Raw genomic sequence first — 70,402 nt, 5'->3', positions numbered from 1 at the left:
GTTAGTGATTTAAACTCATACTGCTTGCTACACAGACAAGTGAGTAACACAGAGGACACTATCAACTGTTGGGATACAAGGATTAACCTGGCCCAGAGAAGGGTTTGGCCCTTTGCCTCTGGCTCCTGAAAGGTAAACTCTGAGGTCTTTGAAATGTCCTGCCTGATAAGAGAGTGTCTTGTTTACCCAGAGACAGATTATCTGTGCTAACAATGTGGTTTATGGTGGGAGCTAGACTTCTGAGGGGTGGAGGCTGGAGACTAAGGTCAGCAACCCATGCAGTCCTCCATGTCTATGTGACCAACCCCTGATGGAAATTTTGGACTCTAGTGAGCCTTGTGGGTTGGCAGTACTTTGCACATATTTTCAAACATTGTTGTTGGGAGAAATAAGCACTGTCCACATGATTCCAACTTGGAGAGGACAACTACAGCCTTCATGCCTGGTCTCTTCTGAACCTTGCCTTATGTGCCTATTCCCCTGGCTGGTTTTAGTCTGTATCTTTTCACTGTAACAAACCATAACAATGAATATAGCAGCTTTGCTGAGTTCTGCAGATCCTTGTAGTGAGTTATTGAACGCAAGCATGGTCTCGGAGAACCCCAAACTACAACAGACAAAGAGACAAATAATTTATGTTGTATAAGTACACAAGTGACATCTCAACACTGTGGTTGAGACCAGCTAACAATCTAAATCAAAGCTTTGTGACCCAGTAATAGACAAATGCCCCCAATGCTGAAGATATCATAATCCTCAAGACAAAATGTCAAAAAATATAAAAACAAATCACTTTGCTGCTGCTACCAGAGAAAATAGAATGGCCATGTGCAAAACAGAATCAGAATAGAATCAGATGTGACCAAGAGCCATAGTCAATGTCTGAAAGCCAAAGAATTTGATTATCAGACTTATCAGAGAAGCTAAAGGAGAGTGAAGCAGGGGTCAAGGGGTCAATGAGGTATACATTCAGGCAGGCTCATCATTTGTTCAGCTCTGAAAGAGGGCAGTATCTTAGTATTACCTCCCAAATTGTCAAAGAGTAACTCAGAGATGTTTAGTCAAAGTACAGCTGAAAATTTACATGTCATCCAGGGAGATCAATCATGTATACAAGGACAAAGGAAGGGTTTATAAAAGCAAAAATTACAGTCTGTGGAACATAGAGTCATATTTTTTGTCCTTGAATTGGCTAATTGACTAAATGTGACCTAGAAAGGCAATTTGCTCTTAAGAAGAAAAACAGAGTTGTCAGAAAAGGCAGTGTTAGTTTTTTGTGGATTTTCTTTTTGGGATATTAGCTGTTGAATGTACTTGGACCTGACCTCAGACCTCATCTATAGTCATGGACTTGATCTTTAGGAATGAATTTGCCAGGACCTTAGACATGGATCTGGAGATAGACACTGGATATTGGACCTGGAGACGGACAGTGGAAATGGACCTTAGATCTCGAGTTCTCAAAAGTTCCTATTGCAATTAGAGTGAGTTAAAGTATATCTAAGCAGTATTTATGTAAAGAGTCATTATCACACATTGGGTTTTTTTTTTAAGTTTTTATTTATTTATTTAAGAGAAAGAGAGAGCGTGAGCGAGCATGCGCAGGGTGAGGGGCCGAGGGAGAAGCAGAATTCCCACTGAACAGGGAGCCCAATGTGGGGTTTGATCCCAGGACTCCAGTATCATGACCCAAGCCAAAGGCAGACGCTTAACTGACTGAGCCACCCAGGCACCCCGTATCACACATTGTTTAAAAAAAAAAAGTTACTTTCTTATTGCAAGTTAGAACCAATTAAGATGAATCAGATCAGTGTATGGGAAAACAAATCATTTTCCAATTTTCCCAAATGTGTAAACAGGCTAGTCTCATACACTGTTCTCAAAAGTATGGTCTTACTGCAAGTTATAATAAAGTAAGTGTACAAAGAGAAAGAAAACAAGCTCAGAATCAAAGTCAAAGCCAAGTACCAACATCAAAGTCCAAGTTCAAAGTTAAAGGTCTAGGTCTATGTCTGATTTCCAGGACTAAGGTCTGGCCTGATGTCCAAGCTAAAGCAAGATCCAACATCAAAGGCTAAGGTCTAGGTACAAGTTCCAAAAACCACATCTAAGGTTAAAGTCCAAGTCTAAGATTAGAGTTACTGATCCAATGTCCAGAACTGAAGTCCAGGTCCAGTGCAGAGGTCCATGTTGCAGGTCCTAAGTTCAAAGCCAGACACAGAGCCAAGGGTCAAGCCCAATGTCTAACTCCAAGTCTAATTTCCAGGTCTAAGGTTAGATCCAAGGAACCAGACAAAGACTATTCCAAAGACTAGGTCCATGGTCCACATCCAGATCCCACATCCAGATCCATATCCAAGGGATGAATATAGCATGTTCACATCCCACGTCCATATCCAAGGTCAAGTCTAGGTCCATGACAGAGGTATAAGCCTCAGGTCAACATCTGAGGTTGGTGGTCCAAATCCAAGATATAGGTCCACCTACATTCAAGTTCCAGCTCTAAGGTCATATGCATGTAACTAGGAAAACCAAGTTTCAGTGTCAAGGTCCAACATCCATGTCTAGATCAGAAGTCCAGGTCCAAGGTCAAGGTCAAAGATGAAAGGTACACTTCCAAGGTTCAGAAAAACTGCATGTCCAAGTTCCAGGATCAAAGCTGAGCAACAGTTTGAGGTCAGTGATACAGGTTTAAGGTCAAAACCTAATACCAGGCTGAAGGTGTAAGACAATGTCCAAGGCCCAATTTATATTTCAAAGTCTGAGGTCCAGGTCCAGGTCTAGGTCCAAGGTACAGGACAAATGCAGGTCTGAGGTCAAGTTCTGATTCCCATAGAGTCCAATTTCAACATCCAGGTCAAGTTCCAAGATTTAAAGTCCAGTTTGAACTCCAAGTCAAAGTCTAATATCCAGATCCGTGGACAAGATCAAAGTCCAAGATCCTAGTTCAGGGTGCACATCCAAGTACAAGTTCTAAGTGAGAGGTGCAGGTCCAAGTCCAAATTCTAATAACCACATTCAGAACTATATCCAGGTCCTGGTCAAGGTCCTGTTCTAAGGTCCAGATCTGGGTTTAGGTCCAAGGTCTAAGACTGACTCTAAAGGCCTAAGTCCAGTTCCAGGTTGAAGGTCCAGATCCAAAGGCAAGTCCAGGACAAAGATCCAAAGTCTAGGTCTCAGTCTAAGGTCCAGATTCATGTCAAGGTCCAAAATCCAAGTCCAAGATCCAGGTTCAGGTCCAATTTCCAGGTGTAAAAGCAGGTGAAAAAAATAAAAATAAAATAAAAGTAAAAGTAAAACAGATAAAGTTTAAAGTCTGCAGTTGCAATCCAAAGTTTAGATACAAAGTCTAGGTTTGAAGTCTAAGTTAAAAGTCCACGTCTAAAATGCAGGTCCAGGAGTCAAGGTTGACTTTCAAGGTTCAAGTCTAGTTCCAGGTCCAAGTCCCAGACCCAAATGCAGGTTCACAGTAAGGGTCAAGGACAAGGTCCAAGTCCTTGTCTAGGTTTAGATTAATATCTAAGTGTAAGATCCAAATCTAGGCTCAAGCTCCAGATCTAAGAATGGATCCAGGAACTGGAAAAAGTCCATGACTAAATTCCAGGTCCAAAATCAGTGTACCAGGTTAGTTCCAGGCCCAAGTCTGCATGCCAGGTCTGAAATCCATCCCAGGTTTAGAGGTCCAGGTCCAAGGTCTAAGATAGTTCCAAGATCCAGGTCTTAACCCAGTTTCCAGGTCTAATTCATATCCACATCAGAATGCAGTTTCAACATCTAGGACCAAGTCAATGTTCAGGTCTTAGATCCAGGTCCAAGGTTCAGGTTCACAGCCTTGGTCCAGGATTGAGTAGCAGGTCCAAATTCCAAGGTCAAGAATCATGGCCCAAGTCCAGGTCTGAGCTCCAAGGTCAAGGTAAATGTCATGGTCTCACATTCAAATCCAAAATCCAGGTCCATAACCAAGGACAAAATCTAAGGTTCTAGGTCTTAGAAAAGTCCAAAACCAAAATTGAGATCCTATGTCCGATTTAAGGCCCAAATCCATATCTAAGGGCTATGCCAAGGACTAAGATTCAAGATCCAGTTCAAAGACTGAAGTCTGGTACAATGAAAGTAAGTTAAATAATCCATCTTCAAGATCCTGGCCCAATACCAAGATGTAGGTCTGAGGATAGGTCTATGTTTCAAGTAAAAAGTTCAGGTCCAGGTCTCAGTTACTGATCCAAAATCAGAATCCATTACAGAGGTTCAAAGTCCAGGTCCAACATCTACATCCATTATGGTCCATGTCAAAGTTTGGAGGTCCAAGCCAAAGTTCCATTGTCCAAGTCCTGGTTCACATCCAAGGTACAGGTCCTAGGTCCAACTCCAAGTTACAAAGTTTACATTTGAGGTTCCGGTCCAGGTTTGAGGCCTAGATCTAAGGAATATGTTCAAGACTGAGGTCCAGGAACAAAGTCAAAATTCCATTACCAAAATTCAGGAACAAGGTACAAAGCCTAGATCTAAGGTTGACATTCATGTCAGAAGTCCTTGTCCAACATCCACATCCATAGTCATGTGTCAGTTCAGGTCTGATGTCCAGGTCTGAAATCAACTCCAAGTTTAGAGATTAAATCCAAATTCCAGTCCAACGTCCATTCCCAGGTTCAAGGTACAGAACCAAAGTCGATATCCAAGTTCAGATCAAGGTCCAGATCAGAGGTATGGGTCTAAGTTTCAGTTCCAAGATTAGAGATGCTGATCTAAGGTCCAAGCCCATGACAAAGGAGAGGTCTAAATCCAGGTCCAAGGTCCATAAGAACCAGGATGATGCCCAAGATACAGGTCCAGTTATGATGTCTGGGTTTAATATCCAGCTACCAAAGCCAGATTAATTTTAATTTAGACTTGTTGGCACAAATACTGGTTGGATTTGTTTTAACCTGTTTTAACTTTCAACAAAAACTTTTGAGAACACTCTGACTTGGAGCTAGTTTTCACAAATACTGCATGGATTTATCTTGTTTGTTCTAACTCAAAATAAGAGTTTCCTTTTTAGAGTAATGTGTGACTCTGAGCTTGTTTTCACATATACAGCTGAGATTTATCAGTGTAGTTGACAGGAATGTGTATTTTCAGATTTTGCTCATGTAATGCTGATGCCCCTCAGATCATTATGCCAAGCAGTAAGAAGTTAATCTGTAGAAGGGCTTCTGAGACTGAACTTGTTTGCACTAATGCTATCTTGTTTCAAAACAACAATGCAGTTTTCCAGCTCCATGAAGATGGAGTTGTCCCACTCTCCCTGCTCCTCCTTCTTACAACTAAAAATCCCTGGACGTAATACAACAAACAAGCATAAGAAGACTGACAGGTAGAAAGAAGAGCACAGACTGCCTAGAGACCCCTAGATTTGATCAACACCATGGTGAGTCCCCTGGGTTTGTTTCCTCCTTACCTCCACATGTTCTGGACAGGTATTGCACAAGCTCCCAACCCAGAACTACAAACAGGCACAGCCATAAAAACTTCAACAAAATCCTGTTCTCTCTAGCCAAAGGACCTTCCCCCCCCCCCAAAAAAAAGTGTTCTAACAACAGAAAACTTTGGCAATATTTGCCCTACTCTAATCAAACATCAATTTAAAAAACACACCCTGCCCTGGCAATTTGAGCAGAAACATGAGGGGGTAAAGGGATTGATCTTCCACCCACCCCCTCACACCACGGAAGTAAGAGGCACAATCTGATTTTTCTGCCAGCAGCGTTAGTGAGTCTGAACAAGGAGCTAATATTCCATTCCCTGCCTGGCAGAAGTAGGCAGCATTCTGATTCCCCCCAAAGGTGGTGTCAGCCAGGTCCAACCCTGAGCTCAGCCTCCATCCACCCACACCTGACAAGGCATTGCAAGTTGGGGCTAGTCGTGCCTCCACTTTCCTTCCATTCCAGTATCAGGGAGGCCCAGGTGTGAGCTGTACCCCCACATGCACCCAACAGCAGTGAGACTGAATGAGGCAGTGCAAAGCAGGGCTAGTCAGCACTCCCGCACCACGTTCCCAAGTGCTATCAGGGCGCAGTGGGGGGCTGAACTTCCACACCCACCCTGTGGCAATAAAGTGGTATGGGTCAGTCCACTTCTCCCCCACTCCCTGGTAACCATGCAGCCCAGTGGGGAGCTGAGCTTAAACTCCCACTCAGAGGCAACAAGACAGTGTGAGTTGGTGGCCCACTTTTTCTGTGTCAGTGAGGCACAGGGGAAACTGACTTCCATCCCATCTCTCTGCAACAAGCCAGTGCCCCACTTTTGTCAGGGTGGATGTTGTCCATGCCCAGTGGGAAGCAGAACATAACACTCTCCCAGCCCGTGTGCTACATGTAAACAGAGGGACTCCTTGATTAAAAAAAAAAATAGGGGTGCCTGGGTGGCTCAGTTGGTTAAGCATCTGACTTTCGATTTCTGCTCAGGTCATGATCTTGGGGTCATTAGATCAAGCCCAGCGTTGGGCTCCATCCTCAGCATGGAGTTGGCTTGAGTTTCTCTCCCTCTGCCTCTCCCCCTTCTCTCTCTCTCTCTGTCAAATAAATAAATAAATAAATCTTTGAGGAAAAAAAAAAGACTAAACAGGACCCAGCATCTTATGATATGATATCCAAAACATCCAAGAGACAATTGAAAATCTTACCATCATACCAAGAACCAAGAAAATCACAACATGAAGGAGAAGATATAATAAACAGATTCCACCACTGAGACAAATCAGATGTTAGAATTACCTGACAGAGACTGTTAAAGTAGCTATCATTAAAAAAAAATGTTTCAGTGTGCAATAATGAATTCTCTTGAAACAAAAGAAAAAGTAAACATCTCAGCAAAAGAAACCAAAAGTTTATTTTTAAAGAACCAAATGAAAATTATAGAACTGAAAAAAACAATAACTGGAAAAAGATTGCTGCAGGGGTTCAATAGTAGAGTGGGGATGAAGGAAAATAGAATCAGATCAATAGAATTTACCTAGTATTAATAACAGAGAGAATAGATTGGGGGTGGGGAGGAAGGGCACCTAGGGGACGATAACAAAAGACATAACATCGTACTGTTGGAGTCCCAGAAAAAGAGAGGGGAAGAGAGGGCATGCAGAAGTATTTGAATAAATAATGGCTGAAAACTTCCCAAATTCACTAAAAGACATAAACCTACAGATTCAACATGTTCCAACCAAGATAAACCCAAATAATCTTATGCCAAGACACATCATAATTAAACTTCTGAAAACTAAAGATGAAAAACCATCTTAAAAGCAGCCAGAAGGAAACAATGCATTATTAATGAAGGAACGCCAATTCAAATGACAGCAAATTTCTCATTTGAAACTAGGTTACAAGGTGAAAATGACACAACGTTTGTCAAGTACTGAAAGAATATTATAGTTAGAGCAACCACTAAGAAAACTATACAGAGCAATATACTCAGAACCACTATAAATAAATCAAGAAGGAAGCCTTACCATGTTCAAATTTTTTTAATTTTATTTTATTGTGTTATGTTAGTCACCATACAATACATCATTAGTTTTTGATGTAGTGAATTGTTAAAAATTTTTTTAAATATTCAGGGGTGCTTGGGTGACTCAGTTAGGCATCCAACTCTTGATCTCAGCTCAGGTCTTGATCTTAGGGTCATGAGCTCAAGCCCCGCATTGGGCTCCATGCTGGGGGTGGAGCCTACTTAAAAAAATGTTCAAATTATACATGAGAAGCCAAGAAAAGACAAATAAAGGAATAAGAAATACAGAAAACGTGATAAAATAGCAAATCACCAATTAAGGTAAATATACCAATAAAAAGAGATTGACAGGGTAGATTAAAAAGATGATACAACCATATGCTATCTATAAAAAACTCATTTCATATACAAAGACACAAGTAGGTTGAAAGTATTAGGGTGGAACACTCCACCTAACAATAGCAAAATACACATTATTTTTAAGCATACATGGTACGTTCACCAAGATAAACCATATCCTGGGCCATAGGACAAACCTCAACAAATTTAAAAGAACTGAGATCAGGACATATATGTTCTCTGATCATAATGGAATCACACCAGAGATCAATAACAAAAAGATAACAGGAAACTCGCAAAACACTTGGAAAGTAAATACATTCCTAAACAATCCATGCATCAAAGGAAAATTTTAAATATGTATATAAAAAGAGAGAGCTGAATTAAACTGAAAATACAATATCAAAATATGGAGGATTCAGCTAAAACAGAAATGAGAGGGAAATTTACAGTACTAGAGACTTACATTAGAAAAAAGAGAAAGTTTCAAATCAATAATTTAAGCACCCATTTGAAGGAACTAAAAAAAGAAGAGCAAATAAACCCAAAAGAAGCCAGCAGAAATCAATTGAAAAAAGAAAATAATAAAAACAGAAAAATCAAAAGGCTAGATGTTTGGAAGAAATTTTTTTAAGATTTTTATTTATTTATTTATTTATTTATTTATTTATTTATTTAAGATGGGGGTGGGGGTTGGAGGGGAGTGCTAATGAGGGGCAGAAGCGGGCTTCCTGCCAAGTAGGGAGCCCAGTGGAATGACGGAATGCAGGGCTCTATCCCAGGACCCTAGGATCATGACTTGAGCCAAAGGTAGCCACTTAACCGACCGACTGAGCCACCCAGGTGCCTCTGAAAGAAAAAAATCTTTTAAGATGCACCTCTAATAAGACAAAGATAAAAAGAGAGAAGACACCAATTACCAGTATCAGAAATGAAATACTAAAAGCAATTTTATGCTCATAAATTCGACTACTTAGAAGAAATGGACCAATTCTTTTAAAAACACAAACTACCAAAACTTAGCCAAGGTGAAATAGATAATTCAAACAGCCCTATAACTACTAAAGAAATAGAATTTATAATTTAGAAGTTCCTGGAGAAGAAATATCCAGATGCAGATGGTTTCACTGGAGAATCCTACCAATTTTTCTAATTGGCACCAATTTTACCAATCTTTTCTAGAAAATCAAAGAGGAAGGAATACTTACCAATTTATTTTATGAAGTTGGTATTACCCTGAGATAAAAACCAGACAAAGACATTACAAGAAAAGAATACTATAAACCACTATGTCTCATAAGCACACAAATTCTCAACAAAATATTGGCAAATTGAATCCAACAATGTACGAAAATAATTATACATCAAGGCCAAGTGTGATTTATCCCAAGTATGCAAGGTTGGTTCAGCATTCAAAAATCATTCAATGTAATCCACCATTTCAATCAGTTTAAAAAAAAAAAAAACATGATTATAAATATACATGGAAAGAGCATTTGATAAACTACAGCACCCATTCATGATAAACCTCTCAGAAAACTAGGAATAAAGAACTTCCTCAACTTGATAAAGAACATCTATAAAAAGCCTCCAGCTAACATCTTATCTAATGGTAGATCTTTCCCTTTAAGATCAGGAACAAGATAAAGATGCTTGCTCTTACCACTGCCAATTATTGCAGTACTGAAATTTCTAGCCACTGGAGGAAGGGAAGAAAAAGAAATAAAAGCATATAGACTGAGAAGAAAAAAATCAAGTTGTTCCTATTTGCAATAATATGATTGTCTATGTAGAAAATCCCAAACAATCTAAAAACAAAAAACAAACTTCTTGAACTAATACGTGAGTTAAGTGAGGTCAAAGGACACAAGATCAATAAACAAAAAACAACTGCATTTCTATATCCCAATAATAATCATGTAGAAACTGAAATTAAAAATACAGTACCACTTACAATCATTCCAAAGAAAACACGGCACTTAGATATAGCTCTAGCAAAACATGCACAGGATATATCCTGAAAATTTTAAAGTACTGACGAAAGAAATTAAAGAAGACCTAAATAAGTGTAGAAATGTACTATGTTCAGAAATGGAAAATTCAACATATTAAAATAGGTTTAATGCAATTCCTGTCAAAATTCCCAGCAAGTGTTTTATAGACAAGTTTATTCTAAAATGTATATGGAAAGACACAGTACCTAGAATAGCTAAAATAATTTTGAAATAAGAAGAATAAAGTGGGAGGAATCACTCTACTCCATGTCAATTCTTGCTACAATAATCAAGATAGTGTGGTATTAGAGACCGATGGGCACGTAGATCAAAGGAACAGAATAGAGAATCCAGAAATAGACCCACACACATATGCCCAACTGATTTTTTACAAAAGCACAAAAGCAATTCGCTGGAAAAAGGGACAAACAAATTATTTCAACAAATGATGCTGGAGCAATTGGGCAGCCACAAAAAAAGTGACTAAAATAACAAAAGAAAAAACAGTGATAACACCAAATGCAGAGAAACTGGATCACTCATACATTGTTGGTGGGAATGCAAAATGGTAGAGCAACAGTGAAAACAGGTTCGCAGTTTCTTATGACATTAAACTTGCAACCACTGAAAGACCCAGCGATTGCAGTATTGGGCATTTATCACAGAGAAATGAAATTTGATGTTAACAGAAAAACCTATATGCACATGTTCAGACAGCTTTATTTATAATCGCCCCAAACTGGAACCAACCTTCATGTCCTTCAATGAGTAGATAAATAAACAAACTCTAGTACATACATACCTTCAAATACGGCTCAGCAATAAAAAAAGAATGACCTTTTGATATGCTCCACAATTTAGATGAATCTCCAGGGAATTATTCTGAGTGGGGAAAAAAAAAATCCCAAAGGTTATGTACTGTATGATTCCATTTATATAACATTCTTGAAATGACAAAATTATAGAAATGGAGAACAGATCTGTGGTTGCCAGGAATGGGGATCAGGAATGGAATGGGGAGAGAGAGGAAGGTGGGTGTTGCTATAAAAGGGCCACTGGAGAGATTCTTGGGATGGACAGACTGGATCAAGGTCAACATTGCGCTCTAGTATTGTAAGATGTTACTGTTGAAGGAAACTGGGTAAAGGGTAGACTGGATCTCTCTGTATTATTTCTTACAACTGCATGTGAATCTATAATTATCTTGAAATAAAACATTCAATTAAAACATTTTCAAATACCAAAATAAAAATCTCTCTCTCTGTCAAATAAATAAAGTCTTTAAAAAAAAAAAAAATTCTATCTAGATTCATCTTAACTGGCTCTAACTCACAATGAGAAAAGTCAGTTAACAATGTGTTTCTTAGCTTTTTTGCCCAGATAAAGCTTACATTCGTATCTGTTTTCTGACAAAAATTAAGTAGTTACTTTTGAGAAGAATTTCTGAGACTGGGCTTATTTCCACTTATTACTGTTTGTTTTCTCAAATGCAGTTTGAGTCATCTTCCTTTGCCTATGTCACAAGTAGGCAGAGTTGAGAAGAAAATGTGTTTCTGAGTGTCTTTGTTCACATTTGTCTCTAGTTATTTTAAAAAGCAGTAATAAGTTACTTTAGAGTAGAACATCTGAGACTGAGCTTCTTTGTTCTAATATTGTTTCTTTCCCAAATCCTGCTTAGATTCATCTTTGTCTACAAAACTGGCAAATACTGGCTTTTAGAGCAATTTCTTCCCCAACTCTAAGATCCAATTCCGGATTGTTTATTTGGCTGCCATATCTATTTAGTTGAATTTGTAAACAATCTTCACTCTTTGTTTTTTGTGACTTGGACATTTTTGAAGACTATGGGTCCACTGTGCAGAATGTCCCTCAGTTTGGGTTTGTCTGATCATTTCCTCATGATTCAGGTAATGCATTTATTGGCAAGAATATTACATAAATGATGTCTCCAAGATCACATCAGGAGGCAAATGATGTCAATTTGTCCCCATAACTGGTGATGTTAACATTGATCACTTAGCTAAGGTGGTATCTGTCAGGTTTTGCCATTCTAAAGGTACCTTTTTTCTCTTTGTAATTTGTGTGGGTTTTTATTTTATTTTTTTTTAAGATTTTATTTGTTTATTAGAGAGAGAGAGCATGAGCAGGGGGATTGGCAGAGGGCAGAGGGAGACGCAGACTCCCCACTGAGCAGGGAGCCTGACACAGGGCTCGATCCCAGGACCCCGTGATTATGACCCGAGTCAAAGGCAGATGCTTAACCCACTGAGTCACCCAGGCACCCTTGGTTTTTTATTTTTTTAAGCGTGTTTGATAATTGTGTCTCTTGATATTTGGAATATCCATGTTGGGAGTAGAAGGGCAAATATCTTCCTATTTCTGCCTGTTTAAATGTCAATTCCAACAAGGTGAACCTTGGTGGGACCACTTTCCAGTTTGGGAAGTTAATATCTCCACTATTTGGCAAGGTTGTCCTTTGAGCACCAGGAAGCTGTTTTCACACAGTGCTGAACACTGCATTAGGTAAATGCTGGAAGCACTAGCGTCTCCAGCAGTGAAATCCATTTCATCCACCATGATGGGATGAAGAGATGGTTGCTTTTCTGAGGGAACATCCAGCCAGAAGAGCGCACCTTTCACCTGGGCACTCACTCTAGTCCCCACAGCTGCAGTGGATGTGGTGACAGCCCCAGGTGTTCCTGCGTATGCTATATTTTTAAGTAATCTCTACCCCCAATGTGGAGCTCAAACTCACGACCCCAAGATCAAGAGTTGCATACTCTACCGACTAAGCCAGCCAGGCACCCCTAGGCTATTTTTAACGTTCACATAGTCAATATGAAGCTTTTGTTTTAATGAACATGGACATAGGTTACTTTTAGAAAGAACTTTATAGGGGTGCCTGGGTGGCTCAGTTGTTGAGCATCTGTCTTCAGCTCAGGTCATGATCCCAGGGTCCTGGGATCGAGCCCCACATCGGGCTCCCTGCTCAGCGGGAAGCCTGCTTCTCCCTCTCCCACTCCCCCTGCTTGCGTTCCCTCTCTTGCTGTGTCTCTCTCTGTCAAATAAATAAATAAAATCTTTAAAAAAAAATAGAAAGAACTTTATATTTGAAATTAATCCATTAATAACAATGACACAGGTCTGCCAATAAAATATAATCAGTTTGTTGGTCAATACATAAATAATTTTTAAGTACATCATCATTTAAAGCCTTCCCTTTCAATAAAGAAGGTGTGATATATATGTGATGGAATATTACTCGGCCATAAAGAAGAATGAAATCTTGCCATTTACAACAACATGGATGGAGCTAGAGAGTATAATGCCATGTGAAATAAGTCAGTGAGAGAAAGACAAATACCATATGATTTCACTCGTATGTGGAGTTTAAGAAACAAAACAAATGAACAAAGGAGAAAAGAAACAAACAGACTCTTAATTATAGAAAACAAACTGGTGGTTACCAGAGGGGAGGATGGTGGGGTTATGGGTGCAATAGGTGAAGGGGAGTAAGTACGCTTATCATGATGAGCACTGAGTAATGTATAGAATTGTTGAATCACTCTATTGTACACCTGAGACTAATATAACCCTGTATGTTAATTATATGGGAATTAAAACATTTTTTTAAAAAAGCATCCCCTGAAAGTCTCAAAATTATCCCAGTTTGGGGCACCTGGGTGGCGTAGTCTGTTAAGCATCCAACCCTTGGTTTCGGCTCAGGTGGTGATCTCAGGGTCATGAGATTGAGCCCTGTGTTGGGCTCTGTGCTGAGCACAGAGTTGGCTTGGGACTCTCTCTCCCTCACCCTCTGACCCTCCCACCCCTCCCTTTCCTTCTCTCTCAAATAAATAATCTTTTTTTCCCTAAAGTTTGTCCCAGTTTACTTAAATGTAATACTTTTAAAACTACAAAACTCTTCAAAGAAAACACAGGGAAAAAGCTTCACAACATTGGATTTGGCAATGATTTCTTGGATACGAATGACACCAAAGGCACTGGCAACAAAAGAAAAAATAGAAAAATTTAACTCCATGAAAATTTTAAAATTTAGTACATCAAAAGACACTGTCCACAGAGTAACAAGGCAACCTACAAAATGGAAGAAAATATTTACAAGTCATATATGTGATAAGGGATTAAGATCCAGAATATATAGAGAACTCCTAAAACTCAACCCTCCAAAAAAATTCAAAAATGGGCAAAGGACTTGAATAGAAATTTCTCCAAAAAAGTTATGTAAATGGCTAATAAATGAAATGATGCTCATGAAACGGTGCTCAACATTATTGACGTTAGGGAAATGCAAATTGAAATCACAATGAGATACCACCCCACACCAACCAGAATGGCTACTATCAAAAAATATATATATCAAAAATTAAAAATGTTGGCAAGGATATGGAGAAATTGGAACCCTTATGCACTGTTGGTGGGAATATAAAATGGGGCAACTGCTATGGAAAACGGTATGGCAGTTCCTCAAAAAATTAAAATAGAATTACCATAGGATCCAGCAATTCGACTTCTGGTATATACCCAAAAGAATTGATAACAGGGCCTAGAAGAGGATTTGTACACCTATGTCCATAATAGGGTTATTTGAAATAGCTAAAACATAGAAGCAACCCAAGTGTCCACCAGTGCATGGCTAGATAAGCAAAATGTGGTATATCCATATAATAGAATATCATCAACCTAAAAAAGGAAGGAAATACTGACCTATACTACAACATGAATGAACCTTGAGGACATTATACTAAGTGAAATAAGTCAATCACAAAAAGACAAATACTGTGTGATTCCACATATGAGATACTTAGAGTAGTTAAAACAGAAAGAATAGCCAGGTAGGTAGCCAGGTTAGGGGTAATGAGGGGATCACTGTTTAATGGGCCCAGAATTTCAGTTTTATAAGATGAAAAGAGTTCTGGAGATGGATGGTGGTGATGGTTATACAACATCATGAATGTATTTAATACCACTGAACTGTACACTTAAAAATAGTTAAGATAATAAAATTTATGTTATATGTATGTTATCACAATAAAAAATGTTTTTAAGTGTCCCAGTTTGGACACGTTAACCCACATGCCTGAGAATTCAATGGAAGATTGTCCTTGAGAAGTTGAATTCAAACATTGAGGCAGAGAGGGTAGAGGTGGTTCCAGAGTAGTCTTCAGCACCACTTTCAGTCACCCTCCGTACATCCTCCCTTCCTCCATAAACTCAACATCAGAGCCCTGAGCCCCAAACCAGATATGCCCCATTGACAAGCAAGGGCATGCCCTACACCCCACACTACCAGCAGATCAAAGTTCCAAGCCAACAAATAGCTCAAGGGACTTGGGTTCTTCTGAGCAGATTGATAACTGTAACTCTTCTCTCTTCCCTCCCCCCATCTCTCCTTCCCTTAAATGCCCTCATTTCACAGGTGAGGACGATGAGGTCCAGAAGGGACAGAAGCTGAACCAATGGCATTGCCAAGTTAACCATAGAGCCGGGAGCCAGCCTATCCTTCTAATTTCAGGAGAGTCCCTGCATTGGGGTGGGAAACAGGAATCTTGGCTCAGGATTCAACTGCTCTGGCTTTCGACAGGCTGCTCACTCCAGCTTAGAGGAGAACTACTGTGCCCACCAGGACAGAAGCCCACACAACATCAGACCAGGCCCCTAGGGAAGGCTATGGGGGAAGGCCTATGGGTCCCTGGCCCCTCCAGGCTGCAGTGCACCTCTGGGTGTCCAGGGATGAAGTGCTCTCAAACACTGGAAACTCTCCTTTTTAAGGATCTCAACTCTCCTACCCGAAGAAAACCCATCATCTCAAACCCACCCATGGTCAGCCAGACGACCCCAGGGCTGCAAGTCCCTTCTACAGTCTGAGATAGCCATAAATCGCTCCATGACCTGCTGGAACACTGTGGTGATTTCGGAGTTCTTTTTTTAAATTCATGCTCACTAGTTTTCTGACTCAAACTCACTCACGAAGATGGGTAAGAAGTTTTATATTGGTCAATGTCAGGTCAGAGTCCCCAGAAGTGGATCCTGTGACAGGGTTTATTGAGGGAGGGACTCAGGAGAAGGGGAACAGATGAAGCAGGTTGGAGTAGGGGAGGAGCTAAGCAAGGATGGTTTTGACAGGTCCAAGCTCAGCCTGACTGCATAGGAGTATCGGTGCAGGAAATGCACCAGAGTTGGTCCCAGCCATGGCAAGGAGTCAGACTATTTTTTTTTTCTCTTATCCCTTGTATTGGTTGGTCTTTGGCCCTGAACAGCCCCTGGGGGTGGGAGGTGTAACCCTCTAAGTGATGTAGTTCCCACTGGTGTAAGGCCATTCTCCAGAGAAGGCTGTGAGCCATCAGAAGCACATTTACAGAGGCTGAGATGGGGCGTCTAATGAAGGGGATCTGGGTGGGCACCACATCATCCAGTGCAGCTAACAACCAAGGCCCCTGCCCCTGGAATCACCAAATCCCTGGGACCTCCAAGACCCATGAATGGAGTAAAAGTTTAAGCCTGAGGGTGTGACTTCTGGTTTTCATATATACCCACCGGCCTTGCCCGGCCTTGAGGCCGACCCACTGCTTCAGAGCCCAAGAATTCAACACTTCCTTGCGGTCTGGTCACCAACCCCCAGCCTGATCCTCAAAGCAAAGTCTCCACCCTCCCTGTTCTTGGACAATCTAGTTTCATCTGGTTTCCTCGGAGAGCCTGCTGAGAGGTGTCTGAAAGGTAGCCCATCCCTCCCAGGCAGCCTCCCACTCTGGTGCACAAAGAGACTGTTGACTCCTCCCTGGAGCTAAGGAGCACCCAGACCTTGGAACTAGGCTCCTGGGAGGGTGGGTTTGCCTCTGATCCCTTCCGACTGGGCCTTTGACCACAAAAAACAACAACCAATCCTGTGACAAACCTAATTCACTCCTGCTCCTTCCAGCCAGTTCCCTCTGGCTCCTAGGAAAAGCTGTTACACAACTTCAGGCTTTGTGTGGGTGTGGATGGGTGGGGCTGGTCAGCACCCCCGCCCTCCCAGGTGCAATGTGTGCCCTTTGTTCAGAGCCGATACTCTAGGCCTCAGCCCTGAGAGAAGAGGAGCTGATAACCCTCCAACAGGTCCCCACACTGCCACACCTCCCCAGGGCAGTAGGTGGTGGTGTTCTCGGTGCTATGGGACCTGGCTGCCTCCACAGAAAGGGCTTAGCCATCCTCTAGGTCAGTAAGGCTTTGTGGGGCTCTGAGTTCATCTATAGTCAAATGATAGCTCTCCATTAACCAAAACATTCAATTACCCAGAACCTCATCTGCCAGCCGGGAGAACCTTCCAGTGTGGGTCAGGGGCTTGTGGGTGCTTCCCGGGCCCCTGGGCCTCCAGAGAGGCCATCAGAAGAGGAGAAAGAACCCCAAGTTCTAGCCCAGCCCTACTCTGTGTACTTGGAGATCTTCTGAATCCTCTCTGGGTTTCAGCTTCCTCAGAGGTGGGCAGACAATCTCTTGGGCTGTTCATCTGGAGACTGCCTCTTGGCTCTACCGTGTCTACCTTCTGTTGACTCCCCAAGCATCCCCCTGCTCTGTGCTCTGCCTCCATGGAGTGGGGTCCGGGGGGTTAAACCCTCCTCCAAACCACCAGGTGTCTTCCTGAGGCCCTGAAGCCCCCAGCCCTCTCCAAAGCAGGGACACCTTGCAACTCCCCAGAGGTAACTGTGCTCCTCAGTCCTGGGGCCACCTGGATCTCTCAGCCACATCTCTTTTCCCCAGATGGGTAAAAAACACAAAGTATCAAGAGGGTCTAAGGGCCATGATATCACATAGCAGGAGGGAGGGCAGGGACTGGGAATGCTCAGCCTGATTCCTCACGTGACCCTCCCCAGGACCTTTCCTCTTCCCCAGCCTCAGTTCCCTCACCAATAAAATGGGCACAAACATACACATCGCCCAGGGCCTGGCCCAGACTACCCTTAACACCTATTTAGTTCTGCTCTCTGCCCCAGCAGTCCCCTGATCTGTCACCCTCTACTCATTCTCACGCCACAGGGAAAACTGGGCCAGCTGACCCCTTCTCACGGGGAATTCATGGAATTCCATCTTAAGGGTGATGATCAAGCCCAGACACAGCCCTCACCTACAAAGGTCTGGTCCAACAGGAATTGTGCATTCCTTTTTCTGAGCCAAAAGGGGCAAAGGGACTGAACGGCCCCTGAATAACTTGCAGTTCCCCTAGATCAGTAAAGAGCTTTGCTGAGTATGAAAAATAAGCCCCTGCTGTCAGCTGGGCTGGACCTCCAGCCCCCACTGCAGTTAGCAGCCACCGTATTTCACGGCCAGAACACAGAGTCTCAATAGCTTTGGATGCGCTGCTTCTGAAAAGATTGGTGCTAGTTTCTGAAAACAAATTGATCCATTCTCATTGGTAGACCTAGGGGGAAAAAAAAAAAGCCCAGCCCCTTTCTAACGTCCGTAGGGCTCCATTCTCAAGCCTGGCCTGAGACCAAGCCCCAACCCTGACCCAGACTTGGCCCTGACCTTGGAGAGGCCACGAGCCCAAAAGAAATCTGAGCCCATCAAGGCAGAAGTGTTTACACCAATCATGGGCAATTACGGCATTACACATGGCAACGGAGCAAGTATTAAACATATGAGCTGAGAATTCTGGGCAGGGAAAACTCGATGCGCTGGACTGTCTCAGTCATGTTGGTACCCCCGGAATCCAGCCCAGATGCTGGCATGGAGTAGGCGCTCAGGAAACATTGGGAGGGAGGGAGCACGTTGGACCCTGAAATGCAGAGAGCCTTCCAGACAGAAGGAGCAGCATGAACAGAGATAGAGAATGGAAGCCCGTGGCAGACAGGTGGCCCCCGAGATCCCTGCCTCCTGGTGCTGACGCCTTCCTTGTGTGATCCCCTCCCTGTGAGTTTGGGTAGAACCTGTGACTTGCATCTAACCAATAGCATCCCATCCCAAAGGTGATGGAAAGTGTGTGAGTGTGTAATATAATATTGTAGTGCCCATCTTGCAGGCACCTGGGGGGCTCAGTGAGTTAAGCATCTGCCTTCAGCTCAGTCCTGATCTCAGGGTCCTGGGATGGAGTCCCCATGTCAGGCTCCTTGCTCAGTGGGGAGTCTGCTTCTCCCTCTCTCTCTGTCCCTCCCCCCCCACCCCCACTCATGCTTGCGCACACACACTCTCTCTCTCTCTCTCTCTCTCTCTCAAATGAATACATGAAATCTTAAGGGGAAAAAAAAGAATGTAGTGTCCATCTTGCTATTGTCTGTCTCCCTTCCTGGCTTTGAGGGAGCAAGCAGCCATGTTGTGGAACGCCACATGGCAAGGAACCCAGACAGCCTCTAGGAGCCGAGGACAGCCTCCCCCTAGCAGCCTGCAACAGCCTCCAGCAGCAAGCAAGAAAATGAGGCCCTTAGTCCTAAGCTACAAGAAACTTAACCCTGTCAACACCTCTGTGTGCTCGGAAGTCAATCCTTCCCTGGTTAAGCCTCAGATAAGACCACAGCCTTGACTGACAGCTTGATGGCAGCTTCACAAGACCCTGAGTTAGTGGACCCAGCAAACCATGCTTAGACCCGTGACCCACAGGAACCGTGAGATAATAAACGTTCATTGTTTTAAGCTGCTAAGTTTGTGGTCATTGGTTACACAACAATAGATAACAAATAGAGGGCTGCACTGGGAAGTCTTGATGGAACTTCTGGTCATTGGGATAGTTGAGGACGGCTAGCAGGTGACAAAATATTGGGTCGCAGCGGGAGTGGGGGGAGGGCAGCATGAAGCAGGTGATAACTGCTACCTTTTACCGAGCACATACCATGTGCCAAGCACTATGCTATGTGCTTTACACGTGCTAACTCATTTAATCCTCACATGCTCCAGGATGTGGGGACTATTACTGTCTCCATTTTACGGATGAGGAAATTGAGGTGCAGAGAAGTTAAGCACCTTGCCCAAAGTCACACAGCCGGTAAGTGGTAGAGCTGGAACTCAAGCCAAGACGCCTTACTGCATTGCTCCCCCACTCACCCAACCCCCTGTTTTAAAGCATTTTTCCACGTGACTTCAAGAGCGAGGGAGCTGGGATGTCAGTCCGAGGAGCTGTGTTCTCGGGGCAGTGGGAGGCCTCGATTGGAGGGACAGAGGAGTGGCACCATCCGCTGTATGTTTTGGAAAGTCCTCTCTGACGGGGCAGGAGAGAGGGTGAGGAGGCAGGCTGTGGGAAAATTTGGAGGCTGGGGCAGTTTGTGAAGGATGGAGGTGTCAGAGGGGAGACCCAGAGCCAGGCAACCTGCAGATGGGCTGGGGAGTGGACAAGAGACAAAGCCAAGATGCTGATAAAGTGCCACTGAGACCAGCAAGCATCTCTGGGGTCAGGGCTGGATTGAAGTGATCCAGTCTGGTCCCTGAGCCTTGTCACCTCTCAGGGGGTGCTGAGGCTGAAGGAGGCTGGGCCTCCCGTCCACAGCCCCCAGCCAGTCACTGGGCATGTTCTTCCCTCCTCCTCCAAAGGCTCCTGGGAAGTGCATTCAGGGGTGCACATGGGGGGCAGACATAGCCAGTGTCACCAGGGCACAGACCCCACCCCCTCCCAGGCTTGGCCTGGGTCCCCTTGAGCTGTCCCTACAGCCTCCACAGCCCCCACCAGAAATGACATGACACTGGACATGGACAGGAATGAGCCAGGCTTAGGGCAAATGCTATAATTCGTTTTTTAATCTGGTGATTTACAAACCTCTACGGCATCCGGGCCGCTGAGCCTCAAAGCAGCTGATCCCACACTAGCTAATGAGGGCAGTGGCTTCCAGCTGGACACTTCTGGGGCTAGCTGTCCTGAAGCCGACGCGGACTGGTGGCTGGACCGGCTCTCCCGGTGGTGCCCACAGGAGGAAACGCCTCGAGGGCTCAGCACCGTGGAGCTGGGGCCCAGCCTGCCTGCCTGCTCATCTCTGGGCCTGTTCTTACTGTCCCGCCCTCCCTGACTCTCCAGCAGCGGCCTCACAGAAACGTGCTCTGTCTCCTGCTGGGGCTCTCCTCCACCACCCTGCAAATCACACTTGACCCTCACAGGCCAGTGTCCCAGTGACACCTTCCGAACAAAGCCCATCAAAAATGCCCTCTCTCCTTTCCCTAAGGTTCCTCAGCCTTCTGGTGGCCCTGACCACATTCACCTTATATGATAGCACTATCTCTATGTTCCTTTCCTTCCTGACTGAGCTCCCTACCCAGGGCGGGGGCTGACTTCGCTCAGCTTTGCCCTTACCTAGAAGCCATGAGGGTCACGAGGCTAGAGTTTCCCGCCTGGCCCCAGGGTCTGGATGCACACATGCTGGAACTGCTCCTGACCTCATTGGCTCAACAGCAACCAGCCCAGGCAGGGAGGGGATCTCCAACGGGGTCCATGAGGCCTGAGAAGGTGACCCATCTCAGGTGAGGCTCCCCAGACGTAGCCAGTGTCACCAGGGCACATCCCTGGGTCCACTGACCCCCAAAGAACACAGAAGCAGAAATCAGACGGTCCATATATTTGGGTGGGAGAAACTGACACCTTTATTCCCACTAACTTTTAACTGAAATTTAGCATTTTCTTCCACCAAGAACGTAGGCAAGAACACACAGCGGTATCCGCAGGAGCTGTGACTTAGTCACCAACAGAAATCCCAGATATTCTCATTTCACTTCCGCACTGGTGGAAAGGCCTCAAGATGTCACCTACTCTCATCCCTGCTTTAAAGTCACTCTCTCTCAAATAAATAAATAAATCTTCGAAAAAACTTTTTTAAAAAAGGGGGCGCCTGGGTGGCTCAGTCGGTTAAGCATTTGACTCTTGATTTCGGCTCAGGTCGTGATCTCGGGGTCGTGAGATCGAGCCCCGCGTTGGGCTCCACACTCAACGGGGAGTCAGCTTCAGATTCTCTCTCTCCCTCTCCTTCGGCCCCTCCTGCACTCTCTAAAATAAATAAATAAACCTTAAAAATTTTTTTAAAGTCACTATAGCTATTCAGCCTGCCACTAGGTCTTGTCATTTGATACATGAATTAAGAAATATAGGGGACAGATAACTATGACATAAATTTGTTTTCAATTTTGATTGATTTCCTTTGCAATCCTTTATGTTTTATTTTTAATGCTTTAAAAACATCATCCTAACCAGAGTCCACAAGCTTCACCAGAGGGTCCGTGGCAGTGACAAGGTCCCAGCCCCTGCCATGGAGTGATCCCCAGGGGAGAGGGAAGGGGTGACCTCCAGCCGGGAGGGGTCCTCTTTCAACCCTTGCAGAGAGGGACCAGAGAGTGCTAGAAATGAGTGCTCTGGGACAGGAGCTGGGCAGCCAGACTAGCAGACGGCTTTATTCCATCTCTTCCTTCTACTTACCTTCGTTTAACTTGTACTATGGCTTCCATTTCTGAATGTTTCCATTATGCCCAGCATGGAGCTTGGCAGAAGAGGATTCCCAGCTGGATGGAGTGGAAGATGAGAACCTGAGGGTCACGTCTGTGGTCCTCTGGATTGAGGTTTCAGGTGATGGCCAGCAGCCCACAGGGAAGCCCTCAGTTACCCAGTTGGGGGGCCAGGGGATGATCAACATTGGCTGTCACTCAGGGCTGGTGATACAGGGCGAAGAAGGAAGCCCCAGGACAGGAGCCAGAGAAAGCCCACAGCGCCGGCCCTAAGGAGGCAGCCCAAATAGATTCAAACTTCACAGCCCAGATAGATTGCTGAGCTGAGCCCCCATCCCCTAAAGCAGAGACCTCAATAGCCGACTCCCTGCCCTCCTCTTCCAGCCTCATAGGATCACCTCCCAAATAAACTGTGCCCACGTTCCTGCCTGTGATGTTGTGACTTATAATAAGAAATATGTATTTGGTCTTCATCCCTGGTTCCCGGCACAAAGTTCCTAAAACCTTTGGAATTTCTAAGTCATAAGAGCACTAGGAGCATCTTTAGTTCTAATATTTGGTCTTTGACCCCAGTTCCTGACACAGTATTAAATGCTCTGGAGTTTTCTGGGTGATGGGAGTGACTTTTGTTCTAGTGAGACAACTCCAGTGGGCTCCTGCATGGCTCCTAGATGGGGACTGGTCACCAGAGAGACCAAGCTATAATTAGAAACCTGAAATTTTCAGCCCTGCCCACCATTTTCTTAAGAAGGAGCACTGAGGGAATGCCTGGGTGGCTCAGTCAGTTAAGCATCTGACTCTTGGTTTCTGCTCAGGTCCTGATCTCAGGGTTGCGAAATCCAGCCCCACGTCGGGCTCCACACTCAGTGTGGAGTCTGCTTGAGATTCTTTCTCCCTCTCCCTCTGCCCCCCCACTCGTGCTCTCTCTCCCCCTCTAAAACATAAATAAATCTTTAAACAAAAAAAAAGAGTGGGGTGCCTGGGTGGCTTAGTCAGTTAGGCATCTGCCTTGGGCTCAGGTCATGATCCCAGGGTCCTGGGATTGAGCCCCGCGTCGGGCTCTCTGCTCAGTGGGGATCCTGCTTCTCGCTCTGCCTGCTGCTCTGCCTACTTGTGCTCTCTCTCTATCTCTCTATCAAATAAATAAATAAAATCTTTGAAAGGAAGGAAGGAAGAAAGAAGAAAGAAAGAAAGAAAGAAAGAAAGAAAGAAAGAAAGAAAGAAAGAAAGAAAAAGAGAAAGAAGGAGAAGCACTGAAAATGGAGTTAATGATCCATCAATCATGCCCATGTGATGAAGCCTCCATAAGAATCCCAAAAGTACAGAGTCTGGACAGCTTCTGGGTTTGCAAATACATCCAGGTACTGGCAGGGTGACGTACCCCAACTCCACAGGGACAGAGGCTCTTGCCCTCGGGACCCTCCCAGACCTCACCCTATTTATCTCTTCCTCTGGCTGTTCATCTGAATCCTTTGTCATATCCTTTAACAAACTGGGGAATGTAAGTGTTTCCCTGAGTTCTGTGAGCCACTTCATCAATTTAATCCAACACAAGGAGGGGGCACGGGAATGCTGATTTATAGCTAATTAGTAGAAGCAGAGGTGACAACCTGGACTGGGCAAATTGGCATCAGAAGTGTGGTGGGTGGTCTTGTGGGACTGAGCCCTTAACCAGTGGGATCTGAGGCTATCTTCAAGTAGAAGTGTCATAACTGAGTTCAACTGCAGGACACACAGCCCATCACAGAATTGCTTGGTAGGTAACCCAACCCCCAACCTTTGGTGACCAAAAGCATCTGAAGGGAAGTGTTCCATGTGAGTAGTAAAGGAGACCCGCAAGGAGTGGAGGAGCTTTTTCTTTTTTTTTTTTTTTAAAGATTTTATTTATTCATTTGAGACACAGAGATACAGAGAGAGAGAGAGAGAGAGAGCATGAGCAGGGGGAGAGGCAGAGGGAGAGGAAGAAGGAGAAGCAGGCTCCCCACTGAGCCAGGAGCCCGATGTGGGGCTCGATCCCAGGATGCTGGGATCATGACCTGAGCTGAAGGCAGATGCTTAACCATCTGAGCCACCCAGGTGCCCCGAAACCTGGCTTTTTCTATACACTGTCCCAGGTCTTGCTCTCAGAGAGACTCACACTAAGACATGCAGTAACAGAATTTTGAAGCAGGGCACATGCTTGCCCCTGATAAAGACCACATTTCCCAGCTGCGCCTTGTCGCTGCGTGTGGCTGTGACTAAGTTGTAACAAGTGATATCCCACAGAAAGCCAGCAGACATGTCCCTCCAGGGGACTGTGTTACCTCCAGGTCAGTCTGTCACCAGGAAGGTGTGCTCTCTCCTTCCCACTGGCTGGAAAGCGGAGGTGGTGGTGAGCAACCGTGGGCCACGTGGACAAGGATCTTCACCTCCTGTGTGTAAGCCATTATGTGGCCTCCTCCCACACTGAATCAGGAGTGGCCGGTGTGACCCAAAGAATGTGGCAAAAGTGACTGGGTGTGACTTCCAAGACTAGTTAGAAGAGGCACGGTAGCGGGGCGCCTGGGTGGCTCAGTCGTTAAGCGTCTGCCTTCAGCTCAGGTCATGATCCCAGGGTCCTGGGATCGAGCCCCACGTCCGGCTCCCTGCTTAGCAGAAAGCCTGCTTCTCCCTCTCCCACTCCCCCTGCTTGTGTTCCCTCTCTCACTGTGTCTCTCTCTGTCAAATAAATAAATAAATAAAAAATCTAAAAAAAAAAAAAAAAAAGAAGAGGCACGGTAGCTTCCTCCGTCTTGGTCTCTTGGACCCCTCACCTTGGGGGAAGTGAGACACCCTGCCGAGAGGACCATCAAGCAGCCCTGTGGACGGGTTGGGGGAGGAGGGGTGGGGGGGTGGAGATGACTGCAGCCACATGAGTGATCTCAAGCCAAAACTGTCCAGCCAAGTTGCTCCTAAATTCCTGACCTGCAGAAGCCAGGAGAGACAATAAATGAATTACCTAAACCACTAAGTTTAAGAGTAATTTGCTACACAACATTGGATAACTGTTAGGGGTTGACTTGCATCCCCTCAAAATTCATATGCTAAAGTCCTACCCCCCAATACCTCAGAATCTAATGTTATCTGGAGACAGGGTCTTCATAGAGGTAATCTAGTTAAAATGGGGTCGTTGGGGTGGGTCCTAACCCAATATGGTTGGTGTGCTTATAAAAGGGGCAATTTGGAGACAGACGTGCCCACAGGGAGAGCACCAGGTGACGACAAAAGCAGAGATTGGGGTGATGCTTCTACAAGCCAAGCAATGCCCGAGATCACCTGCTGCCACCAGAAGCTAGGCCAGAGGCATGGGACAGATCCACTCTTGCAGCCTCAGAAGAAACTGACCTTGACCTCAGACTTCTGGCTTCCCGATCTGTGAGATGATACACTTGTGGTGTTAAAGCTACCCAATTTGTGGTCCTGTGTCACAGCAGGACCTCCCAAGCTAATGCCGTGACTGACCCAGGTAACAGCCAAGGGACAACAGGGCAGCCAAACGGAAGGATCCTGGGCCCTTAACATTTCAGGGAGGACCTCCACACAGCTCTGGCTTCCATGTGCTAGAGAAACAAATTTCCGTCTTATTTAAGCCACTGTTTAGTCTCTACCACATGCAGCTGAAGCTATATCCTAATTAATCCAGCATCGAAAACTCCCTCCCCACATGAAAAAAATGCTAATAATTTTAAGAAACAAATACAACTTCCTTCCCACATGTCCTCCCCTCTCTCCAGCACTCATACGGAAATGATTTCTGCCAAATAAGTAAATGGAGACCCGCGCTCTCATCGACGGGAAGCCTGCCTGCCTTCCACACGCAGACTCTTAGCGTTTCTTCCGCAGGACAAGCAGGTGGGATTGGGCTGGAGGAGATGCAGAGGGCCAGCTCCCCACTCTCCTCGCCGTGAAAGGGCAGCAGGTCCAGGCAGGACTGAGGGAGAGGCACCGGGGACCACCTGCCCACCATTTGGAGATGCAGCAGAGCATCTCACTATGGGAAAATGAAGAAGTACCAGATGCAGCACAGACTCCAGCGATCAGGAGCGGAGGCCAACATGAGAGTCAAAGGAAATGCGTCTCTTGGGCAGAGCAAAAATGTACAGGCACATTCTCACTCCTGGGGGAGGCGGGGTTGCAGTACTAGAATTCTTTCTGATTCGTGTCACAGAGAGCCAGCATACATGGCTTAAGCAAAGAGGAATGTATAGCTTAGAAACGGAGAAGTCCACAGACAGACAGGTTTTCGGTGCAGCTGGATCCAGGGACTCAAATAATGTCATCAGAAATCTATCTCTCACCATCTCTTGGATCCGATTTTATGTGTACTGGCTCAAATCTCAAGCAGGTAAATATGGCCACCACAGCAGCGGGCTTATAATTTCCTGACCTATAGCCAAAAAAAGCTTCCTTCTTTCCCAAAGTTCTGGCAAAGGTTCCAGGGCTGATGCTCATTGGCTCAGCTCAGGGCATGTGACCATCAGCTTGGCTCTCATTGGCCGGGTCTGGGACGCGTACCCACGGCTGGAGCCAGAATGGCCGATGAACCCCACCCGACCACTGAACCGCGTAAGCCAAGAGTACAGGAGCTGTGGTTTTCACCCCAACCACCAAGGGGCTGTTACCAGCAAGCCCCTGGATGATGATGGGTGTGTGCTACCTGGATGTTTTCTCACAGTGACAGAGGACTGAGGAGATGACTGCGGTAGCTGAGTGGCCACCTTGTGCCAGGCGAGAGCAGCCCGGCCATGGTAAAACACAGCCAGCCCATCCATGTGGAGGGGAGACCAAGACCCCAACCCAGTTCTGGCCCCAGGTGAAGCAACTTGGCACTTTCCCTAGACCGGGGTGGGACATTTCTTTAATGCAAACAGTTCTGTACTTTCCTGGGGCAGAACCTCTCATGGTCCTCTGGTGGTGCCCAGTTACCCTCAGATGTGGTCTTGGCTCCAGCCCACAAGGCCTCTGCTCTCTGGCTCCTTCCTGTTCCCTCACTGTAGGTTACACACTCGCATGTGTGTGCGCGCGCACACACACACACACACACACCTTTCCTCCATCACCACCTCCATCACCCCTCCCTGGTCCTCCATTCCCTTCAGTGCATGGTTCCCACTGAACCCCTCTCTCTGGCCTGCACCACCCCAAGAGGCCAAGCACGGCCTGCAGCCCCCACTTAGACGCTAACTCGTCCCTGTAGAGGATTCTGGTCTCTCCAACTACCCTGGGGGCTCCCTCCTTGCTTCTTCTCCCCAACCAGATCCTCCCCCATCAAGGCAGAGGATAGACATGTTACATATAACCCAAGGGGAGATAAGTAGTCTCATATGTGGAGCCACCGCAAAGCAAGAGAGCTAACAGTCAATCCAGGGTGGCTTCCCAGAGGCAGCAGCAGATGTCAGGGTTTACTTGGGCTGCAGCAGAGTTGCTGAAGTTGCCTGGACCCCTGTCCCACCCCAGGCAAGAAGAGGCCTAGGGCCAGATAGAGCTGGCAAGTGACTTGGGCCTGGGCAGCATCCAGGATAAGGAGGAAGTGAGAGAGGCTTGCGTAGCTGAGGCTATTTTTACCCAGACCCATGCAAACAGAGGCGTGGGCTGGTCCGGCCAGTTTTCCCCTCCCCTGGTGCCTGACCTCAAAGTCTCTTGCCAGGTGAGCAGCACCCCTGGGTTGGGAGCCAGAGGGGAAGGATGGGTAAAGGACCACCCCCCAAGTGCCCCAAGGCTCCCAGCTTTGAGGCCCTGGCCTGTGGACTCAGCAGCTCACACACTGCCTGCTAGTAACCAGCCACACACTTTCACTCCCTAAGACAGGCAGTGTGGACTGTGGCAGGAGTCAAAGTCAGGGGTCAGCCTGGGTCAGAAGTCAAGCTGAGCTAAGCCCTGTAGTCAGAGTTAGATATCACCCTGGGGTCATGGGCCACTCTGGGCTGGGATCCATGATCAGTGTCAAAGGTTAGGCTGGATCAAGATCCATGATAAGGGTAAGGGGTCCGGCTGGGGTCAGGGAGCAGTCTGGGTCATGGGTAACTCTGGGTGGAGGCCCAGGATTGCAATTAGGGATCAGCTGTGGTCAAGGGTCAGCTCTGGCCTAGAGTCAGGATAGGTCTAAGCAGGAAAAGCCTAGAGGAGATCCGTTTCTCTTGCTAACCAACTTCCACTGACACCCACTCTGGGCCTATCATCCCCAGCAGAGGTCCCCAAAAGTCTTCCCAGAAGGGATGACTGACATGAATTCAAGCCCAAAAGCATGACAAAGTCACCCCCAAGCAATGTGTGGAGGAAATCATTCCTGGCAGAAGGAACAGCCCAGGCAAAGGCCCGGAGGCACAAAAAGCATGGCATTCTGGAAGGCTTGGGTGGTGCAGGACCAGCCTCCAAGGCCAGGCTAAGGAGAAGGAAGAGAGGTTTCCCCTAGAGCCGTGGGAGGGCCGCGTTAGAAACCTGGGACACAGAGGGCTATGGGTTGTAGAAAGAATCACTCATTCACTCACTCATCCTGTAGATATGAATAGATTGTACTGTGTGCCAGGCACCACTCTAGGGACTTGAGATAAGTTGGGAACAAAGCACCTGAAAATCCCTGCCTTTGGGGAGCTTCTGTTCCAGCAGGGAGAGAGAGACAATAAAATGTAATAAAGTAGATTCACAAATAATTAAAGGGCACGGTACCTTGGAAAGTGGTGAATGAATGGGGGAAAGTAGACTGTGTAGGGACCCAGGAGTTGGACGGGGGGAGCTCTTTGCAGGATTCAGGACAGATACTCTGGGAAGAGCAATGCCAGCGAAGGGAACAGCCAGTGCAAAGACTAAAAAGCAAGAGTGGGCCAGCAGTGAGTTCTTGGAAAGGCAGGGAGGCCAGTGTGACAAGAGACAAGAGGAGAGGGGAAGGGCGACAACGGGGCACTTACTCAGGGTCCGCAGGCACCTGGAACTGCGGAGCAACAGGATCTCACTTGTTTTCAAATGTATTTTAAAATCACCAGTCTTGGAGAGATAAGTTAAATAACAGCACAGGGATGCCATCAGCACACTCGGACTGTGGGAAGCAGGTGGACAGGACCAACCCTGTTTCTTCCAAAGAGAGTTTGCAGGGGATGGAGAGATGGAGGGCACCTCTGTATTAAATTATAATGTGTGAACCTGATTTAAACAAACAACTGTTTGAGTTTTTTTTTTTTTTTTTTTTTTTTAAGCATTTAGGGGCACCTGGGTGGCTGAGTCAGTTAAGTGCCCAACTCTTGATTTTGGCTCAGGTTGTGATCTCGGGGTGGTGAGATCAAGCCCCGCATCAGGCTTCGTGCATGACGGAGCCTGCTTCAGATTCTTTCTCTCTCTCCCTTTCCCCATCCCGTTCCTATGCGTCACTCTTGCACAGGTGCTCTTTCTCTTTAAAAGAAAAAAAAAAGCATTTATAAAGCAAAAAATAGATATTAAATAACAACAGAATATTTAATGCTATTAAGGAATGGAGGGTTAGGTGTAAAATTGTATTGTGTGATCACGCTATTGTGGTCATTTTTTTTCTTTTGAAAGAAAATCCTTTGGAGAGACATACTGAAATATTTACAGATAATATGATAGATCTGTGACTTGTTTCCAAATGATCGAGGTTGGGATGGGGACCCAGGGAAAGAACTAAGTCATGGGGGAAACGAGGGAGCTGATTATATTATTTTATCTACTTTGTATATTTTGCAGCTCTTCTTAATAAATTAAAAAAATAATAAAAATCAACCTGGCTGCTGAGATAGGAGAGTGAGGGGGCCAGGGAGGAGCCAGAGGTTATGAGGAAGCTACTGCCCTGAGCAGGGGAGGGATGAGATGCAGATGAACTGAATGAAACAGGAAGGGGCGGGTAGCAGGGATGGGCTTGCCAGAGAAGACTTCCCCTTACAAGACTTCCCCCTAGCTCCAGCATTTGGCTTCCCCCCTCCTGCCTTGCTCATTCTTTTCCTCCCTCCCAAATTTCCTTCCTCTGCCCCGACTCCTAACCACCACCACCCACCCCCAGCCTGCCTTCCCCATCCCTCCCCCATGTTTCCTTCCTCAATTCTCTTCCTCCCACCTCCCTTCTCCTCCAGCTAGCATCTTCCTGGCCTGGTTCCCAGACCTGTGCAGGTGGTCCCACCCAGCTGCTGCTTCTCTGCAGTGGGGATGCCAGTCGCCACCCCCTCCCAGCCTCCCAGGCCTGTTCTCCCCGTGCTGAGGGCTACCCCCTCCAAGTGTCTTCCAGAGAAGAAAGGCTGTTGCAGGAGCTACTTACACTCCTCAAAACAGTACCTCAGCAGTTCTGGCCCAGCTCGGGAGGGGTGGGGTGGGGCCCAACTTGGCAAGGAGACCATGACATGGTTTTTGCTGTTCTTCTCCCTGGAAGTGAGTCCTCTCTTGGGCAGATGATCTCTCCCCACAGAGCAGGGCTGAAGCTAGGAGGGAGCTGACCCTGCAAGGGGAGGAGAAGGGGAAGACCTCCTTGGGATTTCCTGGGACTGCCTTCCTTGAGCAGCACTAAACTCCTTGCCTGCACCCATCGCTCCCCACCTCAAGAAGGGGACCGCAGTCTATACGGGGAGGCTGGACCCTGGACACAAGACCACCGGCCCCACCAAGATTCTCAGGCCCTGAAACCTCAACACCACAAAGGCTGGGCTAATGAGAGAGTCCTGGAATCAAGCAATAAGGCCCAATAACCAAAGGGTATAGAGAAGGAAGGGGCTCCCTAATACTTTCCCAGCACAAGGCACTCTGGAACCAAAGAAAGGCTGAAGTTGTATTTTCTGCCAATCTGGTGTGATGAGGGGATCAAGTCGATATTAATTTTAATTCGAAGAAAATAAAGACAAGCTGTATTTCATGGACCTGGGACTTTGTGGACTGAGAGTCCCACCCACGTGAAGGGGATGGCAAGGAAGGGAACTGAGGGCTTCTGGCTCCAGTGAGGCCCCAGCCGGGCTGCGCCAGACCGCAGACCTCAGACGGCGGTCCCTGCCCAGGGGAGGTACACCAGCATGTGGGCTGCCATCGGGATCTCTGCCCCTCTCACGAGGGCCTGGGGACCCTGACATAGCCTGTTGCCACAGGAAGGCTGTCCACACACAGTCCCAGAGAAATCAGAGGGCACAGCCTGTGGTTGGGGTTCTGATAATCATAACAGTAATAAAGATGATAGTAAGATGCATTAAGGAGTATGGCTGTCCACCTGTGGGCAGAGTCAGGCCGTAAAGACCCCAGAGGCCTCCTTGCTAGACATCGATGGCTAGGGTGGGGGACAGAAGAGGGACCAGAGACAGGCTGTCCCCACCCTCCCCTTAAGTCCCTTGCTCTGTTTGCCCAATCTTCAACCATAGCCAAGCCCCAGTCCCCGAGCCCACCCTTCGGTCTGGAAGTCACACGGTAGCTGCGGCAAAGGCCCCAGGTCAGACTGTAGGTCTTGCTGATGGGGCAAAGGAAGCCAGCTGGATGCTTTCCCCCCAGCCCTGCAAGGACCAGGATGATGGTCATGCCTGACATTTTCCAGGCCCAGGTTGTGCTCCGTCTTCTGTGGCCCACGTCAGCCCAACTTTGAGCCCATCCCTTTCTGGAAACACCTGGTTTCTCAAGAGCAGTCTCTGTGTGACCAGCCAGGGTTCCCTCCTCCTGTCTCAGCTCCCACCTGGCAGGTGAGACTGGCCTCTGCAGAAACACCTCCTGGGCCCCGGGGCCCCCACCCCACCAGGCAATGGCTGGCAGCATCCTGTCTGAGGGCGTCCGCTGACGACAGGCCTGCCCCCTCCGTTCCCCACCCCAGCGGACATGGTGTGCATCCTTTGTCTCCATTTTTGCTTCGATGTGTATGTAGGAACGTGAATTAAACATTAAACGCTAAATTGAATTATGTATTAACATAATTCGTAAAATTCCTTATTTGTTAACATCCAGCAAATTATAAAACAGAATTATGGTCTTCTCCACTGGTGCTCTCTGTGTCTTGTTTTAATATCAGCATGATGATACCCCATAAAATATCTTGGAAAACAGTCTGTCTTCTTTGCTGTTGTCGAGCAGTTTGATTACATAAAAATCATCTGTTTCTTACAGGTTTTAGAATTCTCCTATAATAATCCCAAACATCTTCTTGATAGACTGAACATGCTAATAATATGAACTAGCTCTCTCAAATTTTCCGTCTTAAATTCTCCTTCAGTCACATGGACTGTGGTGATTAGTGTTTGTAATTATTCCTGATCTTTGATTCTTTGTTTTTATTTGCCATGTATTCTTGTCTCTAACCTACCCCCTCCCCTGTACTTATGATCTTTTATTGAACTGGTAGCGTTTTCTTAATTTTTCCTTCTTCTAGCTGTTTAGGAGTTACATAGAGACCTCTTTTTTTTTTTTTAATTGATACCCTTACATTTTTAACACACACACTATTCTCTCATGACATCGATTATGTTACTTACCCCATGTCTGTCTTGTCCCACCCACATTATCTTCCTTTTCCAGAATCTCTGCCTGAGATCAGCTACACACCGATTCACAGGAACACAGGGCCAGGAAGTGGGGAGGTGAGTGTGTAAATTTAGATCTCCTGTGGGGTTAGTTTGAGCTCTTCCTGGTGTGGGAGTGCTCCAACCCCCACGGGAGTCCACTGCCCCAGGAATGAGCTCTGAGAGACACCCTGGTACTGTGGTCCTGGGCACTCTCCATGACATTCATTCCCTCTCTGCCCCTAGTTACCCAGAACCTTGCCCCTGACTCCACCTCCCAACACACACTGGCCAAGCCCTGCTCTCAGACACACCATGCTCTTATAGATGGACACGCTCACATGCACTCCCGCGCACAAAGACGTTGCAGTAAGCATGTGACCAAGAGACTGTAGCTGCTATTAGCTGCTAACACACACACTATTCCTCCCCTTCTAGAGTCTCCCAGAATCCCTGCACCATGACCCGCATGCCAGATGGCACGATGACAGACGGCTGACCCCTTGGACTGAACTGAGCCTTGGGATTTTGAAGAAAGGAGTTCTTTCTCAAGTCATCCCTCTGTGTGCCCAGACGGACTTGGCTCTCCCTGAGAGTAGGACCTAAGTCTCCTCTTTCTGACTCCGGAGCAGGAGTGCTCCGGCTCCCTTCATTATCCATGCCTCAGTTTCCCCTCTGTGGTAGCCTTAGACACGCATCACTTGGACCTTCCTTCAAGAAAGAACTCGCCAGGGGCACCTGGGTGGCTCAGTCGCTAAGCATCTGCCTTCGGCTCAGCTCATGATCTCAGGGTCCTGGGATCGAGCCCTGCATGGGGCTCCCTGCTCCGCGGGAAGCCTGCTTCTCCCTCTCCCACTCCCCCTGCTGTGTTCCCTCTCTTGCTGTATCTTTCTCTGTCAAATAAATAAAATCTTTAAAAAAAGAAAGAAAGAAAGAAAGAAACTCGCCATTCAGCTGTGAGGAACGCAGTGAGCTGATGCCCCTAGAGGTGGCACTTTCAGGATCTACCCCAGCATTGGAGCTGAGGTCCTGCTCTTCGCAGACAGCTCCCAGCCATGGACTGAGCACAGTGGAGTTACTAAGGCCTCTGTGGGCCATCTCTGCTCTGGAGCTGGCTGACAGGTTGCAGAGGCTCTGCCTGATCCTGCTCTCTCCTCCGTTATCTTTCGCAGGGTTCCCCTGCCACCTACAAACTTCCACCGTCTTAGTTCCATCGTGGCATCTGCTCATGGGAGGGCCTGAAATGATGCACCGTCCCCTCTGTTCCCTCTGAGCCCTGACCTCCAGGACCAAGGGATGGTAGAGGCCATTCCAGAACTGGTCCCCACGTGTCATGTCAGGACAGCTCTCCCTCCATCACCTGTGCTCCCGTGAACTTTGGTTTCTTCCTAGGTGCAGCTCTAGCACCGCCAGAATCTCCCCCCAGGATCCCCCCCACCAAGCAGGGCTAGGTTCTCCTAGAGGCATCTGCAGAGCCCGTCACTGTCCAGCACCAGTGTAGCTAGGCGATACACACGGGATAAAGGAATGCTACTTGCTGCCGGCTGTTAGGGAAGGGACAACGGATGGAACATCGTTTCTTTAAATACCTGTCTGGGCCCCACTTGCCCTCCACCAAACCACAGCTTGGGGTGAAAATGCATCTTCTCACAGGAAGAACGGGCCCCAAAGAAGGGCAAGAGAGGCTGCATGCACACAGCGATGTGGATGCTCTGGAAGGGGAATCCTGGAGCAGTGACCCCCCAGGCCAGATCCCTGCCTGCCCAACACCCACCCCCACCCCATGCAGGCCAAAACTACACTGTGGTGCCCAGGCGCCCTTCCCATTCTACCGCAGCACCGCACCACCAGGGAGTTCCTGAGCTGGGAGCCTTGAAGCAGTGAGCGCACGACTCAGGGACGTGGGGAAGGACTGGGGGAGGCAAGGGTGGCACTCAGTGCAGGAATGAGGCAGGCAGCCAGGAAGCCAGGCAGGCTCCAAATGAGTAACTGCAGATTCTTTCCTGCCGTGCCTGTCGTCACGGGGAATGGCAAGTGACTGCCTCTCTCTCTTTCCCCCCATCTTCTGCACCCCTGTGATTTCCGGCAGTCAGCCGGCAGCCCGGAGGGCTCTGAGGTTTGGGCCACAGACAGGGGATCCAGGAAGGGACACCTCAGAATAGGAATCAATGCAAAAAGATATGGGGGAGCGGGGGACAGAGGGTGGCTGTCGCCCCCTCCCCAAGCCTGGACTGCTGAAGCAAAGGACAACTCCAGATGGGGAACAAAGATCCAAGTCCCCGCTTCTTACCCCCTCAGGTAGCCTGCCCCCCACCCAACCCTCAGCTTCTGAAATTGGCCCCCTCCCCCCCACAAGCCTTCCCAGACCACTGGACCCGTGAAAGGATGGCTTCCCTATAAGATCCCTCAGGACTCTCAGGTGATGCCCCCTGGGCCTCCGAACACAGAACCGAAAAAGCGGAAACCGTTAGTAAAAAACGTGGTCAAATCTAACCCGGGCTGAATTCTTTAAGTTTTTGTTTGTGTTTGCTCTTTTCTTTTTTTCTGCTCCTTCTTTCCCTTCTGAATTTGTTTTGTGCCTTTTGATATGTAAGGAAGGGTGGGTCCCCCAGGGGAACAATTCTGAAAGAACAAAGGAGTAATTTTCACGGCAAAGAATCTGCAGGGAAACTATTCTCCCTTAGTCACCTGCTTCCTTCCTGGGAGCCAGGGGACTGCCTGAGCGTGGAGAGGCCCTGCCAGTCAACCTCACTGCCGCTAGCCTGCCCAGGAAGCTAAAGAGGTTTCTTGTGGACCACCCTCCCGAGCAAGGGGAAAGGCAGCCCGTCTCTGGTTGGGAGACTTAAGATTCCCTGCTGGGCCAGTGTCAGGTGGCAAAGTGGGGTCTGGCTCCTTCCTAATTCCCCAATCTTCACCCCCATCACAAAGGACTCTCAAGTACCCAAGATCCTGGTCCTCGGAGACAGCAGAACTTCAATAGACCAAGAGACAAGCTTTAATGATGGGATTTCAGCATTCTGCGACTGGCTAGGTGGTGTGTGTACATGTGCGTGTGCATGTGTGTGCGTGTGTGTGTGTGTAGAGTGAGCAAGGGTTTATGAGAGCCAAAGCCCACGGATTTGCCATTCATGTCTAGGACTCCTAGGACACTGTGCCAGCAGAGGTGACTCCCCAGAACTCGGACCCAATTCCACTGTCCTGCTGGGGAACTGAGGCCTGAGAAGGGGTTCTGTCAGGGTCACAAGGGGAGGCAAGGACCCCTAGCTCCTGAGCCTAACCTGGCCCCCAGAAGCGGAGATGGCCAAGAAGCCTGGAGATTCTTCAAACACATCCTCCACTAAGGGGTTGGGTCCAAACCCTAGAATGGCCAGGTCAGAGGCAGAGGCATCTCCCCTGTTTCCCTGCGGGGGAAGGGTTTATGTCCAGGCCATCTGGAAGGAGGTGGAAATTGTAGAGAGTACAATAGCTCTCCTCTGGCAAGAGGCCCCAATGTCTTACCCACAGCACAGAGCCTGGCACACTGCAAGCTATTAATAAATGTGCAAGGGCGGGGGGCAGGGAGAGAGGGAGAGAAGGAGGAAGCAAATGCTAGCACCCCAAATAAACCTAAATTGAGGACGGGCTGGGAGCTCATCCCTTTCAGGCTTTTCCCTGATTCCCCATAACTTCATCCCACGCCAGAAAGTCAGCGGGCGGAGTGTCCCCGCGCTGTAAGGAGGGAAGCCAGGTGGGTCTGCAGGGAACTCTGACGCACCTGCTGGTCAGCCAGCTCCCGGATTTGGACCTCCTTCAAGCAGCCTTGCATCCCGCTGGGAGCCCGGGGAACTCGCCAGTCGTCCCCGCCTCTCCACTGGACACTGTCATCCCCTTATCACATTCATCCACCATCCACCCTATCTCTGCCGCCACCACCGCCACCTCCAGCCTCCATCACACCGTTCCGAGCCCTCGGAAAGAGGGCAAGGCATCCACCTGCTCTTGGTCTACAAGAAGACCTCCCGGGGCGCGGCGCTGGTTGAACCGTCGCCTCATTTTAGGGACGAATAAAACTGAGCCCTGAGGACGCGAAGTGGAGACAAGCTTGGTCCGTTGTCACCCAGCGGCCGACCCGCTCAGGCTTGGAAGCGAGGCACCAGAGGCAGGCGGCCCGAGGCCAGGCCTTTCTCTGCACTTCAGTTTCCCCGGCTGTAAAGCAGGGAAGGCGGGAGGAGGAGGAAGTCTCCTGCTTCATTTTAGGTAGGTTGTGCAGCCTGGTCCTGAGCACCAGGGACAGATCTTCCCTCCCCGCGCGGGGGCGCTGGAACTTCGGCCCAGCCTCCCTCGGGAGGTGCCGGGGCCGAGACGCGCGAGGGCGCGGACGTGCTATCCTCCCTCAAGCACGACACTCCACTCTCTGGTCGTGAAGGGCCCGGGAGCCCAGCCAGTGCCAAGCGCGCCCTGCCGGGTCGCCTGGGCTCAGGGGGGGCACCGAGGAACCCAGAGTCGGGCCTCACTCGCGCCCTTGTTTCCCCTCGCTCGGCCCGTCGGGAGGAGGGATGAGCTGGGGCGATTGAAAATGGATCAAACCACGTGCCCCACCTCCGGGTCTCTTACAACCTAGGACCCTACTAAGGCCGCAGCCCACAGCCTGGGGGATAAGAAGTGACATGTCCTGTCTCTTAGTCCGGCCCGCCCCTACCAGTCATCCGAGGCGCAGAAATGGGAAATGGGGAGGCTTCCTGGAGGAGGTGGCTCTGAAGGTGGACGTGGAGAGCGTCCTGGGGCGGGGCTGAGGGGGCGTGCGGGAGTGGGAGATGCCATCCAGGCGCTTGGAAACGTTGTGAGCTAAGCAGGGAAGGATGCGGCGTGTTGGGGTCTCGAGACTCCCGAGGATGAGGTCGGAAGGGGTGAAGGCTTGTGAATTCCAGGCGACTGAGGACTGACGTGGGGGGATAGGCGGAGGGAGCGCGGGGACTCCCCACTGGCGGGAGAGCCCCCAGCCCCGCCCCACACCTGAGCGGCGGCCCCGCCTCTGCCGATCCATTGGCCAGACCCGCCGCCTGTCAGACGAGCCCCCGGGGCCCGCCTCCAGCACCGAGCTGCGCCTCTTAGCGCTAGGGCCACCGCGACCGCGCCACTCTGCCGGGGCTCCCCGCCGTCGACCGCGCGGTGCGCCGCCTGCCCGCCCATTCCCGGCGCCGGGCCGCCTGCCGCAGGTTCAGGGCGGACCATGCGTCCGACCAGCACGCCGCCGGCCGGCTGGCTATGCGTGCTAGCCAGCGCCCTCGCCTGCGCCCTCGGCCCCGCGGTGAGTGCCCGCCGGGCAGCCCAGAGCCCCGGCCGCCGCGGGTGGAGTGGGGGCGGTGGGAGCCGGGCCGTCTGTGCGCACGTCTGTGTAAGGGGAATGCGGGGCACGGAGCACCGGGTCTCGCCTCCCAGCTCAGCCTCGGACCGGATCTAGACCCGAGGGGTGGGGTCCTGGTCGCTCCTAGTCCCTCCCAGCGGGGCTGAGGGCCCGCTCAGAGCGGCGATCTGGGACACCGGTGGAGGGGCGCCAGGAGAGAGCGTGCTCCATAAACTTGCCTTCGGTGTAGTGGCTGCGTTGTGCGTGGGGCGGGGAAGTCAGTGCTGGTGCAGGGTGGGGGACTGTGGTCGATTGAAATGGAAGGCCTGGTAGACAGTGGGTGGCAGAGAGGGTGTCTGTGGGGGTCGTCGTTGTGTGCTGTGCCCCTCTGGAGGTATCGGTGGGGCGCTGTGTGTTACGTGTAGGAGTGACGTCTCAGCCGCAGACCCAGCGCTGGGAAAGGGCTTTTGGGATAAGGTGGCTGACTGACAGGCCCTTCCTGCGCCCTCCCACTGAGCAGAGCTGACAGGTAAGAGCCCAAGGTGGAAGGTGGTGGGCAGTGAGAGGTTGAGGGCGGTGTTTATGAGGAAGGGCCGGACATGTGCTCGGAGAAAGCTGAGCAAGGTGCACACAGCCAAGAGGCAGTGGCGTCCTCTTTCTCCCACTTCTGCTTCCTCCCCACATAGGTGTCTGTATGCCTTTGATGTATGTGTGCCAGTGAGCCCCCCCCCCCCACGTGGCTGTATCCTCGTGTGTCACTTTGGGTGGCTCACCTGTAGGACAGATGCTGATTCAGGCGGGAGATGCATGGATCATCTCCCTCTAAGATCAGGGAAGACCTCAAGACTCATTGAATCCACCCAAGCCCATTTTACAGATGGGCAAAATGAGTCCCAATGACACCTGTCCCCCACTAATCAGTCCTGGACTGAGGTTGATTTTCTCTCTCTCCCTATCCCAAGACTTGAGGAATCTGGGTTTGCTGCTTAGTCAGAGCCTAAAAACCAAGTGGGTCTCAGATCTGACACCAGCTCACATTGACTGGTGGGTGGGTAGAGTATATTGATCACCTAGTGTCTTCTATCCCATGATTACCTCCCTTACCATCACCTCCATCGAAGCAGGAATCTCTGTGTTCCCATCTAGCTAATGTCTTGACATCCTGGGGATGAGAAACTCATTGCCTGTCCTGGGAGCAGAACTTGATAACAATTGGTGGGAGCCTCGCCTCCTCCCACTGAGAGGCATGAGACCCACCTCCTGAGCTCTCAAAGCCTCACCGGGTTTTGGCCCTAAGGCCACAGCTCCAGACCTCTGCACCACTCAGAGCCCCTCAGTGTCATGGAGCTTCCAGGCCTTACCCACAGCCCTCTGGCTTACCCCACTGGGCTCTGACCACTCACATTCTCCTTGGATGAGCCACAGTTCTTGGGACTACCACTGGTACCCCATTCCCCAGCCTTGGAGGCTTCTCAGCCCAGGGGCAGGGTGCTTTCAGCAGGGTCTCCTTTCCTTCTCAGCCACGTCTGCCCCCACCTCCTGAGGCCATCCAAGCCTGGCTCCTCCAATGCCTACGCCTCCCCTGTCTTTCCACATTTTATTCATTTAATACCCTACTCCATCACCTCCTCCAGACAGCCTTCCCTGATTGCTCCAGCCCACTCAGCCCTTCCCACTCTGACCCCACTCTTCAGCCCTACCCACCTCCCAGCCTGGGCTCTTCTGACCATCCTGTCTGTCATCCTCGCTGTCCCCCACAGAGCCGTGCAGGGCTGGGCCCGCAGAGGGAGAAGGGACACACCCAGGACTGGATGAGGGCAGCCTGGAATGAAGGAGTCCCCACATCCTTCTCCACTTCTCCCTCCTCCCCACCAGCTCCCACCCTGAAGGGACACCAGGCAATCCCGCTCCAGCCAGACTCAGGGTTGAGGGGGGCTGACGTTATTGGAGCCATAAAATGGCAGCTGCAAAAGTTCAGTGTAAAGGCCCAAGGCCTTATCACTCCTGTTTATGGTGCCTTGACCTCAGTCAGGGAAGGGGGGATCTCTGAACAGGGAAGCAAAAAAGGAAAGAAAACCTCTAGTGTCTCAGAAGAGGAAGTCTGCCCCAAGGCCACCTGTCAGGGCTTCCACAGCTCCTACCCCCTGGACAGCAGGCACAGGGGGCAATGCCCAGCCCAGGAACGGGGGCGGGGGAGGAGGGGGCTGTCAGAGGAGGAGCAGATCCAGGTCCTGCCCTGGGAAGAGTCTCAGGCTGGTCAGGGAGAGCAGAGCCAGTGGCCCACGAGGAAGAGCCCAGGGGTGTGTGGGGTGCAGCCTCCCAGCCCTGAGGCAAGGGTCTCTGAGAGGAGCAGTCAGGGAAGGCTCCCTGGGGGAGGCAGGACAGTGCCCTAAAGAGTTTGGCCAAACGGGCCAACCTTCCACCAGAAACTATAAAAGAGCCTCTCTTGGCAGGACCAATGGGCCTGGTCCCAGAAGGAGGAAGAAGCCCCCAGCTCCCCCCACGCCCGCAGAAGCTGGGATGGCCCAGGGGTTGGGAAAGGTTTGGCTCCTCCTAACTCCTCTCTGAGGCAGGTTGCTGGCCACCTGCTCCTGAAGGGCTCAGCCTCTCTAGAGGCTGTCCACAGCTGCCCAGGCCCTCTTGGCCCCCAGCAGACCACCTTGTGGGCTTTAGGAAACACGGCTACTGTGGGGTCCGGCCTCCTCTTCGAGCGGAGTGACAACCTCAGGCCCACACGGGGCTCCTAGGGGACTGTGCTGGAAGAGTGACCTCCCCTCAGAAGTTTCCAGCCTCCCATCCTGGCGCCCTGAGTCTCAGCCCTCCCTGATGTTTCTGGAGCCATGAGAACTGGTCCTCACCTTACTCCATGGCAATGGCCAGTTGCCCTTGAGAACATGTTTGATCTCTGTGGAAGGGCCTCGGTTTCCTCATCACAAAAGGGAGGGTGGGAATCTTGCCCCTCCCCTCCCCCCCCCCCACAGGAGAAATAGGAAGAGAGGGCTGGGCTGGAGGCCAGCTCCACCCCGTGACTGGGGCACAATCTTCCCCCTTCTGCAAGACTTGAGGGAGGACCAAGTGCTGTGTGACCTGGGATAGGCCATCTCTTCTCTTGATCCCCAGCTCAGGAGCCCTGGAGACAGGGGTGTCTTCATGAGGTAGCCAGGCAATGTGGGGGTGAGGCTCCAGGCCCAGGTGGGTGAAGGGTCATCTCAGGGAAGGCCGGGAGGTAGACAACAGTCTCCTCACATGGTGGGCAGCCCCAATGGCACCCAACTTACGTCGAGGCTGTCACTCGCAGGACCCCTCGCTGTGGCCCCTCTGGCCAGGGATGCAGGCAGGGGCTAGGGGATTAGATGAAGCCCTGTCCCTCTCTCCCTGCCTTTGCTGCTCAACCTCCCACACTCTGCCCTCCCCAGTTGGACTTCCCAACACAAATGTGTAATATGTGCAGAGTTGCTCCCATACCTTAGATGTATTTCAGAAGTAAAAGAAACACAGCTTCATCTCTCCACCACATTATGGGTTTTTTAAATTAACTTTTTACTGTGAAAAAAATTTTCAAACGTACAAAAAAGAGAGAGAGAGAAGAATATAATGAGCATGGAAATAGCCAGTCCTTGGGGTGATATCAGCAAAATGGCAGTATAGGAACGTCCCGTGCTCGTCCCCTCCCAATCCCTGGGTTTGACAACCGATAACCCATAACAATTAATATTGGCATCATTTCCCTTTTTTTGGCTGAAGTATTTTAACATCAAGTATAGACATTATGACCTTGCACCACACGTTATTTTAAGATGCATTCTCTAAAACCAAAGGACATTTTCCTATATCACTACGATACCACCACCACACCGAACAAAATGAACAGGCATTCCTTAATATCTTATGTTTGGATATCCCCAAACAGCATTTGGTCCAGCACCCCAAGCTGCGTGGTGATAGGAGGGGTCTGACTGCAAGGATCCTTCTGGCCTGGGTTGTGATGAGCCCGTACAGCGAGCTGGTGGGTGGGTGAACATCAAGCCCTTCCCCGGACAGGGCCCCAGTCTTTATCTGTACCCGAGTTTCGTGTGGCTCATGATATGAGGGTCTGTATCTCTTAGGAAGTGCCTCCTGCTATCTGAAAAACAAGTTCTTCCTGTATCAGTCAGAAGGGGAAAAGGTCACCAACCGACTCTGTATGTCTGCTCATGCTGGCTTACAGCGCTCTGCGGTGGCCCCCCCACACACCGTGTGTGTGAACTGAGTCCTCTTCCCCCCGGGGTGCCCAGGATGGCTTTCAAGAGGCAGAGGATTTAAACCTGAGCCCCTGCTGCTCCTGCTTCTCTGGCCATCGCCACAGTGATCCTCTACAAAGAATCCCCGAGAGGCTTCGTGTCCCTAAGGACGCCCCGCCAGAAGGGCCCTTAAAGATGGGGCCAGGCTTAACCCCCGATGGAACATCTTTAAGCTTGTATTCTAATAATGAGAGCCTTTGCTCTGGGACCACCCTGAGATGTGGAAAGTTCTTTCTTGCCCCACGCCCACACCAGCATCCCTGGGTCTCCCTCTTTGTCTTACCCCTGGCCGCCCCCCGCATACCACCCAGAGCTCGGCCTCTCCCAGGAGGGGGTGTGGTTGGCAAAATTTGGATATTCAAAAAGGGGAGGCTTCAGATTATTGGCAAAAGGATGTAAAAATAGGGAGGGGGGAGAAATCAGCAGTAAGGGGTGAGGGAATGGCCGACTCGAGGCCTCCCCTCTGGTGGCACAGCGGCCACCCGGCAGCTGGCGGGACCGGCAGACTGCCTGGCGTTCTGCAACATGCCCAGGCTGTGGCGAGGCCCGGGTCCAGACGCAGACAGCAAGGCCAGCCGGGCGCGAGGGGCTGGCTGGGCCCTTGGCAATGACCGCTAACCTTTCTTGGCGGTCCCCTGGTGTCCTTGACATGTGACCCTGGACACAGCCCTGGAAGTAGATGGTGCTGTCGTTGTCCCCCTTTTACAGATGAGGTGGGGAGACTTGCCCCAGGTCACCCAGCCAGGAAGTGGCGGGCAGTCTGATTCTGGGACCTCTGGACTCACCAAGAGGAGCTGCTTCTACCAAAGCAGCCATAGCTGCTGCGGGCTGCCCCAGGACTTCAGAGACATTTTTTAATTTGTAAAATGTGCAAATCTGCAGTGACCGGTCAGGAAGTTGTCACACGGTGTGCACAGCTGTGTAGCCACCACCCAGATCAAGCTAGCCCACGTTCCCCTCCCCCCAGACGTCTCCCCTGTGCCCCTTCCCAATAGGATGAGGCCTTATTTCAACTTCTTGGAGTGCCCTCTGCAAAGCTGGGAGCATGTTTCTCCTCTTTTCTGTGACTTCTGCATCCCATGATTTACCTCACCTTCCTGTGCCCCACCCCCCACTGCCCCCTGTCTCCTTCTCTCCTTCCCCCACTGCACCCTCTCCATCTTCTTACCAATTCAAACACAAAAGCCAGAATGAAAGGCACAGCCTGGGAAGCTGGGTTGGGGTCCTGCATGCCTTTGACCACACTGCTTTCTCTCAGGGTCCTCAGTTTCCCTTTGTGGTTCTTTGTTGCCCCATTATTTCAATGGGGGGAGGAGGCTCAAATAAATCATGGGATATGAGCTGGTGATGGGGGAATGGTAAATGGGACCACCCCTGCTCTTTATTCCCCCATTCCCCAGTCATCCCTGGCAGGGGCAAAGGGCCCTCCTCGACAAGCCTCAGAAGCACAAGTCATTCAGGGTAGCTCCCAGGGCTTGGCAATTTGCGGGCAGGAGGTTCTTTCTTCTGCCTCACCGAATCCAACAGCCTGCTGCATTTTAGACCCCTCTCAGAAACCAGCTGCCCCTCAGAGGGACTCCTGCTCCCTCACCAGGCTCCCTCGGCTTCTACTGCCACAGTTCTCTGGCCCTGGATGAGGCTGAGGGTTCTGATTCCAGGCCAGTAGCTGTGAGCTCAAGCTCCCCTTGAGGGGTGGGTAGGGCACCCACAAAACTTGAGTCAGCCCCTCTCCCTGTCTTTCAGAGCCCCGAGCATCTAACAGCCACAAATCCCAGCATCTGCACCCGACCCCAGATCTCAGGGAGCCCCACCTGGACTTTCTCCCAAGACCCTCACAGTGAGGATAGAGAGGAGGGACCCAGGTAAGCAGGCAGAATTAACGAGATTTGGTTAATCCCTGCCCCCAACCAGAGACTCAGGATTCTCCTGCCAACATCCAGTCCGTAACCTCCCACATCCAGCCAGTACCGTGGCAGGGGACGGAAGAGGACCCAGGTGCAAGGGAGGCTAAAGACTTCCTCGCTCTTGCCCGGGTCTCCTCTTCTGGGCTCAGGAACTCCTGTGATAGAGAGGGTGCTGGGGGCTCCATCTGGCCTGAAACTTCCACCTCAACCCACCCACAAGGTCAGGTGACTTGAAGCTCATTGGAGCTCAGCCCAGCAGGGGAATTAGTGAGGGCTTGAGAGAAAGCCCTGCTTTCTCCTTTTCACGTGGGGCATCAGGAGACAAGTCAGGAAATGTAGGCAATAGTAGAACTAGGGAAGGCCTTGAATGCCAGTTTTGAAGTGTGGGCTTTGACTCCTAGGCCCTGGGGAACTTGGGTTGCAGGTGGTGGGGCTGAAAGCTAGTACACTTGTCCAGGCAGGAACTGATGAGGCCTGGCCCCTGCCTGTGTCCCACAACTTGTCTCCCGATGCCTCAGGACCCTTCGCTGCAGCCACACCGTGTATTTGCAACCTTGCGTGTATTAGGCATTTTCAAACCTCCATGCTTCTGTACACACTGCTCCTACTTTTTGGAATGTTCTTACTCCACCTCTAATGATCAAATTTACACCTCTTCAAAGACGCACCTCTACTACCCATTCTCTATGAAGCCCACACCCCAGCTATATCCCACCCTGGAACCCTTTCCTAGAATCAGTAGGCTTGGCTGTATCTGGCTGGGAATTTTCCAACTTAGTGTGTCGAGTCCAGAGGGATAATGAGGATGTTTAGCATAGGGAAATAAGTGGAAGAGGAAGTTCAAAGTCTGCCTGAATTCCTCAGTGATAAGGGCTACAGGGAGCTGCCCTGGCCCTGTCCCCCAAAGAGCAATGGTAGACCAGATGGCCCAAGGCAAGGTCATGGAGCGGGATTGATGTAGTCCACACTAGTGGTCAGAGATGCAGGTCCCATCTAGGAATGTGCACTTGCTAGGGGATTTCAGGTCCCTCATTGGGTCTCTCTTTCCTCTACCCTTCTGCAGATGGGGTCTAACACTCAGCTAAATTGGGGTGAAGACTGAGCGCATCTTCCAAACTACCCTCACTTTATTCAGAGACAGCCCACACTGCCAGATTACCCCAGGGCCTCCTGCCCCTCCTCTGCAAACTGCCATTCAGGAAAGGCTTTGTGGCTATGCTGCTGGGTGGGGCAGGCAGAGTTGGCTAGAGAAGTTGACCCAGTATCCTTCCACCGTCAGAGAGTGGTAAGCAGAAGCTGCTAGGAATCCTATGGTGCCCTTGGTGATTGAAAAGGAATTATCTCTTGGCAAACAGCATGGCCACAGCTCTGGCTTAAGAGGATCCAGCAAAGGGGTGCCTGGGTGGCTCAGTTGGTTAAGCATCCAACACTTGATTTCAGCTCAGATCATGATCTCAGTGCCGTGAGATTGAGCCCTGCATTGTCTCCACCCTGGGCATGGAGGCTGCTTGAGATTTTCTCTTACCCTCTCCCTTTCCCCCTCCCCCTGACTTGCGTGCTCTCTCAAAAAAAAAAAAAAAAAAAAAGAGAGAAAAAGAGGACCCAGCAAATGAGGGCATCTACTGTCCTGTCCTCAGAGCACAAGTCTGAACTTTTTTGGTTACAGGGATAGAAAACTCAACTTACTCAAGCAATAAGCAAAAATATTGACTCATGTTGCTGGAAACAGGATTACTTTCAGGCATGGCTGCATCCAGGGACTCAGATAATGTCAAGAGGACCCAGTTTTTCCTCCATGTCTTTATTCAGCCTTTGCCCGTGTGGCCTTCATTGTTGTGTTCCACAACAACACAAGAAGCAACAAGATGGTAGCAGCAGTTCCAACCCCTGCACCCTTTGAGGTTTCCAGTCTAGTTGGAAAGACCAAATCTACTTGTCTAATCGCTTAATCCAAAGTCCCAGGAATGAGCCTGCTGGCTCTGAGCAGCCTGACTTGGGCCATGTGCCAGGCACTAAGGCCAGGAATGCGCTGACGGGCTCAAGTCTGATCACCTCTTAGAAGACACCAAGAACCCCAAGAACCAGGAGTGGGGAACCCCAAGAACTAGGAGTGGGGAAGGAGGTGGTTTCCCAGATAGAGATGAGGACATGGCACCAGAGGAGGGTAAAGGGTGGTAGAAGGCAGCAACAACAGATGGTCTACTACCATCCATCCCATGTTCATGTTGTGGGTGGGGGGTGGGTTGTGGAGAATGGGCAGGAGACACAGGCGAGGCTGGGAGGGGGCCAGAAGGCAGAACAAACTGCATTGCTGGAGGGCAGTAGGGCTGGGAAGGCATTTTGGGGAGAAGCGTGTTCCAGACAAGACAGACCAATGGTGGGACATGAGCCAGTCCCCAGGTTCTTCTTCCAGAAGTCACCTCTGGGGTCCTTTGGCCACCCCTCTTCCCATGTCTGAGCAGCATGTGCCGGCCACAGATCACTGAAGACAGAGCATCTCGAGTGTTTGAGTCTGAGTAATGTTTTGGGGCAAGAAGGGAAGCATGTGACCCCAAAGAGGGACCACAGCTCATATCCTTCAAATCCCATGTATTTTCTTTGAAACAATTATACGAATAACCATATCCTGCTCTATAATAGATCTGTGTTACTTTCCATATGCCAAGTTTTAAATGATTTACCAGCTCATGTCTTTACCTCCATTGGCTGATAAAGTTCACAGTCCAAGATGGAACCCAGGTTCACTGTGGGGCTTCCAGGCCCATGGCACATGGGCAGGTGAGGCCTGGGTGCTGGGAAGTCTGAAAGGCATCCTGGGCAATGAGGCCTTCCCTTGCACCTGGGCTAGGCCAGCTGTGGTTCTTAGCCAAGTATGGGGAAGTTGGACATCAAGGACTCTGTGACAATGAGGCTCCACCAAGGCCTCCACAAGGGACAGGAGTGTTGAGTGGAAGGGACTCAGCTGTGCAGCCTCTTGAGCACTGAGTTGTCCAGCTTCTGTTTGGACCCCATTCCTCTACAGCAATAGAGAGCTCTTGGGCACCTGGGATGCTTATCCCTCTGTGGGGTCACCTTACTTAGAACAGTGGTCAAAGTCACACCCTTGGTACCAGGCCAGAAGGCAGGAAATGCTTTCCTCCATAGCCCCACTGCAACATGGCTTTGAGTCCGCAGGGGTGCTGCTTGAGGCCCATTTGAGGGAATTGAGGACCTTGTCCCAGGGCAGGAGGGACAAGACGGAAGAGACACCAAGAGTGTTTGATTCTGGAGCTGCCTTGCTGAACTTTCTCCAACGGCCCTGTTGGGGAACTGTGGCGTTCTCTTCCCTGAGCAGGGAGAAGGAAACTGATATGGGGTTGCCCAGGGGTGGCAGCCACTTCCCTAAAGCCAAAGAGACTCGCAGAAGTTTCCACCGGCTCAGTGGTTCCTCCATGGAGGTCTTCACCTGCCTTTGCCCACCCAATAGTTCTCAAGACCTGTTTTTTCCTGTCTGTCCCTGGGCAGCCATCACCCATACTCACATGTTGGCCCCAATGCCGATGCCCGCCTGCCCCCCACGCCAGCAGGCAGGTCTGGTTCCATCCCTGATCCCTGGCCAGGGTGCGGCAAAGGGGAGGCTGGGAGGCGTGGGCTTTCCCATCCCTTGTCCCCACCTCCCAGGGGCAGGGACAGAGGCAGAGGCAGAGGCAGAGGAGGTGTGATGGGATGGCAAGCCATCCTAGAGGGGCCTCTTGTATTTCCTGAAACCTCCCCTCCTTCATTAGATCTGATACAGCTGGAATCGTTTGGAAGCTAAGAAGAAAACAGGTGAGGTCTGGGCAAGGAGGGCCAGTGTCCTCCTCCCAGCCTGGTGACCCAGGAGACTGAGCACAGCCTCCTGGAATGGGGACAGAGCCTGGAAGATGCAGCCAGACTCCTGGATTCCTCCCAGGCCTGGCTCCAGGGACCTAACTCCTCATAACCCGGTAGCACTAGCTGGGCCCCACTCATCCAGAGAGACTGAGGCAAGGACCCAGGACTCCCAACCCAGGCTGGAGGGTAGCAGAGTCCCGAGGGCCAGCTCTGGGCCCCAGAGAGAGGCCCTCCAATCATCGTCCAGAGTAATGCCATAGTCCCCCCCCCCCCCCCCCGAAAAAGACCAAGTTGTTACAGCTGCAGCACTGTTAGAAGCCACCAGGAAGCCATGACAGGGCCCTCCAGGCAGACCCAACTTTGGGGACGGCGGACAGGAGTTCTGGGTCCAATCCAGGTCTGGGTCGGGTTTTAGTCTGGGGTTGGGATTGGGGTTCTGTCTGGAACTTGGGTCAGTCAAGTGACAGGCCTTGTTGGGCCTCATGTTCCTGGAGTCTGTGGATGCGAGGGTAGGCCACTGATGAGGATGACAGGTCCCCTCCCTGTCTCTGTCCCCCAGGGTGGCCAGGCAACCAACCTGCAGTGGGAGGAGGAATGTTACCATCTGCGGATGATCGAGGTGCAGCACAAGAGGTGCCTGGAGGAAGCCCAGCTGGAGAATGACACAGCAGGTGAGGGCCAGCAGGAAGAGAGGGCCCCGGACCCCTCAGGGAGCCCTGCTTCTCATCACACTGTGAGCCCAGATCCAGGCACATTCCTCCCACACATGTCGGGTGGGGTGGCACCGTGGAGCTGCTAGGGGCGAGGAGAGGATGCTGGGAGAAGCTGGGGGACCAGATGGAAGCAGGAAGCCCTTAACAGGCCTCTCTGATCCCACCACCTGCCCCAGGTCTGGGATTTCCCTGCTGTTAACCAAGGAGAACACACTAGGTTGGGGGTTCTGAGGTCCAGCTCCTTCCTCCCAATCCCAGACTCTGCACCCAGACGTGCCACCTACACACACTTCCTTCCCCAGCCCGACCCACCTTCAGCAGGCCAGATGAACCATCAGCTCATTCATTGTCCAGCTGATGAGACGAGTCACAGTCAAACCTAGAGGCTGAACACATGGGGGCCCAGTTCCTCCTCCTGACGGGGTGTGGGAGAGCTCCAGCCTCGTGGTGGGAAGGGTGATGCCAGGGGCACCCTTAGGCCGAGACTGCCTAGCTGCCCAGAGCCGGCAGGACCATCCCATCAGACGACAGACAGCACCCTCTACCCTTGGTGCCCCGCACTTGGCACGGCTGCCCAGGGAAGGAATGGGAGGAATTAGAGACCTCCCTTTGAAAGGTACCCTTGAGCCAGATTCGGAAGGGTGGGCAGGACGTGGAGAAGCAGAGAGACTCGGGGGGGGTGGGGGGTGGGAGGTGCCTGGGCAGACTGCTTATGAGGAGTGGGGGTGGGTATGGAGCTCGAGGCTCCCTGAGGGCAGAGAAGGGCCAGAGCAGCTGGGGGGCTGTGCCTGCTCTGGGCGTCCCTACCAGGTCACCTCCCTGAGGCCACACTTGCAGTTATGTAACCACCTTGCTCAGGAGTAGGGAGCATCTTTACACCCCCCGGGCTCCCCAGTCTCCTGTCACCTCTCTGAGGCTGACAGTTATGCAACCCCTCCTGGGTCCCTCCTTCTTGGCCCTGGTGCCCAGTCTCTGCCTCCTGCATCATAAGGGAGTGTGTGTAGCCTCCTGGAGGGCCTTTACCTCCCCCAGCTCTTAAGGAAGGGCAGAGCCCTGCCTCCTGGGGCCTTCAGACTAAGCCCTGGGGGAGGGGTGGCCAGACCACCCACTGCCTATGCACCACCCCCCACCCTCCAGGGCAGGGAGGCAGGAGATGCGGCAGACGGGCCTCAGCAGGCCCCAGCAGTGGGGTCTGGGACTGCAGGCAGCCCAGAGAAGCCCAGACCCCAGAATCCCAGGCCCCACTGCAGTGCCTCCTAGGCCCCGAGGGCAAGCCACCCTCGTGATCCCAATGAGGTCATTGCTGGCACAGGGCACCTGTCGGGTGCCAACATCCTGTCACCAGGAAGGCGGCCTGGGATCCGAGGAGTGCGAGAATGCGTCTGTGGGCGATGAGTCTGCCCGTGACCTTGTGGGGCTCTGTGCATGTTCGTGCATATCCAGATGTGTGCTCTTGGCCCACGTGGGTCTGGAGCTGCCTGTGCCTCTGGGATCTGTAAAGCCCCATGTCAGACTCTGAGTGTCTCTGTGTGGCAGGGGCATGTGTCTCTGTCAGCCTGGCTAGGCCTGGTGCACTGTGTCTTTGTGTGTTGGTTTGTGCATGTGTGTGTACGAGTGTGAATATCTGCAGTATGCCCACTCCTGTCTCTGCGTGTGTATCTGTGAGCTGCATGGGTCTCTCTGTGCCTTTGTTTGCTTGTGCCTGGTCTTTCCATGTCCAAGTAAGCATACGTGTATGTGTATTTGCATGTACGGCTGTGGTTCTTTGTGTCTGGGAGTGCGCGTCTGTGTGTCTGTCGGTGCACACGTGCCTATAAAATGGCAGAGCAGAAGCCCCCCCGCCCTGCCTCACCACCTCCCACCCCAGGCTCCAGGCTTGCTTTCTTGCTGAGGTGGCAGTCCCCAGGGGGCACACACAGCCAGCCAGGGCCCTGCATCTCTGTGGGCCTGGGGACATATGTGGTGGGGCCTGTGGAGCCTCCCTGGGGCATGCACAGAGACAACGGGCTCTCCAGATCGCTGGCATTTGCTTGCCTGTCACTCCCTTCTCAACTTCCTAAACCTGCTGCCTCCTCCAGGAAGCTTCCCTGACCACATGCCCTCAATGGCCTTTCTTCCCTGGCTCCCCTGCCATGTCACAGTTCACAGCCCAGTCTGGTGGTGTTGAGAGTCCTTGAGGCCAAGTGCAGCCTCCCGAAGGGCAGTGCCCAGTCTCCCTCTCCCTGTGCCGCTTCTGGGGAAGCTGAGCTCAGGGCCAGGGACCCAGCTCCGTGCTGAGCTCGAGATCCAGAGAGCTCAAAGTCTGGCGGGGACCCAGACACAATAACTGGCCTACAAAACAAGGTGTGCCCAGCATAGTCAGAGGACTAAACAGTCCAGCAGGCAAAATTCCCCACAAGAAATGGGCCTGGAGCCCTTCAGAACGGGAGGAGTGCAAGAGGTTTGCTGGAAAGGGAGCGTAGGAACGTGTGAACGGGCTGCACCATTCACCAGCGATGTGACCTTGGGCTAGTTACCTTATTGCTCCATACCTCAGTTACTCCTCTGTAAAATGGGCAGGTTAAATAAGTTGTTTATTTAAAGAGAGTAGAACAGTGCCTCCCAAATACAAAGGCTATGTAAGCATTTGCTGATATTATTAACAGGGCCTTGAACGGCTAGCCGGAGGTGCCTGGCCTCGTGGACCCCTCCAGGGCCTCCAGAGAGGCTGGCACAGGAGTGCAGGAGGGACTGGGAGCCAGAGGGAGGCCACAGAAGCCTCAAGACAGAGTAGACAGAAGTGGTTGGGGCCCCCAAGGAAGGGAGGCTGTGCTCTCCGGCCAGGCCCCGCAGATCCAGGTGCTGTCAGCCATCAAGCTCCGCCCTCCCCCGGCCGCTGCAGCCCCAGAAGGCCCCCCTCCCCACTACCAGCCCATCTGGCACTCAGGTCCAGCCTCCACTGCCCCCCCGCTGCTGCAGCCCCAGAAGGCCCCCCTCCCCACTGCCAGCCCATCCGGCACTCAGGGTCCCAAGTCTCCTCCCCAAGTGGGCACATCCTTTCAACTCCTCTTCCCAGGCCCCCTTCTTGAGAACTTATGAACCTTCGGACCTGGGCTGGGCTGGGCTGGGTGCAACTGGCACTGACTTTGGCTTGGGCTTGGGTTTCCTGAGAAAATTTATGGGTCCGGCAGGGTTGCAAAGAAACAATGAATTCTCCCCCAGGCAAGGGGATCCAGAGGAGTCCTAGTCCCTCACTGGCACCCAGACCCCGAACAGGCAAAATCATGCATCTGCCTATTATAGCAGCCGCCTAGGGACCCCGCTGTGCACCCTTCACCAACCAGCCCTCGGGGCTCACCTGCAGGGCGGGGTTTTCTCTGAACTCACCTCCTGAACGCCACCACCCCACAGTGCAAGTCACAGTTTGAATGAGTTGGGGGCATATGTGTTGCTTTTTTAATTTTCTGAAGATGCCTCAAGACCTAGCTGAATCCCAATATCCCCACCACCCCATCGTACCCAGCACCTCCTTTTATGACAAATATTTTTTAATGTCTCCTTTACTATAAAACGAAATTCAGGACATGTGCATTCATTTTTTTTAAAAATGAAGTTCTGGTTGTAAAAGAAAAATAAAAAGGGAAGTGATTTAAAGTGAAATACTGTGCACGTATTCAGGCACGATCACACTGACAGATAAGACATAGTCTAAAGATTGTATCTGTCCTTGTACATTCTGGAAATGTGCCAAGTAGGTTGACCTAGACAGTGGTTGCTTCCCTGACTCAGGTCCACGGGCAACGTTGCTGGAGGTAATGTGATTTTCCAAAACCTTAATAATGTTCAACATGCAACAAAGCACAGTCTTCCCTCCCTTTACTCAGTTGCATTTCTGGAAAACCCCATGTATGTTAAATCTGCACAGTAAGTACCTGGTGTTTATATGCGAAATGGAGTAAGAGTCTAGGCTCTGGTCATTACAAAAGGTTTTCACCTACACAAATGCCCAGGGGCTCATCTGAAAGTCTTGCAGAACACTACACAGTTAATTATCGTGTGACACCTTGCAGGATGTCTGCCTGACATCCCTGGCACCTGCCCATAAATGCAGGGTGAGACCCCCAATCTCAAACAAACAAAACCCCCACCACTCTTCCAAACACCCCCAGGGGCGCTCCATCTCTCGCTGAGGACCATGGAGCTGTAGTCCTGCTGCCCATCTGGACAGGCCCTCTGCAGCCTGGGCAGGGTGGGGCCAGCTCTCTCAGACTGGAGGTTCCTCCAGGTGGGACCCTGGAGGAGGAAGAAGAATAGGTGCCTGTGGGCTCAGGCCCCAAGGCTGGAGGAACCCGGTGACCGCGCTGACCTGTGTGTCCTCTGCCTTCCCCCATCAGGCTGCAGCAAGATGTGGGACAACCTCACCTGCTGGCCAGCCACCCCTCCGGGCCAGGTGGTCGTCTTGGCCTGCCCCCTCATCTTTAACTTACTTTCCCCAACTCAAGGTAAGAGGCCTGGATCGAAGCCAGGGAGCTGGGGCAGCACAGGTGGTAGCAGCTGGAGTGGGTCCTCACCTGTCAAGGAAGTGAGAAGGCAAAGGACAGTGGTCAAAGCGGCTTGAGCAATCGGTTGGGGGGCTTCCTGGAAGAGGTGTGCTGGCATCAGGTCTTCGAAGGATTCATGGGATTTGATTAGCTCTTCACATAAAAGATAAGCACGTGGGAAGGGCTCACTAAATATTTGTTCAGCAATTGATAACCGATTGACTGACAGATGCATGACTAAATTATGGCTCCCATGGTGCCGACGACCTTTTGGGCTTTGCTTACACACCTTGTCATGTTCTGCTTCAGTAAATGTTCTCATAAAAGGCAGAAAAGAAAAGGAGGAAAGGAGGAGCCTCTTTAGGAACTGGGCTTTCTTGCTATCGACTAGCTAAGGAAGCTTCCAGCATATATTCAGCCATTCTTTCATTCAGTGAATGTTTCTTAAATATCTACTAGTATGATATGCATGGGCTAGACAAACACAGGGCAGGGAGCATTAGAACAGCCATGCTGTCTGCCTGGCTCTAGTTGAAGAGACATTTAGCATGAAAACAAACACATGTCATAAACGGTGAGGAGTCCTGGCAAGGAGAAGGGGGTAAGGCACAACATTAAGGCAGGTGTTCATGGGTAGAGGCGGTGATACTTCAGCTGCCGTCCGAAGACCTGGAGGTAGGAAAGATCCTGGGTGGGGCGATCACGGAGAGGGACAACCAGCAGCCCACGGGATGGACACCAAGGAAATGCAGTGGAGGCCCCAGCGTGAGCAGAAAGAGCTAAGGGGAGGGAGAAAAGGAAAGAGACCGGCGGCAGAAGCCCTGCCGGCCCTGAGCACTGACTGAGGACTTGGACTTTTTCCTAAGTTCACTGAGAAGCCACTGGGGTGGCTCCCCCTCCTCAGTAGGGGACTGACGTAGTCCAATTTAGGTTTAGGTTTTTAACCGATAATTCAGATTTCCATGACAGAAAGGATTCTGGGAGTGCAATGGGAAGACCCAGTCACAAGGTAATGGTTTGGACTTGGAGCATGGCAGAGGAGAGAAATGGGAAACTTGCCTAAGAAGGGTGTGTGTGACTCATGGCAGGGAGTGAGGGATCCAGCATGTCCTCCTTGGGTCTAGGTTTGATGAGCTGGGAGACTCATCAAAGACTAAGGGAGGAGCAGGTCTAGAGTGGGGAGGACATGAGGGAGGAGCAGGTCTGGAGAGGGAAGGACCTGAGAGAGGAGCAGGTCTGGAGGGCGGAGGACCCAAGGGGGGAGCAGGTCTGGAGTGGAGAGGACCCAAGGAGGGAGCAGGTCTGGAGGGGGGAGGACCCAAGGGAGCAGCAGGTCTGGAGGGGGAGGACCCAAGGGAGGAGCAGGTCTGCAGTGGAGAGGACCCAAGGGAGGAGCAGGTCTGGAGGGGAGACGACCCAAGGGAGGAGCAGGTCTGGAGCGGAGAAGACCCAAGGAGGGAGCAGGTCTGGAGGGGGAGGACCCAAGGGAGGAGCAGGTCTGGAGGGGGGAGGACCCGAGGGAGGAACAGGTCTGGAGGGGAGAGGACCTGAGGGAGGAGCAGGTCTGGAGGGGGAATGACCCAAGGGAGGAGCAGGTCTGGAGGGGGAAGGATTAAGAGGAGCAGGACCTAGATAAGAATTCAGAGGCTGAGCAGAAAGACTCTTGGACATCTCTTATTCCAGGTGGCCTTTCCCTCTCTGTACCTGTTTCTCTGTAAAATGGGGACAGGTGGTGGGCCAAAGGGACTCTTTGTTGCAGGCTGGTTTTGCACACCCCCGCCGCACCCCCCCCTCCCCGCCCAGTGCTCAGTGTCATGACCTCAGCAGTGAGAGAGATATGTCGGTGCCCTCCCTGAGGAGTCTGGGAGCAGTCAGAAACGTGCTGTAATCCAGGCCAGCTCTCACCTAGCCCAGCTCTCCAGGGGAACCCAGCACCTGGGCAGGTAGGCGATGAACTCCTCAGGCAGCTCTGGTGCGTCCAATCCGCAGAGCCTGGCAACCAGCCTTCTCTCAGATCCCTGGAAGTGCCTGCTACTCGTGATCCTCCCTGACACTCGGCTAATTGCATTCCTCCTGACGGCTTTTCCTTCTGTCCCTGCTGGAATTGTCAAGGCAGCTCCTTCACTTAAGAACCTGGACGGCAGCCCACCGTCTGGCTAACCCCCCCCAAGGTTGCCAGCCTCATCAAGGCCCACATGTGCCTTTGTGCAGATGAGAAGGCAGCCCCTCCTCAGCCTCTCACCAGAACCCACCTAATGACAAGTTGAATATGAGGTAGACTGTAGCCGCCATGTTTATCAGCCAGATGCCCTTGTGCAGTGAACAACCTGCACAGCTATACCTGGTGGCCTTAGCCTCTGAAAACGGTGGAGAGAAATAGGAGACCAGGTTAGCGGCTAAAAATGGAAGGGAAAGAGGGCGTGTTTTCCTGGGAAGAAGGTGTGAGCCAGTGACCTTAAACTCCAAAGAGGGAGGTTTGCGAGAAGGCAAGTGTAGAGCGGGGACAATGCCAACCCCAACTCTCACCCCTTTGGGTAACAGGACTGGGGAAGGAGTGTCCTCCCTGGAAGTATTGGAAGGGTCGTAGTTCTACAGGGAAAGCTGAAGACACCTGAAGAGGATAAAGACTGTAGAGTTAGAGAGAAGCCATCTCCCCAGGCTGGGTGGTAACAACCGTGGAGGAGGAGTGTTGGCCAGGCAAGGGACTGCTCATCAAGGCACCAAAATGTCCATGGGGGCTTAGTCCTTTGATTTCTGGTCTGCACGTCTTTCATCTGTGGTGTTTTTACCTTGAAATATTTGAAGAGACATTTTTTAAGAGTGACAACTAGGATTGATGTTTTGGTTGAGAAGACTCCGCATGGGCTGCATTACCCATGTCTATGGGTCTGTGGGACACCTCCTCGCCCCGCTCCACCCCCTGCATCGTGAAGCCCTAGATAAGAAAGTCTTGACGCCAACCTGAGACGTTTGCCCCGGCTCACTGGGACGGGGCACCACTGACAGGATTTCAGCCGGAGAGCACCATGGTCAGAGCTAGGTTTGAGAGCAATCTCCTCAGCTATCTCGGGGTTGGGGGCGGGTTGGAGGGGACAGGAAAGCAGGGAGACCCATCAGGAGGCTCCTGCCTAATTCCGGAGAGAGAAGATGGTGGTGGCGGTGAGGAAGGGTAGCTGGGATGGGACTGGTGACTGATGGGGGAGGGGAGGAGAGAGCAGCAGGAGGAAGCAATTCCCGTTTCTACTTCCAGTCACTGAGCTGTGCTTTTCTAATGGAGAGCCCAGGGAGGGGGGGAGGGAGGGCAGTGACTTCTTTGTGTGACCCAGTGAGCCGCAGGAAACTGGGAGATTGTGGGGTTAAAGTCCCTAGCCCCTCCCTTCCCCCCTCCATATTTCCCTCTACACACACAAGTTCTACTGGTTCCCAGGCCCAGGCTGGAGACAGACTTTAGACTGCTTCTTGGGGTCTCATGGTGGCCACCCTTGAGAGCTCTCTTCAAGAATAGTTCCCTTTGAGACCTGGGCCACAATCCCAGGGCTCTACAAAGAGGCCACCCAACCCTGAAGATGACCCGCTATCCACTCCCATCCCCTGATATCTGGGGCAGCCAGCCTTCCAGGGGACAGGGTGCCCCTTCAGCCACTCTGGAAGCCCAGAAAGATGCGGAGCCAGGCTAACCCACGACTGTATCCCAAGCCTGCTCCCTCCTTGCTGTGTGACCGTAGGCAAGTCACCCGACCTCTCTCGGCCTTGGCATCCCCCTCCTTTAGTGGAACTTGTAATAACTCCTAATGGCTAGTTATAACACAGTCACATTTGCTGTCCCCAGCCCCTATGGCGTGGATGCTGATGGGTCACCTAATTCATGATGGCACCAGGTGTCCGCTATGTCACGGGCCTGGCCTCACCGAGCCCTGGTCCTTCTGGCCAGTGAGGAGCTCAAAACTTGAGGCATTGGTGTCCCAACCTCAAGGCTGGCTGATTTGGCCTTGTCACCTTTTTTGACTTGCCCCAGGCCCCTGGTTGGTGGGGGAAGTCCGCACAAGAATCAGATCTTGGGAGGGGCCCTCGGTGAGGTCCTGAGATCTGGGGCTGAGGCAGGCCTGGTTGAAGCCTACCCAGGCTGCATGGGGGGAAAGCTAAGGGGCTGAGTGAGGCTGTCTCTCTTGCCCTGGGAACCTCTCGCAGCAGGGCCGTTGGGAGGCCGGCACAGAAAAGGGCTGCCAAGTCGGGAACTGGCCCAGCCCGACACCTCTGCCTCAGCGGAGTCTCTCCTGCTGGCTCCAGGACCTCGCAGTGGGAAGGGACCCAGGCCGGGCTACTCCTCCCTGGCTGTCCCTCAATTCCTCGGCCATCAAGTAGGGTGGTTAAGAACCTCTTTCAAAGGGCGGCCAGGAGGATTTCCAGAAATAGCGGACAGGGAATCACCCGGTCGGGTGTATTCCAAGCCAAGCTAAGAAATACTAAATGCACATGCACAGTGACCCTCCCCGAGCTCTCAGGACAGCTCGACTCCTCCTACAGCTCTGCGCCTGGACACCCGAAACAAGTCCTCAGGTCCCCTCAGTGCAGGCGGGGGCAAGGTCGCCTGGGACGACTCTGGGGATCACACCTGCCGTAGCCTCTCCTCTCCGTGTGGCCTGGGGCAAGTGACCAACCTCGGGGAGCCTGGCTTCTCCAGTGGGAAATGGGATTCCCTTCCTCACCGGAGGGTTGAGGGGATCCAGTAAGACGCTGGGCCTCAAGTGCTCTGTCCGGTAGCAACAAACGAAGGTTCTCCAAACTTGCCATTGTGCTGGAGCTGGTGGTGGTGATGCTGCTTGGTACTGATGCTGGTGACCGTGTTGGTACCAGTGCTGGCGACCCCAGTGATGAGAGCGGCTGGGCTGCTGGTGGGGAAGGAGCTACAGGGCGAGGACATTAGGGACCCTTCTTTCTCAGCTCTTCCTCATCTCACCTCATCATACTCTCCCTCCTCCTCCATCCCTTTACCTCCTCCTCCTGCCCCTTCTCTCTCCTCCTCTCCTTCTCCTCTCCCCCCTCCCTCCCACCCCAACAAGCCAGCTTTCTCCGGGACTCAGCCCTGGGTGCTCTTTAGTGAGTCCTGGGCTCGTCTCTGGCTCCCCCATTTTCTCTGCATCCCCTCCGCAGGGCTAGAGAGCGGGCCACCACATGGGTAGCCCTCACACCACAGGCCCCCTTAGTAGGTCCTGTCCCTTTGCTTCAGCTTTGGGCCTCTGAGGACAGTGGAGGATGCCACAGCCCTGGAGCCCCAGCCACAGCGAAGTCCAGCCCCAAGATCCTGCAGGGCTGTGCTGCTTGATCCCCCCTCACACACGCCTTTGCCTTTCCCCGGCCAGGACTCCCTGCTTCTCCACTTAGGATTTCAGACCTGTGCCCTTATCAGGCGTCCTCCTTCCTGCCTCACCTTTGGTCCCTCTCGTGTCTGAGCCACGCTGGGTGCGGGAGGAAAGCAGGCCCGTCGGCCCAGGCAGACTGACCCAGGAGGAGCCCCTCGGCCCAGCCAGAGGGCGCCTGTCTGTACCCACTGGGCAAAGAAACCCTCTGCCACACCAGCGCCTGTGGCCCTGTGACAAGGGTGAACACTAAGCTCATGACGAGGGTCACAGGTCATTCTGTACCAAGAATCCAGGCTGTGACGAGGATCACTTTATTTATTTTGCACCGGGGTTCAGTTTCAGACATGACAAGGGGCAGGGCTGAGCCCAGGAAGGTCTGCTCTGACTGTCACTCGTGTTGGAGGGTCCCCCTGGGCAGCCCTGGAGGAGATTTTCCCCACCCCAAGTCCCCCATGATGCCCTGGGGTCTAGGGCAGGGCGGCTGGAGCCCATCACAACCGGGGGTGGCAGGGATAAGGTGAGCTCAGAGACAGCCAGGCCCCACGCCTACTCATGGACTCACCCTGCTCCCAGCCTCAACCTCTCTCCTCTCCACCCCCGCCCTCCGCCCAGGCCTCAACGTGAGCCGTAGCTGCACCCACGAGGGCTGGACGCACCTGGAGCCTGGCCCCTATCCCGTTGCCTGTGGCTGGGATGACAAGGCATCAGATTTGGACCAGGTGGGCCTCAGTGCACCCCTGCCCCACCCCCCACCCCCCAGCGTGCATCCACCTGCAAGGCTCCTCCCACTCTCTCCTAGCAAGGAGTAAGGTTGCTGTCTGTGTGGAAGCCAGGACTCCAGGTAGGGGGGGAGGCTCCGCCCTGCCCAAGCCTCCTCCCTCACCAGACCTGCACTTCCAGGGGCTCATCCCCCTGTCTCTCCCTGACCTGGAACAGGAAGGGGGCTTTCACAAGGATGACACAGAGCAGCAGAAGCTGAAGCAGCATCCCCCGGCTGGGCCACCCCAGCGCCTTGTGGGAGCCTTGCTCCATCCCTAGAGGGGGCAGGCCAGGCAGGCCTCATCTTCCCATCTCATGCAGAGGAGAAACTGAGGGGCAGATCCTGGAAGGACCACCCTCAGATACCCAGCAGCCAGCCAGGAACAGGAATAGGGACAGGACCGTGGTCCTGAGTCCCAGGACAGGGAGATGCCCCGGAGCAGGTGAAGATGTGCTCACTGTATGGATGTGGGCCCAGGAGCCAGGTAGGGATTCTGACAGGAAGGTAGAGTGTAATTGGAGTCGTCAGCTAGGAGCCCCTCACTGCTTTGGTGTGGGGACACAGTTGTGTACGTGTGTCTGTCGGCTGTGACGTCTGTCCCACCCCCAGACACTCTTCTCAGAGCTTTCACTCCTCCCACAAGGGCAACTTCCTCAGAGGCCCTCAAAGCCCACCAGCTCCTCAGGCAGGATCTAAATCCCCTAAATCCCACTTGACCACTTGCCTGGACTCCGGCAGGGGTGGGACGTGGAGAGTGAGAAGGGAAGGGCCCAGTGACCAAGGCTCTGCATGTGTGTCCCTGGGGAGGGCACTGGGGAGGCATCCAGCAAGAAGCCCTTGGATTCTAGCTTCGTCCTGCCACCCCCTGAAAGGCCAGATTGCCCTCACCCTGCAGACCGCTGCCTCTGAGAGCCCACGGGGGCAAATTACCCACGGTGTCTTCTTTGGCACCCTCATGCCCTGCAGCCTCTCTTGCTGCACAGGGAAAGGGCCTCATATGGAGTTTGAAGGGCGAGAGTGTTGGGCCGTTGGGGGACCAAGCCCTGGGCCCCTTCATCTGCCAAGGCAGGGATGGGAGGCAGGGTGTGTAGGGCACACGCCCCTGCCAGTACCCCCTAGATGAGCCCCCCACAACTCCACCTCGGACCCCCCTCCCCTGCTCTCCCCTATAGCAGCAGTCCATGTTCTACAATTTCGTGAAGACCAGCTACACCATTGGCCACAGCCTGTCCCTCGCTGCCCTTCTCGTTGCCACGGCCATCTTGAGCCTGTTCAGGTGAGATCTAGCCCCAACAACAAGCGGACCCAGCCAGCTCACTTCTCTGCTCGAGCCCAGCCTGGCCCAGTCGTGTTCTGGCCCCCTCCCCGGTCACCCCCCTCGCACCCAGGCAGCACACAATCCCTGTCCCCGCCCCCTGCCAGGCCAACATCCTGGGGAGACAGCAAGCTGCTCAAAGCAGTCCACCTGTCTCAGCCTAGTCCCCACAGGATGGCGCCAAGCCCGGGATGGGGCACCAGAGGGTGGGGCCGGCCCTGGAGGCTGAAGCACTGGGAGGCCAGGCTGCCCTGGGGCTGGGGTACCTGCGGGCGGGGCCTGCACTTGGAGACCACATGCTGCCCCTGCCTTACCCTCGCGCGCGTGCGCAGAGCACTGGACAGTGTGGTTGGGATGGGGGTCCAAGGCCCCTGCAGCCGCCCAGCTCTGCCCGCCTTGCTCAGGAAGCTCCACTGCACGCGGAACTACATCCACATGCACCTCTTCATGTCCTTCATCCTGAGGGCCGCCTCTGTCTTCATCAAAGACTTGACCCTCTTCGACAGCGAGGAGTTGAACCATTGCACCATGGGCTCGGTGAGAACCCTGCCCAGGCCCACCTCACTCTCCCTCTTCCCCTTCACCTTCTCACACTTGATCCCTCTTCTCCCACTTTCTCCCCCTTTCCTTTCTCCTCCTTCCTCTTCTCTCTCTCACCAAGGATGGCCAACCCCCCATCTGCTGCCATCCGCAGCTCCTTGAATCCCACTCCCCTCCCAGCAGCAGGAGATGGTGCTCAGCTTCCCCGGGAGCTCACAGACCTGCCCGTGCCCATGACAAATGCCTCTCCTGGGTGGGAAATGCGACATTTTATGGCCAGAGTCCACAACCCCCCTGTCCCGCCACTGTTGCTGACTTCCCAAGTGACCTTCAGGAACTCCCTGCCTCAGTTTCCCCATCTTGCAAGGACTTCCAAGCTTCCTTCCTACACCCCTCCACCCACCACCACCACCTGGAGCCAGTCCAAACACACAGCCTTTCTATTCCCTTCTTCCCCTGCCATCAGCCCCGTTCTGGGCCTTCCTCGGGAAGGGAAGTTAAGAGAGTATCTAAAGAATTCATTGCCCATCACTAAGGGGTCCATCTCTAAGTGATCGTGAGCACTGAGCCCCCTCTCTGAGTGCCCCAGAGCTAGGACAGAGAGCTCAAGACCAGCCCTGGCTCCCACCTATTTCTATAATTCCTATGGCCAGGGACTCATTGTTTCATGAGGGATGTCAAAGGCAGTGCATTATTTCGGGGGTCAGCAATACCTTCTCCCCAGAGAATAAACCTATGATGGTGGAATCTCAGGCATCTTGACAAGAGGGAGGGAAAACCCAGAGTGGCCACCCTGGCCAATCCCAGAGCTCCTCAGAGGATCCCACCCAGGAACTGGGACCCTGGGAAGCCAGGAAGTCTCCAGCACACTTGTTAAGGAGAGTTGCGGAGACTGGCTTCCCAGTTCATTAGCAACTATCTGAAGCTTTTCTAAGGCAAGAAGCAGAGATAGTTGTCCTGTTAAAGAGATGAGCTATTCTGGTTGTAAAGCAAGCGGGGGAGGATGGGGGACACCAGCCCCCCTGTAGCTGACAGGACTGGAGTGCCAACCGAGGAAGGAGCCTGCAGCCAGAGGGACAGGAGAGCAAGCTGCTCTCTGAGGATGTCTTAAAGCCAAGGGCACAGGAAGGAAGGGTGGGCACCTGTGTTCCAGGGAGGCGTGGAATCTAGAGGGCTTCCTGGAAGGGGATGGCTTTAAGCTCTGGCTCACAGCTCTTTGGGCTTGCTCTGAAATGGAAGACTGTTTCTGGGAGAGGACAGAGGGCCCAGAGGGCCTTCTGGTCATGCCAGGTGGGCCACCCAGAGCCCCTGATTGCCCTACTCAGGGATCCCCTTGACTCTCCCATTGTCCTCACCTGCCTGGGGAACCCACTCTCCCGCCAGCTCCTCTGCCCCCAGGAGGAATGACCATCCCTTCCCTCTCCTCTTCTTCATTTCTACTTCCTTCTCCTCTTGCCTCTTCTCTGCCCCCATCTGTCCTCAACACTTCCATCAGGGCCCCACTCCACAGCCCGCAGTGCATAGCCCCACACACTCAGGCAACTCTTGCGAACTCAAGCAAGAATTCTCCCTTCTTCCAGCTACCTTCAATCCTTATTGCAATAAGGTAAATGAGTGGGTGGGGAAGGGGTTAAGTGAATGGGTAGGTAGAGGGATGGCTGAGTAAGTCGGTGCATGGATGGCTGTGTAGGTGGAAGGATAGATGGGTAAAACAAGAAAAATTGGATTGATGATTGGTAGGGGGTGGGTGAGTAGATAGGTGGATGGATGCATGACTGGCTGGATGTTTAGGTGGATGGATGCTAGTGGGTGTCTAGTAGGTGGAAAGGTAGAAGAATGGAGAGATGGATGGGTGAGTGCATGGATGGATTGATAGATGGGAAGATGAATAAATGATTAGTGGATGCATGGACGGTGGATGGACAGATGGGTGAGCTGGTAGTGGGCATCTTATGGGTAAAGAAATGGATAGGTGGGTGGGTGGGTAGATATATAGAAGGAAAATGAATAGATGCTAAACTGATGGATGGATAATTAAAATTGCAGGCTTATCCCAGAATATCAGATGATCGAAAATCAAGGATAATGGGAAAACCACCGGGGACATTTCTAAGGGGACAATGCAAAAACAACAGAGAGATTAAGTTGGCCCTGCTGCACTGTGTTTGTTGCCCCAAACAGACTGGGGGAAGGCAGGGGACTCCTGTGAGCCCCAGTGAGCCCCAGTGAGCCCCTTCTCTGTCCTCCCCCTGCAGGTGGGCTGTAAGGCAGCCATGGTCTTATTCCAGTACTGTGTCATGGCCAACTTCTTCTGGCTGCTGGTGGAGGGCCTCTACCTGCACACCCTGCTTGCCGTCTCCTTCTTCTCTGAGCGGAAGTACTTCTGGGGGTACATACTCATCGGCTGGGGTATGGTACCAGGGAGGGCTTCCAAGCTGGGGACAGAAGGGGCGAGGCCTGGGGAGCTCACTAGGGGGTGGGTGCCAACCCTGCCTGCACTCTTAGGTCTCCCTGGGCTGCGGGTCCTGCCTGCCAGGCTCTTGGCCAAGAGTTGACAAAAGTCCCCCAAACATCTGACCCCTGGGCAGGTGCCCTCAGGCTGCAGCTGCACCTACGGCTGATCTGTGGGACAGGTTCTGTGAGCATCCATTTCCCCTTCAGCCCCTGAAACACAGGGTCACTGCTAGTCTGTAAAGTGCCTCCGTCAAAATTAGAAAAAGATTCTCCCTTTGGGTGGACACAGCCCTCAGGCATAGAGCTCCACCCCCTCAGTGGAGTGAGTATCTTTGCTCAGTGAACAACCTATGTAACTGCAGGTGGCAGCCCTGGCAACCCACCCTTTCCTCCCTCCCTCCCTCCCTCCCTCCCATTCTCCCTGGTTCTTTCTCCTAAACCTCTCCCTTGTGCCCTCTCCTCTCTTTCTCTCGCCTTTGGCCCTGACAGGGGTGCCCAGCACATTCACCATTGTCTGGACCATCATCATGATCCATTTTGAAGATTATGGGTGAGCTGCCCCCCACCCCCTCCCCCTGGCCGCCATCGCTTGGGGCAGATCCCCTGGGTGGGATGAGGGGGACCTGGGAGCAACAGACTCTGGGCCTGTAGTTTCTAAAGGGTTTGGGGGCAGAGCTGGAACACCAGGGAGGGTCTCTGAATCCGGCTACGGACAACTGCTCTCATTCTCCCCCACCATGCCCTGTCCAGATGCTGGGACACCATCAACTCCTCATTGTGGTGGATCATAAAGGCCCCCATCCTCACCTCCATCTTGGTAAGGCCTCTTCCCACCACATAGAGATGGGGAAACTGAGGCCCAGCTTGGGTAGTCAACTTTCTTCAGGCCACACAAGAGATTCATGTCAGGGTCAGACCTGAAACTTAGGCTTCCCAGTGCCTACGCAGGATTATCCCCATCCCTTTCCCCATCAGTTCTTCCTCTAGGGTAAAGAAAATGGATTGGGAGGCCCATTCCTTAGAGATGTGAAGTAGAGTTCCCAGATGGCCTGCCCAAAGGGGGAAAAGCTAGGGAAGAGATAAGATGGACAGGCAGCAGGGTCCTGGGGGAAAAAAACAGGCCATCAGCCCAGGGAGCTGGACACCCCGGCCTCCCCTCTCTGACCTTGACCTCATCCACCAGGTGAACTTTATCCTGTTTATTCGCATCATCCGAATCCTGGTTCAGAAACTTCGGTCCCCAGATGTTGGGAAGAGTGACAGCAGCCCGTACTCGTGAGTATGCCCTGGGTCCCCCAGTGTCCCTATCCCTGGTCTTCAAATCTGCCCACATTTCCTTGAAGTTCTCCAGGAACTTTGGTGACTCCGGAGTCACCAAATAGCCACCTCCCTCTTGCCCACCTCCATCCCCATGACCTGGCTCAGCCCATAAGTGTTGCCTGCCCCAGGCCCCCCCCCCCCTTCACCAGGGCTGCTTCTCCTGCAGTCACTTACCTAGCAGGTGATCTGACCCAGGTATGCACCTGCTGCCAAGCCAGGGAGCTTGAGAAGACAACAGATAACCTGTGCTTTATTCACACCATGTGCCCAGTCCCTGGCATGTGCCTGGCACAGAAAAGGGACACAGTAAATGCACAGTAGATGCATGCCTTGGGGGAGCCCCCAGGTGAACAATGAGGTAGCCACATGCAGGATGCGGCAGTCCCCAGTAATAATAACACCTGCGGTTTACGTGTCAGGCGTGTGCTAAGGGGTTTCCACGCATCATCTTATGTCATCCACACAGTCCCCTATAAACTGTTCCCATTTTACAGGTGAGGAAACAGACACGCGCTCCCTCCTCTTCAGGGGTCTGGGAGCGTATCGCCATGGCAGGGGAGGGCATGGTGTCCATGGGATAGTGGTCGTGCTCCTCGCTTAGAAAGGTGTGAGGGCTGCCCTCTACTCCCGGGAGGACTGGAGAACTAGGTAGGGTTTCATGAGAACAACAGGGCTCGAGGACAGAACTAAAGAAACATGGACATGGTGGCTGTGGGGAGGTGAGTAGGGGTCTGCCTGCCTACAGATGGGAATAGGAGATGGCTTATCAGTGCTGCGGAGACCGGACAACCCTGGGGCGCCCCATAAGGGCCTTCCAGTCCTGGGATTCTGGACTGTTCCTGGCTTGGCTTCTCTTTGGGGAGTCTTGTGCTGTGGTTCTAAGATTCTTGTCTAGAATGTCACGAGCTGCTGGATTTAGGATTCTATTCTGGAATCCTGTGATTCTCTCTGATGAGACTAAGGCTCACGTTCCTGGTGTGACGGCATTCTCCCCTGCTGGGTGCGTAGGAGGAGCTTCCCTTCCAGTCTGAGAACGGAAGGCTCCCGCAGGGCTCTGTCCTCTGCCAGGGGGCAGCACATCAGGCCTGTGCATCCCTATCCTCTGCTTTGCCTGTGGGGCCCTGTTTTCCCCAACGTACAACTGCTCCAAAGGGCTCGAATCGGAAGCAAAGAGAGCTGGTCATCACCAGGTCCCTGTGGGTGAAACAGAAACAGAACAGCTGTCGGCAGGCAGACGGGGTGGGGGGGAATGGGAGATGGAGCTCCCCGCTGAGGGGCTGTCAGCTCCCACTCTCCACCTCCCCATAAGCCTTCAATTTAAAGAAAGCCTCCATCTGTCAGCCTTGGGCACGTGGGATAGGTTTGTGGCCCAAGAGGGATGGGCAGTGCTCAGGATCTTGGCACGGCTGGGAACCGGGTCCAGGAAGGAGCAGGAGGGGCATTGCCAGCTTCTCTGCCCCCAGTCGGCTGTGGGACCTCAGACCCAGGACCAGGGTTCCCCGGACTGACTGCCAAGGCAGAAAAGATAAAGGCGGAGACCCCTGCCCCTCAGACCTCTCCCAGCCAGGGAACCATGGGCTCACTGAGCTGCCTGGACAGGCTCTGAGCTCAGGTGGCTGGGAGGCCTCAACCAGGATGAGCCCTGCTTCATCGGAGAGGGAGGAGTCATTCAGAATGAGTATCAGCCCTGCCCAGCACACAAGGCTGGTGAAGGAGGCACTGGCCCTTCCGAGCATGCTGGGTGTGTATTGGCGTGGGGAGGCTGGGAGAGAGGGCAGCAATTCCAGAAAAGGTGGCAGCTCCTAGAGGAGTGGACGGCAGAGAAGCCAGAGACAGGGAGCTGTACTAAACCAGGCACAAACTTGAATGCCCAGCATCCTCCCAAGTGGCCTTGGGCATATGTGGTCAGCACCCCAATTACAGAGACTTCCTTCCCAAATGTCCTCATGCCCAGTAGAGAATTGGTTTCTCCTGGATGCACTGCATTTTATAGCACTCAAAGCACTTCTGAATTTACGGTGGGCCCCGTGTCTGTAATTTGATCCTGTTGAGCAGACATTTACCCCACTGTAAAGATTAGGGAAACTGAGACCAGGAGAGGGGGAACCAGATCTCCTGAGGGCTGAGAACATCTCTCCCTTTGCTGCCATAGAGCTTGAAAGACTATGTCTCATCCTCAGGGTTCAGTACTGACCTCCTTTATAGTCTCTCCTCTAGAAGGGTGAGAATAGAGTTTCTTTCTCCCTCATGCTTCCCTCTAGGCTAGGAGAGCTGAGGGGCATGAGGGCATAGGCACTGCAGATCTGGAGCAGGAACAGAGGTGCACATAGTATTTCCAGGAGCCAGCAGCCCATCCTCACACATCCCGGTTGTCCCTACCTCCTGTACCCACTGTCTGCCCCTCTTCTGTCCCCAGGAGGCTGGCCAAGTCCACCCTTCTGCTGATCCCCCTGTTTGGAGTGCACTACTTCATGTTCGTCTTCTTTCCCCACAACTTCAAAGCTGAAGTGAAAATGGTCTTTGAGCTCGTTGTGGGGTCCTTCCAGGTATGAACCATCGACCGAAGGCTGCATTCTTCTCTGGGCTTTAAGGGTATTCAACCTGGGGCCTTGGCCCCTTGCCAATGGCTTCCATTTTTTTTTTTCACTGTAATAAGTACTGATTAAGCACCTGCTGTATGCTTAGCTCTTCGGTTAACCAGGGGAACACAGGGGCCAGGACCAGGGGTGGTACAGGGCTGGGGGCTCCGGGAGTCTGTTTATCTCACCTCTCCTGCCCCCTTCTTCCCCAGGGTTTTGTGGTGGCCATCCTCTACTGCTTCCTCAATGGCGAGGTAAGCCCCTCCCAGACCTTGGTGGGCCAGGCAATAACACTCTGGTTGGCCCAGGGTCTGGAAGCATTGATGGGATATGTGCAGAGCAAGGATGGGTTAAATCTTGCTGCTCCGAGTGTGGTTCTCAGGCCAGAAAACAGGTGGGGGCGCACACCTAGGACCTTGTTAAAAGGGCTGATTTCTGCCCCCACCCCGCTCCCCAGACCTGCTGACTTTGCATGTGCATTTTAAGACACACGCGCACACACCTGGGATTCGTGTGCACATCAGTTTTTTAAGCAGCTGTGTGTGGCGAGTGGAGGTGGGGGAAGGGAGTGGGCAGCCATCCGAGGCTGAGTTACTGTGGAGCCCTGGTTACAAAGCACAGAAATCCATCCACTCAGATGAGCCCAAATGAGCTGGAGGGCAGGGATCGGAAGGACGGGAATACAGTCACCCCCAGGCAGCACCCCTCTCCCTCCCTGGACTGCACTCTCTGATCATCTCTGCCTCCCACCTCCTCCCCCTCCCCCCAGGTACAGGCGGAGCTGCGGCGGAAGTGGCGGCGCTGGCACCTGAAGGGCATCTTGGGCTCGAACCTCAAATACCAGCACCCCTCGGGAGGCAGCAGCGGGGCCACGTGCAGCACGCAGGTGTCCATGCTGACGCGCGTCAGCCCCGGCGCGCGCCGTTCCTCCAGCTTCCAGGCCGAAGTTTCCCTGGTCTGAGCGCCCGGCGCCCAGGGGCCCAGGGCGGCCCCTCCCGGCCGCACCACCCACCCCCGGGGCGGCACCGGGGACGGAGGCCTGCCCGGGCGAGGCCAGCCCCAGCCCTGGGCTCGGAGGCTGTGCCGACCCCCCCCACCCCCCGCCCCAGGCCACGGTCCAGACGCCCCTAGAGAACTCTGCCCCGGCGTTTTCCTGAGGAGAGGAGGGCGCGCAGAGGCGGTGCGCTGGGCGCTCGGGCCCCGGGCAGATGCGGGGTGGAGCTCAGTGGTCAGACTCCTCCCCCAGGCGCCCCCTCCGCCAATCAAGGGCCAGAAGTGCGCAGCCGCTCGCGGGACTGGCGCGCGGCGCCGTCAGGAGCCATCCCGGGAAGGCCGCCGCGCGTCCCCTCACGGTGTACGTGGGACCGGGGAGTGCGCTGAGGACACGCAGCTCGTGCGCCTGAAGGCCACCCGCCGCCGCCACGGCGACAGGGCCTGAAGTTCCGCCGCGGCCGTCAAGTTCCTTTGGGTTAAGCATTGCCATTGCGGCACCTCTTGCAAGATGCAGTGCCCTCCCCCAGCGCCGCCCTCCGAGCTGCCCGCGCCTCCCGGTGGAGGCGTTCCTCCGCCTCCCGCAGGTGCGGCCCTGCGCGTGGGGTGCCCGGCGTCTCCCTGGTCCCCGCTCAAGTGGAGTGGTCCCAGGATGGCCGGAACGGTCGAGACTGCCCTACGGGGCTGTGGAAGCTGGGAGAACCTGGCTGAGAGACGCGCGCACTCCCGCGCCCCGTAAGCCTCGCGTACTCAGTAAGGTGGGGAGTCCGGCCCCGACCTCGCAGGTGAGGAAGCAGCCTCGCGGAGCGCGGTGCCTCGCCTGTCACACAGCTGGCGTTTGATCTCGGATCTGACTCACCGGAAGGTGAAAGCACAGGCTCTTAACTGCTGCACTTTATATATCGTAACAAGCTGAACCCTCACTACTTCTCCTTACGGCCTCCCGGCAACCCCGTTCCCACGCGACCCAGCCTGGAGTGTGGCTGCGGAGGCCTCTGGCCCGTGTGGCATCCGGACCCGAGCCTCTGGTCGTAGCTTCCTCCGTCGACCCTGCACCCTGTGGCCACGTGGCCTCCTGCCCGCGCCCCGGCTAGAAGACCCCCTCAGTTCTGCAAGCAGGCTTGTACAACAATAAATGGTGGGTTGAATTGGCTTGGTTTCTCTGGTGGATGATGTTCCCATGTGGCTTCTAACGGACAGCCGTTTCCCCGCATTCAGAGGAGGGGAGGTCTCCGGGGCCCCCGCCGCCACCCCTCTGGCTTTGGATGGGAATCCTGCACTTCCAGGAGTGGAGCACGCAGTTCTAAAGGCCTTCAACTCATGTTTCACTGAGCGGTACCCTCTGCCTTCTGAGAGTGATGAAGGTCCTCACTCTCTGATGAGGACCCTCGGATGAGAGGCCCTGGTATCCTAAGGCCCTCATTGTGTCCCCTGACCCTCTAAATCCAACCAAGAGGAGACAATTCTATTCTTGGACCACTGCAAAACAGCTGCCAGAGCTGCCTGTGGTCCCCAAAATGGTTAAGTGGGAGCATTTTCCAGGCCACAGTGATGCCTGCAGACGGGGAGGGGCGCGTGGGGTATGAGCTGACGGTGTTGACATTGCCCAGAGTTCCGCTGAGAGGAGATAGATAGAGGACAGAACAGACGTCACCAGAATGAGTGACAGAGCCAGTACGACTAATGGAAAAGGTTAGATGCAGAGGCAGGAGGGCGAAATCGATGTCAGTTAGCAAGAGGTCTCCAAAGCCACTGCCTGACCTGACCCCTTGGCTTCCACTTCCTGCAAAC

General features: G+C 52.0%; 1 protein-coding gene across 8 annotated transcripts; it reads left to right on the top strand.

Annotated features, from left to right (window-relative positions):
- The first annotated feature begins 36,460 nt into the window (after positions 1–36,460).
- On the top strand, positions 36,461–69,763 carry VIPR1 (vasoactive intestinal peptide receptor 1). Of its 8 annotated transcripts, none has more exons than XM_078073115.1 (13): positions 36,461–36,937; positions 48,620–48,731; positions 53,147–53,254; positions 59,266–59,372; positions 60,586–60,689; positions 61,133–61,265; positions 63,524–63,677; positions 64,212–64,272; positions 64,473–64,539; positions 64,906–64,997; positions 67,459–67,588; positions 67,834–67,875; positions 68,391–69,763. In XM_078073115.1, exons 2-13 carry the CDS (start codon positions 48,671–48,673, stop codon positions 68,580–68,582), a joined length of 1,251 nt encoding a protein of 416 aa, XP_077929241.1. In that variant the 5' UTR covers positions 36,461–36,937; positions 48,620–48,670; the 3' UTR covers positions 68,583–69,763. The 8 variants fall into 8 exon arrangements, with proteins under 8 accessions (XP_077929241.1, XP_035936186.1, XP_035936185.1 ...); XM_036080293.2 differs by lacking the exon at positions 36,461–36,937 and adding an exon at positions 37,788–37,988 and having other exon boundaries at positions 60,589–60,689; XM_036080292.2 differs by lacking the exon at positions 36,461–36,937 and adding an exon at positions 37,788–37,988.
- The last annotated feature ends 639 nt before the right edge of the window (positions 69,764–70,402 follow it).

Source organism: Halichoerus grypus, chromosome 1, assembly GCF_964656455.1.
Source record: "Halichoerus grypus chromosome 1, mHalGry1.hap1.1, whole genome shotgun sequence".
Taxonomy (NCBI): domain Eukaryota; kingdom Metazoa; phylum Chordata; class Mammalia; order Carnivora; family Phocidae; genus Halichoerus; species Halichoerus grypus.
Note: the sequence above shows the minus strand (reverse complement) of the source record. Positions and strands in the feature narration are given on the sequence as shown.

What these genes read in the sequence shown, in the direction of transcription:
- VIPR1 (XM_036080292.2), top strand. Translation starts at nt 37,911, where the DNA reads ATGCGTCCGACCAGCACGCCGCCGGCCGGCTGGCTATGCGTGCTAGCC. An exon ending in AGGCATCAGATTTGGACCAG is followed by an intron (nt 59,373 to 60,585) that starts GTGGGCCTCAGT and finishes TCTCCCCTATAG; the next exon opens with CAGCAGTCCATGTTCTACAA. An exon ending in GCCATCTTGAGCCTGTTCAG is followed by an intron (nt 60,690 to 61,132) that starts GTGAGATCTAGC and finishes CGCCTTGCTCAG; the next exon opens with GAAGCTCCACTGCACGCGGA.